Genomic DNA, 72,089 nt, shown 5'->3' on the forward strand with positions numbered 1-72,089 from the left:
ACAGGCTCCGCTAACCCAGAAATAGTACCTCGGGTTAACAACTTTGCTTGAGGATGAGAACAGAAATCGCGTAGCAGCGGCAGCAGGAGGCCCCATTAGCTGGTGCTTCAGGTCAAGAATGGACCTCCGGAACGAATTAAGTTCTTAACCCGAGGTACCACTGTACAACCTTTACATGATTATATATGCAGTTGTGTGGGTTGCTTTGACGCTATGGTACCACAAGGTTACTGACAGAAGAACAGAAAATGAGACTTTTTATGCACGCCTGAAAGAAAAGGGTAATTCAAACCAAGTTCTAAACACAATTTTTATCTAAAAACCAAAAAGCAAGATTATAGGATTCAAATCAGTAAATCATGTTTTCATATACAAATTTCACTATTTAAACTTTAATTTGATAGTTAACTGCAAGACAGTTTGTAGTATGACATTGTTAAAGGCACATTTCATTTTAATGCATAGTGTACCATTCTAAAATAACCTAATTTCTTTACAAAGTGCTTCAGCAGCCACATACAAGTATAGCAAAATATATTTACAATCTAGAGTTTAAAATCTTAATTTGCCTAAATATTTTAAAAAACTAGATAAAATTAGTGCTTTCTTTCAGCTTAACTGTGTGAACATACCCTGCCTCTAAAAATTTTTTAAGTGATTTACTTAGATTACAAAACATTTCTGTACAAGATGTACTTACAAAAAAAGAGAAAAGGGTTATTTCTGTAGGACTTTAAATTTGAATCACCCTTTTGGGCTCAGCTGTCTGTAGCTCTAATTTGGGAGTATAAATGAATAGCTGACTGTACCTCAGGTGTGTAGTGTTTTGTATTTAATTGTGATACAGTTATTTGAAGTGGAAGAGAAATAGCATTTTTTTCCAAGATGCTAATTTGCTATTATTTTTTTAAAGAATTACAGGTTAGACATTTCATGATTTGATTTTTTGTTTAGTCTTTTACCATTGTTCTTTGTGGACACACTTACATGTACATTATTCTAATGAACCCGTTACATATGCTTCAAAGTTCAGGCAATGAAGGCAACACCTGGGGGCAGCACTGTCTTCACATGGTTATGTGGTTGCCATTTATCTTTCATGAAACCAGATTCCAGAGCAATAAGTCTGTGTGGATTTAAACACCACACAACACATTTTTGATCTTGGGCATGCTGAGTATGAGCCTGATGACAAACCAATTTTAATAAGCTAAGGAAAGCAGAGCGTTGTTTTCCACAAACAGACTCAACCTTTTAGAAAACTACGTAAGTCTGAAAGGAGCACACACAGTATCTGGTCAAAGACATTTTAACTTTTCAAGGTACAGCATAGTGTTAAGAGGCTTAAAATATACAAGTTTTATCAAAAATATTTATACATTCTCTCAAAACATATTGCTTTAACCCTTATTCTCAGTAATTGCCAATGAAGAGTCTGGAATTCAGTGGCCTTGAAATGTATACAAGCATGTTTCCCCCCATTAAATCTGAATTTAACAATACATTCACCTAGCCACTGGATAATGCTAAAGGAAGTGGTAAAGTTAATTTATATGCTTGAAACAAAAATATACTATAACTTCCAAATATACATGAACACGGCATGTATACACTGAAGATCCTCATTCTTTCAAGATGATATGGCAACACCAAATCAGCAAATGTAAGATGAACGAGATAGCTAGACACACAGATTAGCTAAAATAATGTATCAATGGAGTTAGTGTGGAAAAGACATGACTTCCAAGAGTACAAAACAGTGATTGCATCTGGGGGAATGCACACATTAGAAATGTTCCTGATTTAAGACTGGAGAGACATTCTTACTCATTACATTCTTCATATCTGCTGGTTATAGAAGTTGAAAGGCAAAAATTGTTTGGCAAATGCTTTGGTAAACTTCTTAGGACCGATCTTCTCTTTTTAAGAATGGAAGCACTTATACTGTTCTCCTATAGGTAAGGCTTTTAAACATTTCCCCCCCTAATAAATACCATAGAAAGTTTACAAAACAAGGCATCAGTTCTTAATCCTCATTTCCCCCCCTAAAAAAATCAAGACAACAGTGTGCTTAACAGTCATCAGGTCTATGTTTTTTGGAGATTACTGTATCTTTCTTTTAAAAGGACAGACATTTTGCCTTCCTTCTTCCCTCTAATCGCTGAGTAGATGGTTATCAGTCTAGCTCAGTATCTGGTTGCTAATCCTGCTTAAGGCAGGTCTTTTTTTGCAATGTTTTCTGCTGCAGAACAGTAAAGATACAGTACAAGTGTGCCCATGTGAGAGTGGAACACAGCCTATACCTGCCAGGTCAAGCTTAAAGAGCTGCACAGAATCGCTTTCCAGTGCTCAATATTTTTTTTCTTTTAAAAAAAAAGATATACAAAAACGAGGTCACACCTCACGTGTAATAAAAACGGTCCTTTTTCCAAAATCTTCATGTGATTCAAAAAAGTCGGAAGCTACAGGCAGCACAGAGAACAATCCAACAGCTGGTATTCTCAAAAGGAGGGAAGGAGTGGGGCGAACGCTGTTCTGATGAGCCAGTCTGCTAGGATTTCACAGTGTCTCAAAAGAATTAACACCAATCAGCAATGTAGTCAAAGTCTCTGAACATTTCCTGCTGGTCTTCTGAAAGTATCCTAGGCTCCCGGGGTGGAGTGAGAATAGGTGCTTCTGAGGTAAATTCGTCATCAAAATTGCTGACGTCTTCTCTTCCTCGTATGATGGGGACAAAAGGAGGCTTCATTTTCTTGGCAAGCAATGCGTTCCAATCGATCAACTGCAAAACGAAAACACCGAGTTAAGTCCCCGCTTCTGGCTGCTCCCAGATTGCACCCAGGCTTTTCACTTCGCACTCACCCGGAAAAAGTGATGCCTCTTGACATCTTCAGCATCTTTCTCACCAGCGCCGAGACGCCGCTCTGGGTTTCTCCTCAGAAGCTGAAACAATATCAAGAACGTTTTGTCAGCAGCCTGCTGGAGCAAAGCGTTCCTGTTAACAATTTCCTGAGCCATGTGAGGTCTTTGAAAAAGCATGATATAAATATGAAGGATAGTGATTTTTTTTAAAAAGCACATCAGGTTCCCCAGTTAGGACAGCAAGTAGCACTGGGAACTTTAGAAAAGAAAGCGAAATGGTTGCCTTTGCTTTTATTAGTTGGTTCTGACCAAGTTGTATTTCAAGCAAAACTGCTGACATCAGTGTCATGACAGAATGACATAATTGGTTTCCGCCCGTTATTAACAGCATAAAAGAGTCCCAAGGCATTTACAGAAGAACAAATTAAATAACAAAAATAATCTGAATAAAACAAAAACACAAAAAGCACAATGGCAAACCCCAGAAAACCCCCGACTTGCTGTCTTTAAAAAGACAAGGCATGAAACCACGCACTATTTTCAGTTTCCCTTACAAGAGATGGCTAGTAATCCAACCACTCACAGCAGCAGACTAATGACATCATATCCCATGCAATCTATCCCCGTTCCCACAGAGAGAAGACCCAATACACAGAAAGAGTCTCCAATTGTTGTTTTGTCAAAGGAGAGAAAAGAGCTCAAGTTCTAGGGCTTCCATGATCCAGAATGTAGGGTCTGTACTGAGTCCCAACTACCACTCTGTTGCTACAAAATCGAAAGAATCCTCGCTGCTGTTTTGCTTATCTTCAGGGACATCATAAGCCGGTGTGTTAACTTTTTATACAGCTGTGGTTGCTTTCTCAGGTGCTCCAGTAAAAAAACACCAAAATCCTCCTGACTCACAAGTAGTACCAATCCTACCAGTGAGTAAATCAAGGGTGGCTCACCGGTGACCCTCCAAGATGGATGTTGCTGGGCTACAAAACCCATCATCCCTGACCACTAGCCATGCTGGCAGACAGGTGGATGGGATCTGCAAACAGAGAAACTTGGAAGGACCACAGTCGTCCATGGAAGTAAAGGTCATACCCACAGTATTTCTACCCAACAGGCATGGGGCATACTTCTGGGGAGGCTAGGATATTACTAGTATCAGCAAGCCACACTTGCATTTGACGTAAAATGAACTTGAGAAACGTACGTAGCAAATAAAAACGTGGACCTTAAAACACTTTGCTTTCCCTTACACACGTGGCTAAACAAATTAAGAAGGAATGAAACAAGCACGCAAAAAGTACCATCTTACCCTTCTCATTATTGAGATGGCTTCTGTAGAAAGGAACCGAGGGTATCTTACTTCATCATTTACAATACTGTCAAAAACCTCTTCTTCATCATCTCCTGGGAAGGGAGACTGGAGGGTGGGGGAGAAATAGCGATAAGAATAATTCCCAGAAACTGAATTTTCATTGATATATTCTCTTCATAAATATACTCAAATTTAACCAAATGAGAAGTGAAAAGAGTGAGGGATTCAACAGAAACCTACACCCAACAGTTCCTTTCAAATTTATTTGCTTTTCACAGATGAATACAGGAAACAGTTTTACATTTTGTGAAGCTTACCTCACCAACCAGCATTTCATAGATGAGCACACCAAGACCCCACCAGTCTACAGCTCTTGTATAGGAAGTTTCTGTCAACACTTCTGGAGCAAGAAATTCTGGAGTGCCACAGAATGTACTTGTCCTGTCACCAAAACCCATTCCTGCAACAATTACACATGTTTAGTTTTTTGTTCTATGAGCCTTTCACCTTTCCAGTTTTAAACTCGTGGGATTCTTACACAACAAGAACCGTGTATGACATGAACAACATTGCATATTTTTGCCTGTTCTGCCAACTCCATCCAAATTCTGAAAGCTAAATAAGGATACCTTTTATTGCAAAATAGAGTTGATGGTTTTGAACTCCAAATGTTCAGCCAATTATTTACAACTGGTAACACTGTAGTGGTTTAAAAAACAATAACAACCATGGTCTTGCAGAATGACAGAGAAGATACAGATTCACTAAGACTGGAATCCTAGGCTCACTTACCTGAGATTAAGTCCTATAGAACATAAGGCCTACTTCTGAGTAGACTTATATAACTTTGTACTCTAAAGCATTTACAGAAAATGTTTATTTTTTTATCCAACACTATAAAATGCTAGGCATTTCGTTTTGCCTCTAAAATAAGCAAACTGTGAAATATGACTTTTCCTTTAAAGATTTCCTTAAGCACAGTGAAGCCAAGGTATGTATTCAACAACCCTTAAAAAAAAAAAGCCAACAGCTTAATGTCATCTACATACGCTAGACAGAATTTTTGCCAGTGGCAACAACTCATTTAAGAAGGGTGTGATGTGAATTCTGTGCCAAATTTTACAAAAGGGCAAGAGCAAGCAGGTATTCAAGAACTTCTTGATTGTGTACTGTCAAAATACTTCCTTATTAACAAAGGACATGCATAATTTCCCCCCCTTGCATTTTTCATTGGTGAAACTATGTTGTCTGTAGGTAGGACAAATTTGAATTTCCAAGTGGTAAGAAACAAACTTTGGCTCTATAATTAGTTGTAAAAATTTCTCTCTCTCTCTCTCTCTGAGCAGCAGCACACATTACATTTTGTACACTGGTACTAGCACTCAAAACATACGCGCTATCAAGTGTGAAGAACCTGCATTTGCCTTTAAATAAATAAGGATTCTTGATGCAGTTTTCCTACGGCAAAAGTCCCATTTAATTGCTCCATCTTGCCACCTGTGCAGTGTTAGAAACTCAGATATGAAAGCTAGGAGCTAAATGGCACCTTATGGGCACAACAACAGAATGCCTAGGCCTGCTTTTTTATATAAAAATATACAAAGCTGAAAATGAATGAACTGCAGCTAAAATCTTATGTTCATTTTTCACACGGTTTAGTCCTTCCCTTGCCCACCTCCCTAATATTCTTAGAGGGTCTCTTCTCCGGTCTTCAGAGAGTGGCTGGAAGTGGGGAGGCAGAAAAAGGTCCTCCTTTCCTTCCACTGCAGCTTTAATCTGAAATCTTACTGCACCCAGAGCTCAGAAACTGCTCGCCCTAATGAAATTTTCTGTCGCAAAATGTGCCTAGAACAGTGGGAGTTTTGAACACTGCACCTGTATGTGATGTAAGACTGTGTCAAGGTCACAAAGACTATACAGAAATCTACTGGGTATCCACCATCTATTTCTTGGAAATATGTCCCCAAGCCCTGATTGGCTTAATGAGACCCTACCTGTCTAGCCCTTTTAGTATAAAAAACTAGTCTTTGACCTGGGTCTAATGGGATTGGAGGGTCATATATGGCAACAATAATGTGTTCCCAGATGCAACTTGTTCATGGGGTCAATGACTCAAATGGTTATTTTGTTCTGTGTTCAAATTCCCTGAAGTGTCTTCACACGGCTAGCCTTTCTTAACTGTGTTTTAGTGGTAAAGGGTTCTTATTCTCTGCTTATAAATTCCCTAATAAAGTATAGCACTTATTCCTTGTGTGGCTTCCTGATGTAAGCATGGCTTTGCATCTGGTACCTGGCTGCTTGGTTATATGCTACTGAGTAATTTGTGGGCTTGCAGCTCTAAAGGACTGTTTGGCTCTTTGCAAATCTCAAGGACTTCCAGAAACAAACTCAGTTTCCCCTGGCTCAGGATTGGATGACTACAGGGGTGGGGCAACCCCTGGGTTATCTCACTTAAAAGGCGCAGCTTAAGCAAAATTCTTTATATACCGGCAGGAATGAGATGATAAAATAAACCTGAACTCTTTACATGGTTTGCAGCCATGGGAAAACCAGCATAAGGAAAATCATTTACATGTTGGCAGCGTGGACAAACAGACTCTTCATGCTGTCAACTTGGGATATAACTGGAACAATTCTTTTACAGTTCCTTTCTATAGTGGAATACCACTTATTGAGAACCAAATGTTGCTTATGCAGATGAAACCACCTGAGAAGCCATTATTTTCCTCCTAAAAGGTACCCCTGCCTGTACGGGCCAGTCTTGCCAGACTCTAGGGTTGTGCGCCCATCTCACTCTATAGGCCGGGGGCCAGCGCTGTCCGGAGACACTTCCGGGTCACGTGGCCAGCGTGACAAGCTGCATCTGGCGAGCCAGCGCAGCACACGGAACGCCGTTTACCTTCCCGCTAGTAAGCGGTCCCTATTTATCTACTTGCACCCGGGGGTGCTTTCAAACTGCTAGGTTGGCAGGCGCTGGGACCGAGCAACGGGAGCGCACCCCGCCGCGGGGTTTCGAACCGCCGACCTTTTGATCGGCAAGTCCTAGGCGCTGAGACTTTAACCCACAGCGCCACCCGCGTCCCTATTTTCCTCCTACCAATCCATAAAAGCAAGACACTATGGCAACTCCTCCTCGCTGCTCTGGCAATTGTCCCTTCCCACCTTCCTGACTCGAATGAATAAAATGAAAGGTCCAGGCAGATCTTAAGCTGGTTTGGGTGGTGAATTCGAAAATGTGGAGATGTAGGGTTGTAGTCAATATTTTCACTTGCGAATTTGTTATGGCTGGAGTTTGGATCCTAGAATAATAGGCAGGGTGGGTTTTAGAACGTAGCATGTGATTGGCTGCTGGAGCCGTGCAATCCGGCTCCAGAAGGGAAGCTTGAACTAGCCTATCTGGTGTGACCACAGGATATATAGCCTGGGTTTGGGAGGGGCCTGCAGGCTGGACACACATGATGACTGACTGTTTTATCTGTGAACACTGAAATAAACTACACAAAGCAAATGGCTTTTCTCTGAGTATATTTCAGAATGGAACTTCCATTAACTCATTCCTTCATGTGCACTCATGGAAGAAGTCCTTTCATAAGCACAGCTCTGCTCCTCAATAGAAGTAGCAGTTCATGGAGGGACAGCATTAGATAAAGCCCAAAGGAAGCTGAGCAAATAACTCTTCTTTGGTGATGGGACATACTATCTTATCTTTGTTACTCAGAGCAAGCAGGGACCCAGACTGACAACAAAGTGGAAGGGGGTGGGCACACAGCCTAAATTATATTTCCTTCCTGTTTTTTATTGCACAGAAATACTTCCAATTCAAGTGTTTCGAACTAAGCCCAACCAAATTCCAAAAAATAAACAGATATAAATAAGAAAGCACAGAAAACAGAATCAGACAAAGCAGAGCTATATACTGTTTTCCCCACTTTCTCTGATGGGGTTCCTAGGACAAACCAGCAGTTTCTACCTTTAGCAAACAAGTGCAAGCATTTTGAAATGCTAACAGCTCTTCTTAAGATCATGTGTCTTGTCATTAAAAATGCAAAGATTGCATTGCAACCAGCAGGTCAGCCTTTGTGAAGCAAATTCTCAATGTATTTTGCAGCCTGACCCCAAGTTGGGCCCCATGGAGTTCAGTAGAGCTTACTCCCATGTAAGTGTGCTGTAGTCTTAGTTTACAGAACAGTTGGAAATAATGTAATTGGTATACAGCAGATTTCCCTCCTTGCCCACCCTATGCTTTGTGACAAAAATGTTTTATTTTTCTCAATAAGACTTTCTGGATCGTTCTGAGGGTCCTATGATGATTTGCTGGGGCCTTTGGGTGAAGGGCAGGTGATATTCAAAAAATAAACCCACCAAAAATAAAGAAAAAGGAATATACAATAAAAACATAAAGCAAACCACTGAGTATAGCTGTTCTAAATGCTTTGGACAGAACGTTTTACTGATCTAGCTGGAAAGTTGTTTATGAGAGTAACTTCAGCCAATGAAAACTGATGCCACAAAAAAGTGTTAGTTTTTAAAACTGTGTTTTGAAAGACATGTCATCTTTCATTTCTTTTGCAATAAATTCTTTTGAAATTACAATAGGCTTTTTACCATGCAATCCTATACATGCCTACTGACATATAAGTTCCACTGTGTTTAATGGGACTTACTCTGAGGTTAGTGTGCATAGGACTGCCCCCTTACTGGCGAAAACCCACATTTTAGAGTTTTTACCATAAGGTTCCAAATGTTGCTCAGCACAGAACTCTTTCTTCGGGGACTGCCCAGAGGCCATGGCAAAGAGCTACTCTAAATCTGTGATTTGTTTAATTGATTAAAAGAGGAAAAAATTCACATGTTCATTAACAATGCCTCCCCCAAGACCATATGGAAGAGAGCAGAGATGTCTCTAATCCACAATCTGTGCAGCACTCAGAATGAGACAGGGTGGGGGAAGGGAGGGGAGAGGTGGAAAGGGGAAGTAGAGGGGCTACCACTTTTAATCTGAGGCAGTAATTGATAAAAGTGGGTTGCAAATTCCCGACTGCTATTATAAGCCACTGAGAAATACTGTTGAAAAAGCTTACCCTCTTTGCAGAGGCCAAAGTCCGCTATTTTCACAAAACCTTCTGTATCCAGCAACAAGTTGTCTAGCTTTAAATCTCTGCAGAGAAGAAATTAAAAACAACTCATTCTGACCACAAATGGAGACAAACTATATGGGGAAAGTATTAGCTGCAAATACTCAAAATTGTTATCCTTTCTGAATTTAAGGTGTTTGGAAGTGGCATGCAGGTTTGTGTAAACACCCAATGCAACTGTCCTCCTCTTTGCCACGTGAAAAAGGAGGTAACATTGTTAATGTATCCGAGCAAACATGGTATAAGGCAAACGTGTAAGAATGTGAAACAAAAAATCTAAATCTTATGCAAACTTACCGATAAACTATCTTGTGCTCATGTAAATATTGCAGTCCAAGAACCACACATGCAGCATAAAACCTGTTTGTAAAGAAATATAAAAAGAGGTGAGAACTGACATGTTGCATTTTTTATACTTCTACAAAGAATAACTTTTGAAAAACAGGCGACCAGAAAACCTTCAGAGCAACCTTCAGTACCACCAGAGGAGTCTTTTCACGCTACTTTATTTAGAATAGGGATTTCTCAGTTTTTAATTAAAAAGAGCACCACACCTCAGTAGCAGAGGACATGTTTGCATGCAGCAGGTCACAGGCGCAATCTGTGGTTCTCCAGTTCACAAGGAACAGGTAGACAGAAGGCAGTGGGAAAGGCCTGGGACCCAGTGGACCATACTGGGTTAAACAGGACAGTCTGACCCACTATAAAGCTTTCTGCCCATACTCCTCAAAAAGTATAATACCGGCATCTATGTCATGAACCTCTACCTGGCAGGTATCAGCGAGTGAAAGCAGCATCTGCTGATACAACTAGAACAGCTCCCTTGATGAAGCAGGTGTGCGTGTTAGGATACTGCCTGTCAATTGAAAGTCCTGTTGTAGCCAATTATGCCCCCTGCAGTCAGACAGGAATTGCCTAAATCCATCAGGATGCCGTACAAGCCCAACCTAAGCTCTGCCGGCTTCCATTAGCTCTACAGAGATTTCACTAGCATAAGTCAACTGGGTGCAGGAGCTACATGCCATGTACCTAAGGGACGTATGATACAACATTTATAAGCTGGTGTGACACATTTTCTCAGCAGCAAAATTTTCTTTCCCTTGCAGTTAGGGTGCATGAGATTAAGCACAGTTAAGACTAACTAGGGTTTTCTTTAAACCAAGTTCTGAAACATGAGGTGGCTCCCAACCACTTAGCAGGCGAACAGTGTTACTATGTCTTCTTGGCCCTGCAGAGTATTCTCTCGCACGGCAAGCACCAAACCCAACTTATTTACGCCACAGCCTGAAAATATCCCTTTTGTTACTCACACTGCTCTTGGTTCGGAAAAGACATCTGTGTGTATATGCATCATGAGGTCTCCTCCAGCCGCGTACTCCATTACGAAGCACACGTGATCGTTGGTTTGGAAACAAGCAAAGAGGTTCACCAGAAAGGGATGCCTTACGCTGTTCACAGTTTCAAAAATGCGCTTTTCACACATGAGGCTGAAAGCAGAAATGTTTTATGAGGTTGGATCAACTATTTATCTTCATTACCTGGGTGACGGCTCCAAGAAGGGATACATGCACAAAATCCTAAGAGTTGGAAGGGGTCCCATGGGTCATCTAGTCTAACCCCCTGCCATGAAGGAATACGCACCCAAATGGGGATCAAACCCAAGTCCTTGTCATTATCAGCACCATGCTCTAACCTGCAAGGTGAAAGCCTAACTGCAATGAGGCCACTGTAACCGCAGGCTTCTAGCAGAAATACTGAACTTACTGCAATTAATACAGTGGACCCTCGGGTTACGTACTGCTCTGGATACGTAATCTTCGGGTTGCAAAAGCGACAAACCCGGAAGTGTATTCTTCTGGGCTTCGCTGCTCGCGCATGCACAGAAGTGCTCTATCGTGCCGCGTGTGTGCGCAGAAGCGGCGCCTCTGGTTACGGATTTTTCGGGATGCGCACCGACCCCCCAAAACAAATTAAATTTGTAACCAGAGGGTCCACTGTAATGACAGTGACCCACAGGTAGCAAGAGCACACAAGGCCATCAGGACTTTTTTGGTAATATGTGGTAAATGACAACAGTGCTGAGTTCTTGCAAGGGGTATGATACTAATGTGATAAAATATTTTTTTTCTATTTTTTTTTTTAAAAGCACAACAGCTTAACAATGAATGATGAACAACTACACAATATGTGCATACCCTCGTGTAGAGCGAAAGAGAGATGAAGGTTGACAGGCATAAAACCCAAGGACAGGCTGGGCACTATTTCTTACTGACCCAAGCACTCACTATCATCATACATTTACTTGTAATTATGTTCTACTGGAGATGCTTCCAAGTATGTGTGTTTAAGGATCAGGTTTCAAAATCTGGCAATTACAGCAGCCCATGATCTAAAGAGCTGCACAACTAGTCTTATACATCAACGGGGTTTTCAGTTTGAGTTCTGAAGAGTGGCACCATCTTCTAAGACGCGAAACATGGAGAACTGCTTTTGGGTTATATGGCAGGATCATAACATGCCCTGTTATAAAAACTCTTAACGAGTATTTTCTTTTTTTTAATGAAATGAAATTAGTTTCTGCAGACCTGAAATAAATTATGTAAAAAATGTTAAAAATACAAGCCCTTGGCCCCACTCAGAGTAGTAGTCTTGGTCCGTGGGTTTAGGGCACATTCAGATTTAACGACACCTGTCCTTCAACACTGACCTGTCTACTTCATCACGAGCAACAATGTCTCCTTTCTTTAAGGCTTTAATGGCAAACATTTCGTTTGTATTCTTATATTCAGCCAACAGGACCTGAAACACAATATAATATTCAATTTGCATGCTTTCCATTACATTCTATGTTCCAAACTCGCAACTGTTGTGTATACGTTTAAAAAGCTTGCTTCAAAGCTGTGATAAATCAACAAGCGTATTACTGAGCACATAGTGAAATGCAACAGGCAGCTGCAAAGGGAAGTGGGCTAAGAGGAAGGAAGGGTGAAAACCAGATGTAGAAAGAGACAATATTGTAATTTTAGCTGTCAAACATACCTTTCCAAAGTGTCCTCTACCCAGTACAGCACAACACCGGAAGTCTTGCAAACTGAATTGAAATCTCTGTTGTATTCTGAAATACAGCAATTTTAAAAAAGTAAGTGACAATTTCTACTCAATATTGGGTAGTTATACATCAAGTTAACATAAAAGAAGACTTACCTTCTATCTTCGGGCTCTCGTATATTATATTCTATATCAGAATTTGAATTTTGAGTCTCGCAAATAATTTCCGGCTGAAGTTTGGGGACAAAATTATTTCTGTCATTCTCAAAATCAAATGTTTCTGCATCCTGTGAAATGTGTAGAAGAAAAAAAATCTGAAGATTTAAAAAAACAAAAGTTGCTAGAAATTGGAGAAGAGTAATGTTACAGCAGTAGGTCTTAAATTTAGAATTGTGGAATTCAGAATCTCAAGGTTGATTCAAATGCCTTCTAAAAGAGCCCTCGAGAAACTATATCTATTTGCTAAACCTCTTGCACTGTTTGTGATAGGACCTGCAAAGACAGCACAGAGGAACCTGGTCTAAGAACTGGTTTAAGAATGCTGTCATACAAGCTACTGTACACATATTCATGTTTCCCACATAAATGAAGTTGAAGAAAAATAAACAAACCCTCTTCCATGTATTACTGGGACACCTGCAATCAATTCTTCCTAGCCAAAGGCAACCTGGCATTTGGGTATTTCTAAACCTGGTTTAAGAACACATTTTGATTTTGATTGTTTAATTTATATAGCGCTTAGCATGTTACAAGTATGTCTAAGCGGTATACAGAAAACTGAAGCAACAACAAACAACTTAAACAAAATATTACAAAAACACACAGTTACATATAAAATGTTACAATAACACAAAGTTGCTAAGATCTACAAATCAATATCCATTCATTTTCCTTTTGATACTCAACCTCCGGGTTTTCACCCAGGGTCCAAGCAAACTCTCCGCTCACCCACAAAAATCTCACAACATTGATCTTCAAGTGCTTGAAAAGGACTGTAAGATTCTTTATTAGGAGACAAGACTTTCTGTATTTGAACAATCCCAAGCAATGTGCCAGGGACTTAGGGGAACCCTGTTTAGAATGCCATCTTTAGAGGGAGGGAAGAAACACAAGGAGCCCGGCCTTCTCAGTGAAACATGTCAGTGTCCATCCCTGCTTCTTTTAAGAAGTCTTAACAAATGTTTATTGGTTTGGCAGGGTTTTCAGAACCTGTGAGACTTGTTGATCATTAAATGCTTGTTGACAGTTCTCTGGTTAAGTTCTAACTTCAAATACTTCTTTGGTCAAGTATCTACTACCTCAAATGCTAGTACGGTGCAAACGAGTTTTTGCAGCTCAGCAGTTATTTAAAAGGAGCGGTCATGACCCGATTATAAGAACGCTTTAAGCTATTATGCAACTCGGTTGAGAAAATTGCACACAGAAAGATGAGCTGCAGAACGCTTTGCATAGCAACCAGTTATTAAAAAGTAAAGACGTCGATAAAACAACAACAAATCAAGAATATAACCTGTGCTATTTGTAGGTCACATTTCTCACAAACCTAGACACAACAATTTGTGCTATTGTTTTAAATCTATATTAGAAGTCTTGCCTGAGTGGGTGTAGGTGGAGCCTTTGGCTCAGGCGAAGGTTCGCTAATTTCTCCAAGAGAAGACGCACGTGGAGGAGTATGTGGGGGTTCGGGTTCAAGTTCAAACACCAGTTTGGCTACAGGGGAGTCACTTAAAAGAAAGCAATTCACTTGGTGAGCATGGCGACAATTTAGGAAAATTTTAAAAATACTTCATGCTAATTGATACTTTTCTCTTTTTAAAACCGGAAGAAGGAAATTCAAGAGGAGTAAATAAGCTTGTGTTTCCTTCTACATCACAGGAGTTTTGCCATATAAGCTTGCTTAAGCATCTCAGCCACTTACCTAGTTGGTGATCTTAATTCAGGAATGTGCGCATCACCTCCTGCAACTGCGGCAGGCACAGCTTGAGGGCTGAAGGTGCCGGTATGATTTACTGTAGGAATAGCTCTTCTCACAAGCCTTCCCCAAGTGGCAATATTAATATTCATTTGAGGAGCTCTGAGAAATGTTTTGCCTGTGGTTAAAGAAAACAGAGAGCACAAGTAATCTTTTTACTTATCACCAAAAGCTATAATTAAAAGAGAATTCATATTCATTAGTTTATTATTTGTGATGAATAAACTGAACATGTCACATATTCCACATTTTCCTGCTTTTTTTTTACAAACAGATTTCACTATTGAAAGCCCTATCTACAATTTCTAAACAAATATTTTTACACGAAATTCTTACGTTTAGTGTCAGCATCCTTTTCAGTTAACTTTTGATAATATAAACCTGTATTAAGACTAAGATACAGCACCGATTCGATGAAATCTGTTACCTTGCTGCTTGGAGAAAATTTTCTTTTGCCTTTGAAGTTTTGGTCTTCTTTCAATAACTGGATTAAAAAATGTAACCTGCAATTCAGACAAGATGTGTTAAATCACAAAACAATGAATCTTGGAAATCATTCACAGCCTTTAATAATTTTCTTTTAAAAATGCTGGCACTTACCTCTGCAAATAGAGTACCCTGGGGTTCAAGATAGAGACACATTCCATGTCGCTGGTTGTCTAAGAAATCTTCTAACCTCAGAAACTTCACCGCACAGAGAGATCTCCAATCGCGCCAATAAACAGAAATTTCTAATTCACGTGACTGAAGGGATTTGAGGAGGAGGAGACAATGTTAATTGTGTAGCTGCTACAGTTCTAAAGATTGTATCCAATACACTCACTCCATAAGTGCAAATGTTTATGTTTGTGCAACGGAACTTCCCCCGTAACCCTCTCCATTTCCTTCCCAAATCTGCTCTGGAGGATTGGGCAAAACCCCAGAAAAGATTGCGGGTGGGCGGGGGCATGGGGGAAAAAGAAAGGGGAATTCCGCTGCACAAGTGTAAATCCTTGCACTACCCAGATTAGGTGCTACATTCCATGCAAGTGAATAGTGTACACATTTCCACCCCAGCACCACCTCACTATGAGAGCTGCTGACTCTGGCATGGGAGGGGAAGCACACTACTGACCCTGTATACATGTTTCACTTACTTCATATGAACTGGCCAGGAAGACATGCCTATAAAAGAATGGGCATTAACAAGTGACCAGAAGCATTCCATAGGAACACAGAAAGCTACCTTATATCATGTCAGACCAGGGGTCGTCAAAGTTTTTTGTGGCTTGGGCTGGTTCCGGTGGGCTGGAGGGTGTTTTTGCATGCAAACGCTATTTCAGGCGCTCCTTCCAGCGTGGAGGAGGTGTGCGCAGTTTCCCATTGGCTGCAGGAGCTTCCTGTAGCTAATGGAAAGCCAGCCAGCGACACGGAAGGTGGCCCCTGCTCTGCGCCAGTTTAGCGCAGTGCAAGGGAGCCGACTGAGCAGGCGGCAGGGGTGCCCGAGCAGGTGGCAGGGGTCCATGGGCTGGTTAAATGACCCCCATGGGCTGCTTGTGGCCCATGGGCCTTAAGTTGCTGACCCCTGTGTCAGACCATTAATCAGTCCAAATCAGTTTTCTCTACACTTGACTGGCCGTGGACCTACAGGGTTTCAGGCAGGGATCGATCCGAGCCCCTCCTCAAGATACTGGAAACCGAACCTGTGTTCTACCACCGCTGCACCATGCCCCCCCACCAAATGCAAGAGTGCTCAGGGTGAACCTAGGGTTTTACAAGGCCCTTTGTAAAGTGTGTTCCAATTTAAAATGGCTACTATCAAAACACCCGCATACAGAGCCAACAACATTTATTCTAATGCAGTCCACGTTATGAAAGACGAGCCGTGAAAATATGTATTTTTACAAGGTGAAATTCTTGCCTTGCATAACCGCTTGAAACAATACCCATACACGCAGAACAAACACTACAGGTAGCTTAATTCAGTGTGGCACTAGATAGGCTGAAAGGGAATGATTTACTACTGGCAATCACAGGCGCGGATAAAAGGAAACTCCTGCAACTTCTGTAATATATAGCCTGGATGACAGTGCTGAAGGGAATAACACTCTGGCCTCTGCTGTCGGTCAGGGGACCAAGGGTCACTGAGAGGTTGCACCTCCTGCCTCCCAGGAAGAGCAGCATGCAGAGGGGGAGTTGAGCCTGTCCCCACCCATCAGTCAGAGAGTGAACAGCTGAAGGGAGCTAGATTCCTCCTCCCTGCCAGAATGAGCACTTGGCTCCACAAGTCAATTGCTCTGGGACCACAAAGCTCAAGGGAAGCTTTGGGCTACTGGAGGCTGCACCTCTTGCCCCCCAAGAGCATGCTAAAGACCAACATGGCCCCATCCATCAGCCATGCTTTTCCCTTTTGCGAAAGGGAACATGTAGGCTTTTATTTTAAATAACTGTACACCACTTAGAAATTTTTAGGCATTTCCGTCAGTGTTTATTGACAACAACCACCACCAACGAAGGAGAATCAGACACAGGTAATTCTTCTGTTTCAATTCACAAATATAAACAGGCTCTCCCAATCTCCACAAAATCCTCTGTTATCATTGGATCCTATTAAATGGAACAATTTTCCGTTATCACAGTGCTTCAAGCCATCTCCATTTACTAACTTGCATTGCTTCTGCCTAAGGAAACAAATAGTCTGCATGTGTGAATTTACCCCCAACACTCAAGACCACCTTCATGGCACGTATTCATTCAAGAAAGTTAAAAAATATTAACAAGCCTTCAGTTCAAGTGCTTAAACTGCACTGATTTCAAAGGAATTTAAAATACACTTCTGTTGCCCAGAATTGAACCCCGCACATTTTAGCTTAAATCTCCTTCCCAAAGAATTAATTAGTTGGGATATTAACTTCAAAATCAGTTCAACTGATTTAATTTTTTTATATAATTAATGGGCTGTATTTTTCAAAATAATATTCTGGAAGAATATGGTATATATCTAACTTTGGAAGAAATCTTATTCATTGGCCAAATGTCAGTTTCCTTTCACCCTCTCACATCAAAGCAACTGGCAGACTGTGAAAATAGCAAATGAAGAATTTTGTTGTTGTTGTTATTTTAAGAATAATTGTTTGACTTGTTATAAAACTTTATTGGCTAGATCTTAGAGCTTTGTTGTTTTCCAGTCTACAGTGGACGCTCAGGTCGCAAACGTGATCCGTGCGGGATGCATGTTCGCAACCCGCAGCAGCGAATCTGCGCACTCGCAGGTTGCGGTTCGGCGCTTCTGCGCATCCGCAACCCCCGCAACCCAGAAGTAACGCATTCTGGTACTTCCTGGTTTCGGCGGGTCCGTAACCTGAAAAAAACACAACCTGAACCGTCTGTAACCTGAGGTATGACTGTATCTACTTTCAGGTCTATTGAAATAATTTATCTAACCGGAGGAAATATTGTTTATCACTCGTTAAAGTCTACAATCGCTCTTAACTTCATCCTCAATAAACTGATAGATAAGAGCCATAAATCACCAATAGTGGGGGATTTACTACAAAATACAGAGAATTAGAATCCTATAGAATGGGATGCACTTCTGCTTATGCAAGTGCCGTCTCAAATTTTTGCTGACTCCTCCAGTCCCCTTTCTGCAGATTTCAGTGCCTCATAACATCCTGTTTCAAGTAATACCCCAGAACTTGGAAGTGGCTTTTCAAGGACCAGCAGAAGGAGTAGGGTAGCAAAAATCCCCCACAAACAAAACTTCAGATCCAAGCCAGGACCTCTCCATGTATATATACAGACAAATAAACATAAAATTACCAAGTTGGTAATCACTGTTAACACAATAAAGAGGTCCTTACTCGGTCTAGCTCCAGTGTAAATTTCTGATCCCATGACTGATTGGAAATAGGCTTCCAGCTAGTTTGATCAACCACCGTATTGTCCAACTTCAAAACAGCACAGATTTCGTCTGTAAGAAAATTACACAAACTCAGTTTAGAACTTTAAGAGGATTTTCAAGAAGTAAAACAAGCAAAACATGCAAGGACTGGTTATATGTCTGGAATGGAAAAACAAATACAGTACAAACATTACGAGCTGCAAAAATCTGTGGCTACTGTTAAGTTTACGATTATTTTAAACGTCTTATGTTTAATGTCTTTGCTTCTTTTACCCTTGCTAAATAATGGTGAATGTTGACACACTCTCCCAGTTGAAACTCCCACCAGTTGAAGTTTCCCAATCCATTGTGAGTGGGGTTCAACCCTTCGCTGATAAAGGACTTGACACTGGTGACAGTATTCCCTGCTGCTGCTGCAGCCTCCCTCCATCCTTCCTCACCAATGTGCCTGGCAGTGGTGATGGAAGCTGGCACCAGGGCTCCTGCTATGCTCTGGAATGCTTCAGCAGTGTCTTATGTGGCAGCACCCCTGAGAAATAGGTTCTCAGGATTCCCAAGCCAGTGTACTTTTCAACCTACTTAATATTTTTTAGCATTCACGGTCCTATTCCAAAACAGGAAACTTGTTCAAGACCTCAGCCTGAATGATCTGATGTGCTTGAGTATACCCCTGTTAAGTAGTACTACTAATAACCCAATTTTACATGTATCTACTCTTACTAAAAGGCTTCATGAAAGTGTTTTCTGAAGATAAAAGCAAAGGTAAAATGTACTGAACTGGACAAATCATCAGTTTTCAGGAGGTTCCGACTACTCCCACTTTTACTTTTGCTTGTTCGGCTCATGAAAGATGATCTGGCTTCACTTGGACTCCATCCAGGTAGAGTAATGGATGTGGCTTTTGATCGACCAGGGACATTCTCCAAAATATCTTGGCAGCCCATGAGCCTAACTTCCAAAGTACCTAGAATGAGATCAGATTGCCTTGGCTCATATTCCTCGCAAAACACCAGCTTCAGCAAATACAAATAGCTCATGAATGGTAGCAGGACAGGTAACTCACAAACTTCCAGTCTTGTGGAGATGATCTAAAAGCACAAACCTTATTTCTTAGCTAGCCACAATGTAAGAGCTGCTTCACACAATGTCTATGAAAAATAAGCATACATATATATGGGTGGCAGGGTACCCTGATCAACTGTTTCCCTGGCACACCTTCACAAGTTTCACAGCACTATCCATGCCTTTCGAAACATACATTTGTTTTCATATATCACCTTTCTCAATGTGAGGCCTTCTAGATGTTGCTGGATATAACTCCCATAAATCCTTGGTCAACGGGTTGATGGGAATTGCAGTCCAAAATTTCTAGAGGGCAACAGTTTGGGAAATGCTACCTTACACACTGGGGGATAGTCAACCGAGTGTTACTCAGAGTAGACCAACTGAAATAAATTAACAAGATTAAGCTAAACCCATTAATTTCAATAGGCCTACACCGAATAAAAATTAGCTGAATACCACCCATCATACTTTTAACACATATACAGTAAAAAGGAACATTAATTTTGTAAGAAAAATGCAAATCAACTTTTACCATTTCAACTTTGACTTACATGTGAACTTTCAATGTGAATTTATTTGGCAAGGGACAGATTGTGTGCGCAGGACTACGTATGTAACAAGCTAGTTCTGCTACAAGTTCAGTTTAAAAACTAAAGTCATTTTGGGAAACACAAGCTAACAGCTGTGCTCGTGCTTCTAATTTGGTTGTTTATTAAATAATTTAGTAAACAACATATTAGGAACAGAGTTTTTATTCAACACCTGCTTCAAGTTAGCAAATAAAATCTGCAGGGATGTATTTAAGATCTTCATTAAGCATACGAAATATCTTGGAATTTATTTTCTTTATGAAGTGCTGCAATTACAGACACACGCACAGGCTGTCTAGAGGAACTGTTGGACTATATAGTCTCAACTTCCATAACCCCTGTGCAGACGTTTATTCTTGTGGAATACTAACTCTTAAATTTCTTATATTTAATTACTTTAATCTAGAAAACCCATTAGCACAAGTAAATGGGAGATGCATTTTTATACATTGCTGCTATTTGCAATTCTCTCTTCACGTTATTAGCAAAGTCTTAATGCTTTGTAGAAATCTCCCTTTAGGAAAAACTTAATTTCCATCACAACTCAGTTGCATGTGATTATGACCATACTTCATCTCTACTGCCATGTCTGATGGTTGACCGGTGAGAGCCCACAACCCCCCACGTTACCTAAAAGTGTAACGCGAGGAATAATGGAGCAGATGTTCTCAAAGCATTTGGGGGTATTAAAAGCATCATATCAAGGGCTTCTAAATTCTGTGTTAGACTCTGCTAGTGGATAGTAGGACTTTGTGGGTCCCAGGAATTGGCTTGGGGGGTAGGGCGCTGAAATCCTTTGCCTGATCAGTTGTTGGGACAAGGGGTTGGAGCCAATGCTTGGCAATCCACAAGTCTCATGCAACATACTTCTGCTTGGACAACACAACTTCCCCCCTCTCTCCTGTGCCCCACCCCCCATACCCTCAAAATATGTCCCAGAGGAGATGATTTTGGGGTTCCTGGGGAGAAAGGAGAAGTCCCGTTGTGCAAGCAGACCACTGCGCACACAGAGTTGGACACAAAAGTCTCCAATATTAATTAGTTTGCCAATTCAGATTACAAAAATCCTTTGGGTTTTGCTGTGCTAGAATAGCAAGACCCACCTCTTAAAAGCACCAACCACAAGAATCTTCTTAACCAACATAAATGCAAGCCACTACTCAGAAGTTTGAGGTTAGTCAGCAACTGAAATACTCACAATTATGCAATTAGCGCAAACAGAAACAAAAACAAACAACATTTCCAGAAAAAAAGAACACCACAGCACAACAAACCTGTTAAAGCGGCTGGCTTGGATAGTGTACTATATTGATTCTGTGTAGAGATCATACTTTGACGTGGACTTAGTGTTGGTGACGAAACAAGTGAAAGTTCTTCTATAATAATACTGCTTTTGGGGTGGTTTTTAGGGAGTTCATTAAGTCTCTGTTCTAGTGAATACTTTAAGAGGTCCAACTTCTGGCTTGATTCATTAAATCTTGCTTGAGCCTTGTTCGTGAAAAAATAAGAAAAGAAAACCGCTAAGAAAATTGTTGAAATAGAACTGTTTAAATTCAGATTTTATTTACTCTGTTAAAAATACCTCTGAGAGTGCTTTTCTGTCAGTAACTTTTCCAGATCCGAGCAACTTCATAACATTTTTTGCCCCTTCTGCTACTGCATATTCTATCCTAAAATGATGCCGCAGTTCCTCCATTCGGAGCTCAAGGGGGCTTATAACAGGTTTTGCTGCAGGTAAAAATACACACAGAGATATTTAGTATGCATTCAACTAGCTTTTTAATATGGTTATCTTAATACAAACAACTGCTAAACATTTTGACCACAGAAATAATTAAAAGTCCTAGCCTAGTTGGTGAAAGAAGTAGAAGAAGAAGAAGAGTTTGGATTTGATATCCTGCCTTTCACTCCCTTTAAGGAGTCTCAAAGCGGCTAACATTCTCCTTTCCCTTCCTCCCCCACAACAAACACTCTGTGAGGTGAGTGGGGCTGAGAGACTTCAAAGAAGTGTGACTGGTCCAGGTCACCCAGCAGCTGCATGTGGAGGAGCGGAGACGCGAACCCGGTTCCCCAGATTACGAGACTACCGCTCTTAACCACTACACCACACTGGCTCTTAAGTTTAGGTACAATTTTCAAAAACACATCATTTGCCAATGTGAAGCCCTCAGGAATACCTGTGGTCCTGAGACCAAGTGGTCCTTTTGCATGCAACAACTGATAGCACTGCAGCATATTTTTAGGGTAGCTGCATGGTGTCATGGGATTCCAACTAAACATGAAGGCTGTTGAGACAATATCCACCTTGCTGGGTTATCTCCAAATCTGCACGTGGCTGGTTTGGTTAAACAACGCAGCTTCGTAGACCGTGCTTTGAAATTGGCTTGTTTTGAAAATGGCCAGAATTTGTGATAAATTCAAAATCCCTAGCTTGCACGCAAGGACAAGTCAAGATTAGGGGAATCTGAAACAAAACACTAGCAAGGTCTTCTCCTGCCCACACTGGAAGAGAGGAGAGCATGCAAGCTTGAGACTTCAGTCAGCCTCTTTTCAGCCTGTGAATGTAAGGCAAAACCATGGCTGAGTGTTATGTGCTAATGCAGCCATGTAAGTTGTTATAGTTTATTTCCTTCTCAAACCTTTAGCTCACGCTCACAATTTTCTCAGCAAAAAGGGCAGGAGTTGCAACATTTCTGTTGGTGCTACTGAACTGGAGTGCACAACTCATTTCACTCTGAGGGTCTTTCACATTTTTATTAAGTGAAGTGGGCCACATTGCTATTTTATTCAAATTGTTACAATCAACTCGGTTTGCTCTGCAGCCTATTCCATGAGCCCCCTTTCTATTTTCTATGCATGGTATCACCTTTCTCAACCACCATAGGTTTGCTTACTATCTCAACAGTTGCTCGTTTTCATGGTATCTCTCCACTACTTCTCTCTGTATTCCTTAGCACTCTTCTGCCTGTGGCCCAGCATGGATTTCTCTTGACTCCCATTTCCCCATCCATCCATCCACCCACCCACCCACCCTCCTTTTCTTCTTTGAATTATATCCTCTGCCCTTTCATTTACATTTCTTCATGGAGAAAACACAAGACCCACTCTCCCAGCAATTCACACACTGAGGGAGTCTTCAATTCTGTCTGGCTGCAGATGATGGGAAATCTGGTGCCCATATTCCATTACAAGCTTCTAGCACAAGATTTATGAAGGACACGGGCCATGCAGAAAGCCTTTACTAGTGCACCATGCATGCCTGGTCACATTTTAAATTAATTTACCATGTGCAATGACCCATTGTACAGCAGGCCAAAGGCACCACTCAGCCAGGCTATTAATGGCTAGCTTTCTAACATTACATGTGAATGAGCCAGTACATCCGGGAAGGGCACTTAAAATGTGACTAGGCATTTGTGGAAAGCTTACAATTTCGGCTTTCCATGTGGCAAGAGTCCTGTATAGATCAGGTCTTCTTCTGGGGAGAGATGAAACAATACAGATGTAGAGCAGCATGCACTATCCCACACCCACTTTTGATAAGAGTTGGGCAAGCCAGAGAAGTTCCCACAAAGTGGGGCTGGATTGCCAACCATGGGGATTTAGAATTTTCCCCAGGGTTGAGGGGGACGGCAAGATCCTATCCAAGATTCTATCAACAGTTTAGAGAAGGTTCTTCTCTTGAATGCTTCACCATTATCAAAAGCCAATTCGTTAGTCTGGACTGCCTGAAGTATCTGCATCCTTATAACTTCAATTTTTGTCTTGCTGTCCTGAAGCATCTGTTGAGCTGTTGCAAGAAGCTTTCTATCCTAAAAAGAAAAGAAAGATGCTCTTAAAATATGAATTATGGAGGGACATCCAAGTAACAGCAGCTTGTGTTGTCTTTTTTTGACAAATTCAAGGTGATTCAGAAATCATATAGTTTTCCGACTATTGTGTGATACATTTTGCTGTTTCCTTCCTCCATTTTATTTCCCCCTCAATTTATGTTTTATCCACTTGTCAGAACTTTGCATCAAATACTCTATTACTGCCTCTTTAAATTTCTTTCTTCCTGCTATATATTTTAACCTATCACAGACCCTTGCAGAAGATGGCAGAGTATTAAAAATAAAGTTTTAATAGGAAAGTAGATCCCAGCAACCCAAGAGACTTGAGTGGAAGCTTTCAACATGCAGAACTGCTGTACTGCGGAACAATTCAAAGTTCACAAAACTAAAATGTTGCACTACTGTACTCTGCAACACATTGCTTATCATCAAAGGGCTCCTGTACTGATTGTAATGTCACGTGGACCGTATAAACTTATGACTGGAATTTCTGCAAGCCCTTGAAATTGTTATCAGCAGTCACTGATCCCCAAAGTTAAGGACTTGCACCATAATGTCATTTGCATTTTTTTGCCAGTAGAGAATGTGGAAGATGTTTCTTCAAATAAAATATATGACAAAACTATCCACACACATACTGGTAGAGCTTGTAAGGGAAAACAAGGCTTTTAAATATTAGAAGTAATGGAAAGGAGCTTGGAAGAAACAGCTTCCCTCCATGTTAGAAGTGCTGTAGTAAGATTAACAGCTTAATTTAACATGTATAACTGAAACAGTGCTTGGAAAGCTACAAATTGAGTTTCAAAAAGGTCAGGGAGCCATCAGGAAGCAATTCAAACTGCCAACTCTCAGTCTCTGCAACCCATTCAGATCACTTATAGTAATCTGCATTTCTTTTGTTCTTTCGCCACATGCCAACATCCTGGTTCCAAGTTAGGGTTGCTGATGAGCACTATTCCTGGGCTTGGGACAGATGTAGCACTTCCAAAGTGTAAGAACGGGATGGGCGAAGGTTGTTTTTTTAAAATAAAAAGCTACAGCATAATCCGAGAAGATGTTCAGTTGGTACATCTTTTCAAAAGAAGTAGGTACTCAACCAGCGAACAAAAGATTCCTGCCTTGCTTGGCAACAAAATGTGTTTAGAAACTTTGTTTTAATGCAGCATATGATGGATTTTCCTACAAGGCATTTTGCCACACTACCCATATCAGGTAGCAATATAATATCAGGTTTTCAGAATGTGGCAAACTCCCCAACATTTTTTTGTTTTTCAAATAATGTGATGCACGTACGATAGCCTATTGGGATCAAACATGAATTACTTCTAAATGACCACACCACTCTTTATGGAAGTATGCACTTCTTTAACACTGTCTGGTTTACCCAAGATTAATAATAATAATAATTTATTTCTACCCTGCCCATCTGGCTGAATTTTCCTAGCCACTCTGGGCGGCTTCCTCAACTGAAAAAAAAAAGTCATTTGCACGCAAACTGGAAAGATGGTAAATTTAACTGGCTTTTCATAAGTCTTACCTTTGATGAACCATTTGAATACATGTGGATCATATTCTCTGCACCTTGTTTTACTTTCAATTCTATATCCAACTGTTTTTTTAAGGCCATCAGCCGGTTGTTGGTTGGAAAACGAGGGTCACTGTTCGGTGTATCTGGAGTTCTGGGGCAATCTGTGTATTACATATAATCAAGCCAAACAACAATTATTTTAAATGGATCTATGCTAGATTAAAATAGCAAAATGTCAAAGTATTAAGATTAATATAAAATTATTTCAATTAGCCAAATTATTTTAGTAAGCATACAGCACTTCTACTAAGAAATCTTTTACAGTGGTACCCCGCAAGACGAATGCCTCGGAAGACGAAAAACTCGCTAGACGAAGGAGTTTTTCGTTTTCTTAGCCACTTCGCAAGACGCATTTCCCTATGGGCTTGCTTCGCAAAACGAAGCTTGCCCCGCAAGCTCCGGGGATAGCGGGGAAGCGCAGCGCGTCTTCCCCGCTGTCCCCGGACCTCTTTTGAAGCAAGGGGCGGCGGGGAGAAGATCGCTTCTCCCCGTTGCCAGCCCCGCAATCTCCGGGGACAGAGGGGAAGGCGCACGCGCCTTCCCCTCTGTCTCCGGACCCCTTTTGAACCAAGGGGTGGCAACGGGGAGAAGCGATCTTCTCCCCTCCGCCCCTTGCTTCAAAAGGGACAGACCCCCGGACCCCTTTTGAACCAAGGGGCGGCAATGGGGAGAAGCGATTCTCCCCACTGCCCCTTCCCTTGCTTTAAAACAGGTCCGGGGCGCTTCCCCTCTGTCCCCGGACGGTCTCCATAGCAACGCATTGATTGATTTTCAATGCATTCCTATGGGAAACCGTGCTTCGCAAGACGAAAAACTCGCAAGAAGAAAAAACTTGCGGAACGAATTAATTTCGTCTTGCGAGGCACCACTGTATATCTTTGCCCAAGATTACACCTGATATCTACCATGCTTTCTATCGTAGTAACTTTTCAGTATTTTGCACAAACTGGTGTCCATGTCAAAGTGAGGTGATGGTTTCTCACTGAGGCACAGACTATCATGTTTCCTATCTTGTCTTGGGTGACTGGTCTATAGCTTTTCCACTCCAACTGAGAACTGATAATCTAAGAAAACAGTTCTTGGACAAAATTAAACCATTCACTAATAGTAGTTCTAAGAGATCTTATCAAATACAGTATTTTACAAATATATTTCAAATATAATGGAAAAGCATTTCCAATAAAAGCTGAGAATAAGGTCAACTGCAATAAATAATGGCTCAGTTCCAGAATTCTGCTCATGAAACTCTCCCATCGAAAATCCCCCGTGCTTTGGGGGGCTGTGGGAATCTGTAGAACCACTACTGTAGAACCACTGGCATAGTGACTACCCTTCCCCTCCTGCCCTGCCAGACTTCTAGCCATGGAAGCATCTGCTGAATCCAAAACACTTTCATTAACAAAAATATCCCTTCTATTTGTGTATCCAATCCTCTCCCCCCCTCTCTTTACAGGATGTTGATTCAGTTAATCTCCTTTATGTTCCACATACATACATTGGGTAAGCACAAGTTACTATTTGTTGTAGGTTACAGTGCCTAACGCTTAAGTAATTCATTTCTTATGCCAAGAACACTAGAGCTAGCATAAGAAAAAAAGTAGTGCCTGTATTGTTTAAGTGACTGTTGGTGAAAAGGAACGAATGGTTGACATAAGCGAGCCTGAAGTCTAATTTAAAAACATTTTTTTTTGTTAGTAGTAACTACCACAGAGATTACTATAAAGTAATCAAAAATGGGGTCGCGGGTGGCGCTGTGGGTAAAAGCCTCAGTGCCTAGGGCTTGCCGATCGAAAGGTCGGCAGTTCGAATCCCCGCGGCGGGGTGCGCTCCCGTCTTTCGGTCCCAGCGCCTGCCAACCTAGCAGTTCGAAAGCACCCCCGGGTTCAAGTAGATAAATAGGGACCGCTTACTAGCGGGAAGGTAAACGGCGTTTCCGTGTGCTGCGCTGGCTCGCCAGAGCAGCTTCGTCATGCTGGCCACGTGACCCGGAAGTGTCTCCGGACAGCGCTGGCCCCCGGCCTCTAGAGTGAGATGGGCGCACAACCCTAGAGTCCGTCAAGACTGGCCCGTATGGGCAGGGGTACCTTTACCTTTACCTAATCAAAAAGCAGAACTAGTTGTGGCTTTTATAGTTATAAAACTATCCATGGATTGCATCAACAAACTGTCTAGTTGCTTTACAATAATTTTGGTGCCAGTGACAATTTGCTTAATCTTATGTTTACTGATTATGTATCTACTGAACATTAACTAGCTTCCCATTCCAACAAAAACTGTGTCCATCATTATGTCCACTACAGGGAACACCTTGAAAAAACTTCCACACATCTAGAGATACTATCAACATAGAAGGAATGCTGTGGCCAGGGAAAAAGTGTTTTGAAATTATTCTCTTGGCTCACTTTCCCTCAGCTTTACCACTTTAAATTCAGAGTGAAACAGAGAACTATTTCCCAAACATTGATGTCTCTAAGTCCCACTGAAATGAATGGACTTAGTCATTAACATACATCCATTTATTTCAATGAGATACACAGAGTATGGCTTAGATACAATTCACTAGCCCATGTTGTTTTGATCTCACATTTGCTATACTGTATCTCCTTTTACCATTCCTTCCAAAAAATTTTGTTCTTCAACATTCTCTCCAGTTATTCCTTTCCGTTTCTCACTGTACGCATACACGTCTATACAGACATGCATCAAGCAAATATATAGAGAGATAAATAAAACACAAAATATGAGGTAGGTGACAAAAAATGAAGCACCTTTTTCTCTCAGACGCATGCTACTGCTATATTTTCTCTACTGATTCTCAGAAGCATGAAAGAAATACAAATATTTCTTGGAAAACATGTCTGCATGTGCTTGATATTGGACATAGAACTAAACAACAACAACATAGGTTCCAACAAATAATGGCCAGATATCTGGTTACAACCACACTATTTATTATACTTTGTGTTATTCAACTGTTCTTTTCAGAAATATACACTTACAATATATGAAAAACACTTTTTCTGTCCAACTGAATAGTCCAAATTTCCATAAAACAAAGAGCTGACTAAAAAGTCTTGGGCAATGCTAACATGGAAAGAACATTTATTTCATGTTGTTGAATTTCAATCTCCACAGAAAACTTGTTGAACCTAATGGCCGATTCAACACTGCCACTTTTGAGCAAACTACCTCATGACTGAGACTTAAATGCCAATCCTTCCTCTAATCTTCCTCTTCAAATAGCTGCAGAAATAGGTTCCTAGAAAATTAGGACAGGATTGTAACCAAGGTAAAACTCTTCAAACATGACTATATGCTTTGACAAGCATTTCCGATACGGATTATATTCAGAAGCTTACTAACAAAATGAATTAGTTACAGCAAATATTACATTCTCTATAGCATTCTAACAGGAGTGCTCATTTAAAGGCAGAAGCCTAATGCTATTATTCAAAGTGCTACAAAGTTAGCAAATGATAAAAACATTAGTTTTTCAAATTGTTATTGTTGCAGTTGAGAAACTAAAATATAACAGGTTTTTAGATTTCCTCATCTTCTAGCACTCTAGACAATAGTTTCCTAACGTCCTTATCAATGCACTTCAGTAATTACCAATATAAAGATATATATTTTAGTAATCTGTATGGCTTGAAGGCCACACTTGGTTGCAATCCTAATCAGGTCTACTGAATGGCAAACTTGATAGTAGACTTCATGTGTGTACCAACCAAGAAAAAACCCTCAAATGGCCCAAGACCTGCCACTGGGTTGATTGTGAGTTCACAAACTAAACATAAGAACCGTCACTAGCTGATGCACTGTTTGTACGCGAAGAAAACAGCAGCATTCTTAAAAGGTGATGGCAGAACCGTCCCTAGATCATTATGTTGTGAACAAAGAGCTGGCTCTGACACAAAGGAAACAGAGCCTACAGAGGTGGATGGGGTGAAGTGGGATGACCTGGTTGCCTGGGAAACAGAAAGCCATCCTCTCATCTCTGCTGACACAAGGAGGAATGGAGAGGTTCCATGCCCAGGACACCCAGCTCACACACAACACAGCTGCTGGGATTGAGGAAGCACCAAGTAGCTTCACTGTCATTGCGCTGGGGATACCTTCTCACGCTCCCAAGAGAGCAGAGCTGCTTGCAGGTCCTAGAACAAAACTGGGGAGCACGTACAAGCCGGAAGCCTGGAAGGGCCAGATCTAGGTATCACTAGCTGCTCTGCCCAAGTACAATGGAGAACCAGGGATGATAAAGAGTAAGACAATGAAAGCAGGGAGTAAGAACTAACCCCCACATGGCCATGAGGAGGAGGAGGAGAAATTTATACCCCACCTTTTTCCCTACTGCATCTGCACAAAATAGGAACACTACAAAGCTGAGCTTTCAGTCTACGCAAAAGAACATTGTCCTTTACTGAGACTTTATGTCCCTGTGTGACACTGTACTTAGACCCATAGTTAATCTCTGCTTGATTTTGCTCAAAACACCTGTAAAATAAGTGACTAGTAGGAGCATGGGCAGTATCTTCCCGTGAAAATTAAGCTGCAGGATGCTATCTGTATTACTTTAGCAGTAATATATTTTCTCAGATTTTTTTTAAAGTTTATTTTTAATATAATATGCTTGTTTGAACTTTAGCATCTTTCAGCCCACTAAGAAGATTTATTTTTCTTTCTATGCAGCCAAAGGGCTACACATGCAAGACTAAGACTTCATTTCTATGAAAAATTGCTAGGGAGTGAAAGATTTATTTATTACATTTATATACCACCTCTTATCTTCCACGGATCTCAAGGTGGTGTACACGGTTCTCCTTCTCCCCATTTCATTCTCACAACAACCCTGTGAAGTAGGATAGGCTAAGAGATGGTAACTGGCCCAAGGTCACCCAGTGAGCTTCTTGGCTGAGAGGGGATTCGAACCCTGCTCTCCCAGGACCTAGTCCAGCACTCTAACCATTATGCCACAATGGCTCTCTGAAGTTCAATCCAAGCATTCCTTTTCACCTACTAAGCCGTAGAAGAAAACTGGAATTAGCACAAGAGGAATTTTCCTTACTTGTTTCACCTAATGTTTCACTGGAATTCCACAGTCTGAGCAGTGTCACAAGAAGCATATTTTCTATGATTTGCGGCTACAAATTACTTCATTTCCATATTACTATGCAACATCTTAGAGGAATAAGATGCAGAAGCAATATAATTATATGCAATGGACTAAGTGAGATTCCTAATGCTGCTTTCCTATGTTAAACGAAAGTGGGGATGGCTGCTCTTTACGCGCATGTATCTGCAGGTAGAACTTTGTGAATTCTGATACAACTCTCACTATTTAAAAAGCAGACCAAAGTATGTGAAGGATGGCATCACAAAATTAACTGTTAACTCTTCTAGGTTAAATGTTGAGGATGATTTTAAGTACCTCCATTAAAAAAAAAACACCACTCACTTACCTGTAACATCTTCAGGTTCTGTTACAACAATATGAGCATTTAATTCCTGTAATTTATGATGCAATTCTTCTAGTTTCTTGTTTGATTTTTTCAAAATATTGTCTACATAAGCCAGGTTTTTTTTATCTGTAGTGACCTTCCTGAGGTTTTCTGCTCCTTCTTTGATTTTAAGTTCCTTCCTTATTTCCCGTTTTATTTGGTCCTTTACTTCATCCAACTTTTGCTGTACCATCGTGTCCGAATAGTCCACTTTTTGTCCAATGCACACGCTCTCAGAGACAAGAATATTTCGCACATCTCCCTACAGGAAGAATAAAAAGCACAAGAGTTAATTAATGACGTTGCCCACAATACTCTGTAAAACTAATACTCATTTTAAGAGGCCTTTTACTAACCACTTGTTTGAAAATGTGCTACAGGGGCAATGATAATGTTATATGTTGACTGACAACACTTAAAAGTAACAGGTTTAAGTTTCACAACACCTTTCATGTGCCTAATTGTAACAGAAGTCATTTAAGTTCCACTGGATTTGCAAAACATTCAGACTCTGTTCAGATATGCTTGAAAACGAATAGTCTAACACAGCAATCCTAGGCGTGTCTCAGAAGTCTCACTGAGTTCAAAGAGACATCCTCCCAGTTAATTACGCACAAAGATTGCCACTTTATACTTGTAGATTTCACTGTTTCGAAGGTGAATTTAGACAATTATTAATCCAAGTAACAATGATGTATTTATGCATATTTAGCAGATATGTCCCATGAAGAAACAAAGATTAAAAAACATTATTTTCACAGAATTGAATCTGGAATACAGAGGCAGGTATGTATGAGGTTTGTCTCTGGTTATCCCATCAAAACCACAAGGTATTTTAGTCACCATGCTATAATATAATCATACGCCTTCACCACCCTGAGACGTTTAACTATTAATTGGGGGTTTTTTGCAGGCACCCCATATATGCATATCAGAAATGGCATAATCACATTATCACTAGGATGACAGAAAATGAGTAAGAGTCCCCTATTTTTCCAAAGACTCCTTCCTTCTTTCAACTTGCTTCAACCGCTCTCTGAACACAGAGCACAAATAAGGTTTGAGAAGTGCTGAGGTGTTAGTCCAGTATTACTAAATGTGTAAACAAGTCCTTAGATTAATGCTGCCATCTTTTCAGATGCTACATGCACAGAACCTAGGCATTTAATAAGTGCTTTCCTGTAGAAATGCTTCATACATACACAATCAGCTATTAAACAAAAAGCTAGAGTCCAAATCCCAGTTAAGTAAATATAAAGTCATACTGTTAGCAAATACGAGAGTCTAATTAGATAAAGATGATCACATACAATCTTGTACTATTCTAGGTTTTACACTGCAGAACCTACAAAGCAACTGCTTCCATCAGTTACTAGGAAAGTGTTGATGCACATTTCATTTGGAGAGGTGTAGCCAATCCAATCTTTGAATGCTTGTCACATTCTGAATGCTGGCTATTATAAATTAGTAATACACATTTCATCACGACAGGAGGGTTAAAAGAGATCTCATATTTCCAAAGATTTGGGCGCAGGGGAGTGGGGGCAATGAAATGTTTACGAGCCCAGTCAATAGTGGAATTTAAAAAATGTTCTTAATTTGTTAATTACTTACACAGCAACTGCCTTCTATATCATTTTGAAAAAAATCTAAATTAAAAAAATGTTTGTTAGAGTAAAAATGTTTTTCTTAATATAAAATCCAAGATGAACGAACTTGGGGCGGGGGGACCCTGAATATATTCAGGCAAGTTAATGTAATATTTCAAAGATTAAACACATGCTAACTGTATGTCTTGCACAACAATCATAATGTTAACTAGCACAGTGTTACCAAATGATTGAGTGGTTCAGCAGCAAATCATACAAGTATATGTAGTATTCAGAATGCTTATTCTAAATGCCCTTGTTTGGTGAAAAATTACTCAAATTAAACTATGTTTGCGAGAAATTTCTCCTCTTCACCAAATAACCACCCAATTTCACCCACAGATGTTCCCTCCTTCCCTCAGTATAGTTCATAGATATTGCAGGAAGCCACAAACAGCCAATTCTGGTGATATATTTTGGCAACATAATATATTGGCTCATTTATTTTTTTAAAAAAAGTTATCTGTCTCCACAGGTTCAGGTATCCAACAATGTTCTCAAAGAATATCAACTATTATTTTTCTTTCTGCACAAAAAAATGCTAAAAGTCTGATATAATTAGTCAACCTAAGACTTACACAATCCATTACAAGCCTAGAGTTCTCATGGTCAACTACCCTGGAGAAAGCTGCAAGAATGCAACATTATATTTATTCCCCATGTCTCTTCTAAAGCAACACAGTTGGTTAACATACAGAACATGAATGTTTGGTGCAGTACTATATATAGCAAGAGCCATAAAATTCTCAAGGTTCAAAAGGCAACTGTAAGTAAATATAGAAAAGATTACCTTAGCAGTAATCTCACATCCATTATTCTGACCACAGAACCCAAACAGTGACTTGAGCTTCCAAATGTAAAAGCAAACTGGTTTATAACTGCTTCTGAATGTTATGTGTTCACTCTAGTGACTTATCTTGACCGCAGTGGCACTCTAAACTCTGCTTTCTGCAGGGAGGTGGACATCACATTTGTTCATACACTGCTACAATGACATGAGAGCAAGATAGACTAGCCTCTTAGCTGGGCATTCTCTTTCTCTTTTCCCTCCTGCCCCCAAACTTGAGCAGCAAAATCATCTGCAAAGTACAGTGGCCTCAAGATACAGAGTAATGGCCATAATTGTGATTTGGCAGTTAGATGGCATCTGCCATCATATTTTACCTATCACTTTACAGTGGTACCTCGAGTTACAGATGCTTCAGGTTACAGACTCCACTAACCCAGAAATAGTACCTCGGGTTAAGAACTTTGCTTCAGGATGAGAACAGAAATCGTGTGGTGGTGGCAGCAGGTGGCCCCATTAGCTCAAGTGGTACCTCAGGTTAAGAACAGTTTCAGGTTAAGAACGGACATCCAGAATGAATTAAGTTCTTAACCCAAGGTGCCACTGTATTTATCTTTGTTCAGGTAAGATTTTATACTATTGTCTGAAATGGCTATTAAATTCAGAAGAAACCACCGCAGAAAGTAAAGCTAAACATTTAGCAATCTGCTAGAGATCTAGTATTCTGTAGCCCTTCCAAATATTTTATACCTCTCTTATAAGAAGTGTTGGAAGATATCTGCAAACTCAAGATCCTCTATCAGTTGCCCCCGCCCCCGCCCCCTGAACCACATACATGAGCCATTTACCAGCAGAATGTGTTAGCTTATATAGAGTGCAAAATGAACAGGAGCAGGGAGATCAAAGTCTGCTGTACTTCCTAGGATGAAGACAGACTACCATGGAATTGAAAGCATCAGGATTCCAAAACTGCAGCACTAAATTGAACCAACCTTCATTTAAAATGAGAATCTCAAATTTCCACCTGCTAGCAAGACTACATAAACCCTGCAGTCCTAAATTGATCCTACAGAATGCAGCAGAGTGACTGCTTTGATAACTATTCTATCTGCACTGTTTATCTAATTTATTCATTGCAGGGAACAGCCTAGCAGAGAAACGATATGCTTTATGACATCCACTGTGCAAAATGGGAACCGTGAAAATTTCAAATTCAGACAAATACTGTAAGTTATAAAAGCTATCCACATATGCTTAGATTTGCAGAATTCTGACTGCGTAAGCAGTTACCTTACTACAGAACCTAGAGCTTTAGGGATAAGAGCACTACATGACTAAGTCCATACATTCAGATGGGCTTTAGATTTACTTTTCTTGAAGAGGTGTTATCCCTTTGCCCACCACATTGAAAACTACTTTCAAAACTGACAAAAGTTGATGGAAGAGAGCCTCTTATTGGAAAACAAGTCATAATTTCCAGTACACTCGGGCAATCACATTGAATTTCCACAAGCATCTCTCTTGTGGAAGGTAGCCACATTATTTTCGGTGGAGTCTTTCTTTAGATGCTTTCTTGCAATGTTCATTTTTAAATGCTTAAAATGTTATTATTATGAAATTGCAAGCATATAAACATCATAACATAAAATCATATTTATATCCAAACTTACTTCAGGACTTTCACCACTTCTTCTCCCCTTGAAACTCCCTCTCCGCACTACAGTATTCTGTAGATCCTTACTGAAAGGATTCTACGTTGGTTTCTATTTACCCAATACTGTCAGAATCCTCAATCTGGGATTCACTTCTGAATTGCTCTTGTTCAGGAAGCTTTGCAAAATGGGAAACTGAACAATTTCAACCCAACCATTTGGTCGCCTTTAGATTTCATCATGCCTACAAAGTAGACCCAATGGGTCCAGTCCAAATATGACTAGATCATAGTTATATTAATAAATTACACTTTAAACTAATCACAATTTGTCTACTGTAATCACAAACTTCACTTAGTTTAAATTCAGAAGAAGGTATATTCAACCTCCTCCTTTGGTGAATGCCAGAGGAAAACAGAGAGGACTACATAAGCCCAATGCTTGAGCAAGCTCATTTACATTGCACTTTGCCATGGTTAAGCACTACATTTACACTGGGCCACCATCCCTTGATTCTTGCTACAACATGCAAGAGATAGACATGAAAAAGTGAGGAATCATTCCAGCATATAGACTACATGCAACTGAAATATTTATCAGTGCTTAAATTTCTAATTCACAGTGATGCCCCTCTCTAATGTCCAAAAATGACCAGACAAAGACAAGGCAAATAATTTTGAAGTAAGGGTAAATGCCTATGCAGATCTCTTCTTATCTTGTATGTCATATACAGAAATCATCTTGTAACAGGAAAATCCCAGTGCACAAGTGAATCAGCAAATGTATATATGGGGCAAGTATTATTTACAATAGTGGTATGGCTAGTTAAGCAAGTTTGCATGACTCAGACTGATATTTATACCACTATATACAGGTACCAGATAAAAGTCGAAATAAAGAGAGCTCCAGCAGTTCAGCGCTTGAGCTTAGTATCAGGATTGTAAAAGATGGCAAACATTATGGGGGAGTGTTAGCAGACCAGACCAGGTATATGTGCCCACACTCTGTGCAAGTCAAAAAAGGGATAGGTTGCCTCCAAATCAATACGATTTTTAAAAATTGTTTGCAGCCAATACACATTAGAATACAACACACAAAGACAAGACACCTCAAGAGTAAGTTAAACATTTTCAGGAATACAAATTGCCAGCATTTAATATTGTTCCTCATATCATTTTAAAATCCGCATAGCAGCCTAGCTCTCAACCCTCTTTAGGGTCAAAAAAGTAGGTGTGTAACTTTCTTGCTGTAGATAGCAAACTTGTCTTAGCCAGCAACAATCTAATGTTGAAATCATCTGACTGATCTTCCAGAAAATTATGAAATAAAAATGAACAACACCGATCAATCCTTGGGCAAGCACCATATTCCTGCTTGCAAGAAGTTCCGTATTTGGATGGTAATCTTCTCATACCTACTTGGGAAAAGGAAATGAGCCACGCCACCTGTGTAAGAAGCGCTGGAATTTCTTGATTACCAATTGTGGGGGTGGGTAGGTATGGAGAAAAGAACTCCTGAACTGCATCCTTTATGTACAACGGGTGGGGAATCTCTAGCTCCGTGACATCATCTGGGAGGGCAGGGTTCAATTCTGCCTTGGCTGAGCACACCTGTTCCCAGCAGGAAACAGGTGATCACAGCTAAAACAAGATTTAAACCCCTGCTTGTCAGCTGGGAACAGGGGCACAGAGCCCAAGTTTTTATTTGCTTTTGTTTCTGCAGGCACTGCCTGAGAGAGACCTGTCCTGTGCACAGCTAAAAACTTAAAATCTAGGCTTCTTTCTCTCCTTCCCATTACTTGATGGGTATTTCTTTGTTTGTTACTATGTTCTGTACTTTTATTATAAACTGTCCTGTGATCCTCAAATGAAGGCCAATATACATATTTAATCAACAAAATACAGTGGTACCTTGGAAGTTGAACGGAATCTGTTCCAGAAGTCCGTTCGACTTCCAAAATGTTTGGAAACCAAGGCGTGGCTTCTGATTGGCTGCAGGAAGCTCCTGTAGCCAATCAGAAGCCTTGGAAGCCCCATTGGATGTTCGGGTTCCAAAGAACATTTGCAAACCGGAACACTCACTTCTGGGTTTGCGGCATTCTGGAGGCAAAACTTTCGACTCGTAAGGCGTTCACGAACCAAAGTACGACTGTATTACATAGTGAAGTCAAACCTTGTTGTGCACCCTTAGGTGTAAATAATGAATCTAAGAGCCCATGAGTCCAGTTTGAATATTAGCATCAGTATTAGAGTACTGCATAAGAAACAGCAGTTATCCACAGAAGTAACTGCCAGATTTTTCAAGAATCATTCATATTCAATGAGGTCAAAGGCAGATGAGAGCTCAACAAATGCAACATACACCAATTCTGGTTGACGAGTAGCATACTTTCAAATAATAATACTTTGCTTCTTAGTAAGGCATTTCATTTCTGCTTTGTTAACAAGCGGTCAATTTGGTAGTATCTCAGAAGTTGTCCTAATTACTTCATGAATCAAAACTGGTGCTGTTTGGGCCTCTTGTAGATTGTCATTACTTTAAAAAAATGTGAGACCCATTTCAACGCTGGACAACCCACAACTGGTTTCATTTGCCTAAGTCGATGCATCACAAGATCTCAAAAGCATTTTTTGTTTTTAATTAACCTCAACCTGCCCAAAACTTTGGCAGAATTTCCATTTTTCCCATTCTTAAATGGTTCACACACTCACTTCACTAGACCAAACAACTCTTATTTTGCTTATCTGATTTATTTTACTTTAAAGTTATAGCTGGTTTTACTAGGGACTACTTACATCTCCTATCCTCTACAACCTGCGGCCTACAGGCCATACTTGGCCTGTCAGATTTGGCTTGGAAAGGTAGTTTTATTCCTAAACCACACCCACCAGCCTCACAACTGACATGACAGGGGGTGTCAGGTGCGGGGCAGATAACTAGTGTGCCTATGCACACTTAGGAACCATAAAGTGTCCTCCTGATTGCATGTTGGCAATGGAAAGCAGTCTTTTACTCAACCACCATAGAACTGCATTAACAATTCTTCTGTAGATTAAACACAAATTGTGTTTTAAAGGATAACAGATCTTCATGGGAGTAAGATACAAAATAATCAATACATATAAAAACCATGGATTTAATTTTTGTATAAAGCAAGGTTAGGGAACTTCTGGCCAATGTCTGTGGGCTCTCTACCAACCCTAAGGATGTTCCTCAAAGACCCTCACTAGTCCTAATTGATTGCTTTTGCCTGGCTGGAATGTGTCCTTCTTCCGAGGTAATGCCACTTGCTTGCCTGAATGGAGAAAGGATGAGATCTACTGTTCTACTCACTTTTTTCTCTGCCTGCCTGATAGGTTGACAAGAAAGTTGACCATAAGGAAATGTGGACCCCCCTTTGCCTGAAAAATGTTTCCAACCCCTGGTATATAAGATTGCAGCCTAAGAGTTCTATTACAGATAGCTGTATAGAGTGCTTTTCAATTCAGAGATCCAATTAATGAGAGCTATTAAAAGGTGGTAACCTAATTAGGCTTTCAGAAGATTGACAGTACCTGCCAGACAGTACTGACCATTCATAGGAAATTATTTATTTACTTCCCTAATGAGGCCTTCCGGAATCCACACAGTAAATGCTTCCTGAGAAACTTTCCCTATTAGTGCTCATTCACAATCTTTGGGCTTAAAATAGCTCAGCAACTTATTCTTGACTTAAAATACTCAGCATCAGAAATGAATTCAGTAGATTAAATTCTAGCATTAAGATCAGAAGATGAGTAAAGCTAATACAATTTTTCCAACTGCTGTAAATTTCCAAAATAATAAAATTGGAAAGAATCACCATCTGAGGGCTAAAACTCACTCCACCAAACAAACAAACAAACTTTGCTATCAAAGAAAACACGTCTCCATTAAAGGAGATTACAGAGCTCTACATGGGCAGCAGTTCAAGAATGCTGCAGCAGTAGTCAGGCATATTTGACTTACACTTCTCTTACTTTTCCAGGGATGCGTCTAACTTTAGAACATATCCACAGTCAATGCAAGTTTTTAAAATATCAGTTTATTCTATAAATTGCTTCACATGAAATAAAATTAGTTGTGCAAGGGACTAAATCAAATATGTGTGCGTTGTGCTCTCTGCAACCCTTCTATAATGTGCCTTATGTTCATTTTTGCTTTTCAGTTTGACTCACATTCATCTTGCTGCGTTTATGTTAACTGCCAGAAGCAATTCATTTAAAAAATAAATAAAACTTCAACGTTTAACTTGCTTTCAGGTGGGGTGACCTATCGTCTCTCTCATGATTTCTGTTGCCTTTTTTAAGAAATAAAAGAGTACTCTCCATTGTTTCCACTGTGATATGTGTTAGATCAGTAGTCTTCAATATTTTCAGACCTATGAGTCACTTATAATCAAACATGAAATATTGAATCCAGTTTCAGGGCTAGTTCAAACATAATGATCTCATGCAGTCTCTTCTCCCCAGTCTTTCATTTTGCAATTCAGTATTTTCAAGATTTATTAAACCAGAATTTCCATCTTCATCTGAACTGGGAAACTATAGTTTAATCTCATACTTTAAGCCATCAAACCACAGTTTAGCAGTTTGGATGCAACAAGAAAGCTTAGTTTAATAAACCCCAAGAGTATTCTGATATGATGGAGAAAGTAGAAGAGAAGGGGAGGTGGGGAAGCTGTCTATGGCTCAACAACGATTGTTGGACCAAGTGTGTGCAGAGCAACTGCAACTGCATGTTGGGCTGGGTTGCCATCAGTATGCCGATGACACCCAACTCTATCTGTTCATGGATGGCCATCCTGACTTGGCCCCAGACACACTGACCAGATGTCTGGAAGCTGTGGCTGGATGGTTACGTGGGAGCCGGTTGAAGTTAAATCCTTCGAAGACAGAGGTCCTCTGGCTGGGACGGGACGATATGGGATTGAGGGGGCAACTCCCATCTCTTGCGGGGGTGCAATTAGTGCCAGCACCGTCCGTTAAGAGTTTGGGTGTAATCTTCGATACCTCCCTCTCTATGGAGGCGCAGATTACAGCTATAACAAAAGCGGCATTTTTTCAGACACAAGATCTACCCACTTTGGAAGAACGACAGACGAAGGTGATGGACTATATGGGATTGGCAGAAATGACTGGCAGAATCCGAGACCAGGGAGATAAGTCGGTGGAAGAAGATTGGAAGAAACTCAAAGACTATCTACAGAAATATTGTAAAATTAATGAATGTTAGAATGATGTTGGATAGAAATTAAGTGGTTTCCAGCTGTAATGCTTTAAGAGAATATGAAAAAAGGGTTATAAATAGGTAAAAATCTAATGGTAAGGATTTGCTGAACCAACAATTTGAAGTGGAATACAAAAAAGGGAGGTATGAGGAGGTCCGGGAAACAAGCTAAAGGAAAATAAGCAATGGAAAATCTGTGTGTTTTTAACTATTTTTATTTTGCATTTTTGTTATTTTTTTCATTTTTATTGTAATACTTTAAAAAATCTTAATAAATATCTTATAAAAAAAAGCAGCATTTTTCCATCTCCGCCAAGCTAAGCAGTTGGCTCCTTATCTCTCTCGCCCTGACCTAGCCACTGTGATCCACACGACGGTCACCTCCAGACTGGATTATTGTAACTCGCTCTACGTGGGGCTGCCCTTGAGACTGACCCAGAAACTCCAGCGGGTGCAGAATGCTGCGGCGAGACTCCTTATGGGGTCTTCGCTGCGAGATCACATTCATCCGGTACTATACCAGCTGCACTGGCTCCCGGTGGAGTACAGGATCAGGTTTAAGGTCCTGGTTTTAACCTTTAAAGCCCTATACGGCCTAGGACCCTCGTACCTACGGGACCGCCTCTCCTGGTATGCCCTACAGAGGAACCTACGGTCTGCAAATAAAAACATCCTGAAGGTCCCAGGCCACAGAGAGGTTAGGCTGGCCTCAACTAGAGCCAGGGCTTTCTCGGCTGCGGCTCCAATCTGGTGGAACGCTCTGTCACAAGAGACTAGGGCCCTGCGGGACCTGACATCTTTCCGCAGGGCCTGCAAGACAGAGTTGTTCCACCAGGCCTTTGGTTGGGGTACAGCCTGACTCCCTCCTCTGGCAACCTGCACAGAATTTTGCTTAACGGTTGCCATCAATTTGATTTTAATTAATTTTTATAATGAAATGTTTTTAGAATGTTGGGATTATTTGATTATTTGATTGTTGTTAGCCGCCCTGAGCCTGGGGAGGGAGGAATATAAATAAAAATTATTATTATTATTATTATTATTATTATTATTATTATTATTATTATTTTATTATTATTATTATTATTATTATTATTATTATTATTATTATTATTTTCTCTCAAAACTGTAATACACTCTAATGCAGGGCTGGGGCATCTTTTCAGTAGAAAGGCTACATTCCATTATGGAAAACCTCTCAGAGACTGAATTCCCAATGTGTGGAAGGTGGGGCCAGGGGAAACAGTGGATGGAACAATGGCTGGAGCTCTTTCTTTTGTACAGTAGGCCACATTCTAGCCACACAAATGCCCAAGGTTTCTACACCTACACCTATATTGCCATCTTCCATTCACACAAGCAAGAACATTATCACAGTTCAAGGATATATTCCATCTGGGCAAAAGCTCTTCAGAGGCCTCAGAACAGGACTGGTAAGAGATGTGGCCTAGTGAAGAGGCATGAACTGGGAGAATCCCAAGGAGCAGTGAGATAGGCCTGTACCGCTGCATTTCATTCAGGCTTGAGGCTCCCAAACCGTGCTCTAAAGTAGTATTTTTATTCTTGAACTGAATACTGTCCCAATTCAAAAATGCGTGAGACAACTTGGTATGTGTAGAACTTCTGAATCACATTCGTAAGGAAAAAAAGCCATGCCGCAACACCAAACAAAGTATCCACCCAAACTCAGGGAAACTTCAGAAATGACACTGAATGCGGAACAAGGAACTAATTTTGGAAGAACAAATTATGTTAGACAAAGCAGAAACAGGTAACCTACAGCTGGTGCCACTATCTAAATCTTGTCCAAAGTTCTAAGGGCTTTACTGTATTTTCAATCTCAAATTGCTTGACATCCAAGGAAGATCATGCACCTGAGTTTTGTCCACCCACTTTACACTCCTACATGTAGCAAATATAATGATTACGCAAATCCTGCTCATCTCAGCTGACCAGGGTATAGTTGCCACATAGTCATTACTACCAAATACTCAAGTGTTGGTATTAAGTGATCAAAGTATCAGACTGGCTCAACGCATGGGCCTCTACAAATTTTTCATTCTATTTAATATAATGCAACCAGCACACAAACATAACATTATTTGCCCTGATATCAAGACTGTCAGCTGTAGCCAGTCATAGGTGAAGGTCTAAGTTCAAACGTCCAACTCTTCCTCCTCTATATTGAGCTTTCCTTTCAACTGGGACAGATCCACTCAGATTGTCCTCTTATGCTGGTTATGCAGCCATGAATGTTTCCTTTAACCAGGATAAAGTCTCTGAGACTTCCTGCTCTTAGGTTTGTAAGCCAGGTGCTCAAGAAATAAGATTAAAGTTATTCATATTGCTGCAGCAATATGGCCTGGCTCAAGTGGTCCACAAATTTTGGCATTCTTTGGCCAACCCAAACATTTGTGGTTGCAAGAACCATGCTCCTCCTGTAATGGGTGGGGTCTTGCCCAGACGTCACACAACATAGCTCAAAGTCAAAAATAAACCCAATCTCCTCTCTGGAGCTCCAAGCTTGGAGCTGCGACTGGAGGTGAATGGGAGACAGCAAACTTCCACCCTGCTCCAGTTCTGAATGGACACAGGGAAGAGGTTGGAAGCTTGTTTTGACTCTGTGCTAGCCAAGTACCCAGAGCATACAGCCAGCACACAGCGAATACATCTTGTCTTCTCCACTCCACCTTAGGAGCTGGATATTTAGAAGCACAAGTGCAAATTGTGGTTGGCACCAACTTTGGTTAGCAAAATGCTGGCATAGTCATAATCACAGCTATCTCTGAAATGGCTAGAGAACGATGAATGCCTGCACAAGCAGGTAAATAAATGAGGGAGAAACATTTAAGTCCATAGGGTGCTCCCAATCTCCTATCTGTAGTTAAGGAATACAGGTTGCATTACATCTGCTGTGACGCATATTCCCACTATTGTAAATAGGCTTTCTGAATAATACCCACTTTCAAAAGATAACAAACATTTGTGACTTAATCAAATGCTGGGATTAAACAAAAGACATAAAATCACTAAATCAGGACCCGTACAATGTGGACTTCCATCCTATTTTGACAAATTTGTATTAGTATTAAACTGAAGGGTACAATCAGTGACCCATGCTCACAATTATAAAAACTGTCATAATAGTGAGGGTCTCCCAAAGGAATAATAGATCCATTTTCTTGTCCACCAGCTCTCAGCTGAGCATGAATAATGCTAGTTCTCCCTAAACCTTTTACCACTTGTAGAGAGGTATACAACTTTTCTTATCTTCATGATCGGTGCTAAATTTTTAAAGAGAAAAGTTCCTTTTAAAAACAGAGTCAATTCAGGGAAAAATTCAGAAATCTTGTCAACATAAAAAAGTCTTCAAGAGACTCCTGAAAGCCCAAAGTGAGGATGCTTGCTGAATCTCAGCTGGAAAAGTGTTCTTCAGACATCCAGTTTTGAGGTTAGCAATGTGTGGACCACAGTGCCCAAGTTATCCTGGTCCAGGTACAGATGTAACTGCTGTACCAGACAAAGCAGGTAAAAAGCACTTCTAGCCACCAAGGTCACTTTGGCCTAATGACAAAGACATTTCCAGGAATACCTTCCCAAGCTACATTTCCCCAAGCAACCTCATCCAGGACAGAAACGGGCCCATAGATTGCACAGCCTCTCCTAATTCAAATGCTATGTAGAGGTACAGCTGTGTGTCATCAGCAAACCGATGGCACTTTGCTCCAAAACTCCTAATGACCACTCCCAGTGGCTTCATATAGATCAGGCATAGGTAAACTCTGGCCCTCCAGGTGTTTGGGACTATAGTTCTCATCATCCCTGACCACTGGTCCTGTTAGCTTGGAATGATGGGAATTGTAGTCCCAAAACATCTGGAGGGCTGGAGTTTGCCTATGCCTGTTAAATAGCACTGGAAACAAAACAATACCCTACAGAACCACCTAGCACAGGTGCCAGGAAGTCAAAGAGCACTCCCCCGATACCATTTTGGGACTCCAATACCCATCCCATATAGTTGATATAGGAAGATACCATGGTCAGTGGTATCAAAATTTGCTGAGAAAGTAATTGTAACAGGGATGCACTCTTCTTGTCCCGATACAGGTCATCCATTAGGGCAATGAAAGCCGATTCAGCACTGAAACCAGGCCTAACCCCAGATTAAAGTGGAACACTTGAAATTGCTCTGCCACCACCCTCTCTACCATGTTCTCTTAGACTGGGGCATTGGTAAATGGCTGGTAGTTCTTACACACCATTGGGCCCAGGGTGGGTTTTTAAAGGTGCAGTCACATCACCAACTCTTTAAAAGCAGCTAGCACTTCCTCACCCACCCAGTAACAACCAGCCAAAAAGGGCAGGGGTCCAGAGGGCATGTAGTCAGACGCCTTGGGGCAAGTATCTTGTGAACATCATCAATTCACATCATAAGGAAATAACAAACGTCACATTGGATGCCTCAACTGGATTTGCTTTAACAGCAGCATCCATGTCACTACAAAGTCACGTCTCTCTCAATCAGTTATGGAAAACTATTTTAAAATCATGGGAGCCGCTATCATATTTTTAGGAGCCTGTGTGACCATATGTATGAAGTTTTTTCAATCCTGCTCTTGGCTTTTTGCTGCTTCCCTTCTCTTTCTACCTTCTGTACACCAGCAAATTCTGGAAACAGAATGTGTAAAATACACAGTATGCTTCTTTTTGCAACACCATGTGTTATCAAGAAAATTGGCAGAAAATATTTTGACTTTTTCCATAGGAAAAACAAAAAAGAAGACAAAAATATGAAAGCAATACAAAAAGCCTGTCATGAGGCTGGTATCAACATGCACTTTAACTCTTGGAATTAATAGCCAATGGCATTGCTTTGGAGAGGGGGGATTTAATATTATCAAGACTATTAAACCACAAGTACTATGTACCCTCATCTGTGGTAGTCAGGAATTCATGGCCTCCATGACAACTATGGGCCTATCTACATGCACACACTGCTGAACTGGACACACTGCTGGTGGGAGGCTTTGAGATAACTGTCCATAACAAAGGAGTTCACTACCTCTTGTAGATTCACAGGGTTTCATACCCTCTGTAAAACTATCAGGATGGTCTGCTCATGGAGACTGATGGACCCAAATTAATTTCTGACTGCTCTTGGGTAGTTTCTAGCTAACATGACTGGCTATCATGTCAGAGGTATGGAATGGGGAAATGACCTGAGCAACTGACATGATCACTCACAAAATTTTACTTTTCCACTGCAACTCATCAGTACAGTGTCATCCAGAAGATGCTCCAAGTGGTGAAGAGCGTGTCAAATCCGAGTCCTCAAAGAAGAACCCTTGGTGGCCCCTCAGTGGCCTACTGTGACAAATTTGCAGAAGACTTTGCAGATGACACCTGCTCTTTACATCTGCACATCTTCAGGAACAGAAACTATGGATGTATCCACAGTACCTGCTTTCCAGTTGATGAATATATTTGAGTTGCTTCTGCCTGAGCATGTGGACAGGTTGCTTGGAGGTTTGAGACTGGCTACATGCCCTCTTGACCAAAAGGAACCATCTAAATGGTTGGCAGTGGTAGTGAATACTTATTTAAGAGAGAGAGGGAGAGATGCCATCAGTTCTGCCACTGCTGAAAAAAAACATTTCTTTGATCCTACATCTTTGGATAATTACCAGCCTACCTACCATTCTTGGGCAAGGTGTACAAGTGTTACAAATCTATAGACATTTTTTGGAAAAGACTGGTTCCCACAATCCTTTTCAATCTGCCTTGGCAGTTTTGCTGGATGATCTATGTCAGAAGCTAAATGGGGGCAGTGCATTTCTCTTGGATCTGCTGGACCTCTCAATGGCTTTTGAGACTACCAACGATTATATCCTTTGGGTCAGGATAGGGCTTGGAAGCAGTTTCGCAAAGATTCAAGGTCTTATTGGTAGGGCAGGTCCTAGAAAACAGTGTTGAGATTTCTGCACGCCTTTTTGGCCTTTGGCTTCTAGGATGCCCCAGCATTATATTTTGTCCTTATGCTGTTCAACATTTACATGAAAATGAAACGGCTGGAGAGACTTTAGGGATTTGGACTAGATGTTGCCAATATACAGATGAACCCTAGTACTATCTCTCCTTTTCATCAAATGCCAGGGTGGCTGCAGAAGGTGTTGAACATTGCTTGAGAAGTTATGGATCAGATGTGAGTACATAAATTGAAGCTAAGCCTGGCAAAGACAGGGTGCTGCTAATTAACAGGGAAGCTATTCCAAGCCTCAGGGTACCACCTAGTCTGAACAGAACCTCTACTCCAGGTTCGTATCCTGGGGGTTCTCCTTGACCTAAATTTGCTCTAGGATACTTAGGTTACTATTGTGACCAGGAATGCTGTTGCAAAGCTTGGGTAAATGCATCAGCAATGCATTTTCCTGGAAAAAAGCAGGTCTGGCCACTGTTGTACATGCTTTGGTTACTTCTAGGTTGAATTTACTGTAACATGCTCTACGCTGGGTTTCATTTAAAAAGTGTTGGGAACCTTCAGCTAGTGCAAAATGCAGCAGCCAGAATGCTGGCTGAAACCTGCTTCATGGAAGATATAACCCTGGTGTTAACAGTTGCAACTGGCTTACAACTGCAAAGCTTTACAATTTCAGGTGCTGGTGATTACCTATAAAGTCCTAAATGGTCAGAACAGTTGAGGATTGCATCCTTCCTCATGCATCCTTTCACCTTTCATAATGGTAAATAGAGGACTAGCTTCATATTCCTTTGCCTTCAGAGGTATGGTTGGTAAGGACACAGGACAGGGCCTTCTCAATAGAAGTATCAAGTGTATGTGATTGCAGAATGCCCTTTTAACTGTGCTGTCTGCTGCTACAGCTGGTTTACTGCTGCTCAACTCTCAGTTATTGTGATATTACTGCTGTTTTATCAGAGGTGTTTTTTCAATTATATTGTAAGCTACTGTGAAGCCTCTTGGAGCCAAGAGGCAAATTATAAATCTTCTAAAATAAATATAGGTGATGCTGCTACTGTATCAACAGTACTCCACGCTAGTTTAAAAAAGTCCACAATGTTTCTTTCACAGCCTGTGGCAGTGATTACACTATACTTTTCAGGCTAGGCCTTGCCCTCCAGTCACTTTCACACTCTACAGTATATTTAGGAACGGAAGAACACTTGACATCCACCCATTGTACATTCAGTTTGACAGTTAGTGGCAAATATTTGGATTCATCTACAACTATATCAATTATGTTACAGCACTATTTCATATGAACACTTAGGCAGCAACAGAATTTCTGGTCGGGTGTTCATTTCCCAATTGACCATGGATGTGAAATATTGGAGACATGCTGCTAGTTTATGGAACTTGTAGGTAATATAACTCCAACATACAAGGAGTGTACAACATACTGCAATTTACTGTTAAATGGATAATGTATGCTAAGGTCCTATAAATGTGGGAGAGCTGTCATCTTGTATTCAAGAGAGATCAGCTGAAACTAATTTTGTGGAGAATAAAGGTCAAGAGGTTCACTGTGATGAACAAGCCAGTCCTATACAAAATCAGGAAATGCACCCCATAGAGATACAGGATTAGTCAGGAAGCTATGAAAGGTACATAAGGAAGCAAACAAACCTGCCCATATCTTCTCCTGCTACCCAGTTACTAGATAGTGGTTCCCCACTCTCTACCAGTATGCACAAAGTGGGAGAGAGAGTGTGTCAGAAAGGGAAAGAAACACAACTGTGGGCACCAACAAGGGGAGAAAGGGGATGTTCCCAGCGCACAGTTAACTGGCAATTCCTGTTGGAAGATTCCTTCACACACACACCCCTCAAGCTAAAAAGCAGAGGAAGGAAAGAGCTTTAAAAAAAAAGAGGAGGATGAGGATTGTGTGCTTTACACACGACAAGTTTTACTTTCATTTAAAGAAACCGGGAAGAGGTAGGCGTGTGTGCGGGGGATGGAGAAAAGAGGAAAGGAAAACTCCTGGGGTCCACCCACCTCAAGGTGGCCTGAGCCCAGAGAGAGAGAGAGAGAAGCGGCTCCAGCAGCAAAGGAGATTATGACACTGGGAGGCAGAGTGTGCCTCGCCGAGGAAGGGGGCCTGGAGGGGGGCGGCTCCACCTCCCCGGCCAGGAGGCCCCAGGCTGGAAGGGATTGTGGGGGGGGGGGGAGAGTGGAAAGGGCGGCAAGGAAGGAAGAAGAGCTTTTCCGGGCCGTGAGGAGAGAAGCGAGGAAGGAACGAAGGAAGGAAGGAGGGAGCCTCGGCGGCGGCCGCCGCCACTTTCTCTCTTTTACCTGCTGCAGGTCTGTGAGAAAAATCTCCCTCTCGGCCGCGTTGGACGCCATTGCTGCGCGCTGGCTCTGGACTCCGCACCTGGGCGCCGCCGCCGGTGGGAAGAAGGCGGGTCTGGGCCGAGGGGGGCGCTCGCTCGCTCGCGACTCAGGCGGCGGCGGCAGGGGCGGAGGCGAGGCTTGAGGGGGGGCGTCAACCCCCTCTCCTCACATTCCCATGAGGGGACGGGGAGGGACGGGGACAGGGGGTGGGTGTCTTTTCGCGTCGGGACGGGCGTCTCGCGCTCGCTCCCGCCCGTGCGCGCGCCGTCCTCCCGTTCCCGACCCTCCCACACACCCCTCCAGTGGGTGGTGGTGGTGGTGGTTCCTCCTCCCTCCTCCTCCTTCCTCCCTCCTCCTCCTCCTGCGCCTCCGCCGCCGCCGCTCCTCCTCGACGTCGTCGTCGTCGCACCCTTTGGCTGTCACCCTGTCGTAAAAAGCGGCGCTGCTTGGCGGCCGTTCGGAGCACGTGACTAAGCCCGGGGAGTAGGGGCGGGGCGCGTTCTGAGAGAGGAGCGGAAGAGGAGTTCTCGCCTGGAAGAGGGAGGGGGACGCGGCGCTCGCGCTCTCTCGCTCCGTTTCCCACGCGAGGGAGTCAGTCGCACGCTTCTCCCTCCCTGCCCTCGGGGAGCCCGTGTCATATAGCGGGGTTTCCACCCCGGCACGGCAAAGTTCGCTCCGACCTCACTGCTCACTGCACATGCTCTCCGACCGAGTTCAAAAAAAGCGCACGTCCCCAAACGGATTTGCAACAGTGCTGGATTTACGTATAAGCTAAACAAGCTGTATCATAGGGCCCCACTCACTTGGGGGCCCCCAAAAAATTTAAAGGAAAAAAAACCACTGGCTGTACATTTCCAAAATATAAGATAAAAAACAAATAAAACCTACATACAGCAACAGTGTTTTGTGTTGTGCAGGCTCCTATGATGTAAGTAATGGGCCCCGCCTGCTAGCCTGCTTCCTAAAATATCACTGGTTTGCGCATTTCTATATACAGTGGATGCTCTGGTTGCGAACGTGATCCATGCGGGAAGCACGTTCGCAACCCGCAGCGCCACATCTGTGCACGCATGGGTTGCAATTCGGCGCTTGTGCACATGCACAAGCGCCGAAACCCGGAAGTAACCTGTTCCGGTACTTCTGGGTTTCGGCGCTTCTGTAACCCAAAAATGCTCAACCTGAAGCGTCTGTAACCTGAGGTATGGCTGTATAGGGTGCCTACATTCTGCATGGACTGGTTGCATGGCAACACGTGCAAATGGCTTTAGATACCTATTAGGTCCCTAAATTACCATACAGCATATATTCAACACAAAAAACAGCAACAGTTTGTTGTTGACAAAGGACAGCTGGACATATAAAGGGCCCCATTACCTTCAGTAGCTTAGGGCCTCATCAAACCTAAATCCAGCTCTCCTCTTATCCCATGACTCGGGGGGGGGGGGGAGAAGCTTTTGGAAATTATACGGCGTCTACATCACCATTATCCACATGCTAAGTCTTTATCCAAGTGCTAAACTCTAGAATACACAGGACCTACCTTTGCACAAGCCATACTTATTTTTCTTGTTCATCTATAGTGATAATATAATGAGGTTATCTTGGTTGACTTTAATATGCAACTATATATATATATATATATATATATATATATATTCAGGAAACAGGTAATAACACAATTCATTAAAAAAATTAATTAATTAGTAACCTAAATTTAAGTTTAAAAACTTTACAATGCTCAGAAATTTTTAAAAATGTACTGTCTCTGCTCTTCCAGTAAAGGATAAATTTAGCATAAAATTTATCAAAACATTTCCTCTTCAAGGTAATAGGTCAGTTTCATCATTCTGGCAATATCCCAGTTCTTAAGAAACCATTATCCCGTGTTTGGCTGCTGATATGCTTTCAGTGTTGAGCAATTATAAATTTAGTCAGAATCCACACATAACAACCAGTTCATGATTTTCCTTTTGGCACAAAATTCCAGCTTGTAAAATGACAAAACTTTTTCCCAGAAGAACAAAGCAATGACCAAATCCACCACAATTTCCAACTTGCTATTTTGCTGTTGCTGCTCACCTTCGTGAATTGGAAGGCACTATTACAGCCATAGCAATGTTGTTCACATAAAAGTTATCTTCGCTTTCCCCGTTTGCCAATGCCCTGGATGATGATACAGTTTTGTAATTGCTTCACCTCAGTGGCTCATTGAAAAAGGTGAAAAGGGTTACCTTTTCACATCTGTTGACATCAGACATATATACCTTAATATTTGGATAACTGTTAAATAATAACTGGTTTTTTAAAAAGCAAAACCTTCACACCCTGTCAACTGGTTTCTCAGGCTGAATAAATTATATATATTACAGTGCGGGGAATATACGCTTGTCCAGACGTTGTTGTACTCTCAATTCCCATCAGACTTGGCCAGCATGGCCAATGGTCAGAGCTGATATTAGTCCTGCAATGTCTGGGAGCCACAAGTTCTCCACCCCTGCTTAATCAAAATTAATTAATTATTATTTCAACAGCACTGATTAGTTTACAGCACAGAATAAACCCAAACTGAGCTTAGGTTATAAGCCAGGAGAAACCAAATGTGACCTCCAGATGTTGTTGAACTACAGTTCCCATGTAGTTACATATTAAAGTCAACCAAGATGACCTCATTATATTATCACTATATTACTGTTACGCACTTACCCCATATTTAAATTTAAGGCTGAGATCTGCATTTAGCAACCTAGTGTTTGTTGAACTTCTTCAGTAATACGAATATTAAGATAGCAAAGAACCCATCTGAATAATTAGGAGGAAGCCTCTGACTCAAGTAAACGATAAATAAGTTATATTTAAAGGCATTAGAATCAACATTTAAAATAAACAAATCATCAGGTCCAGATGGCATCCACCTGAACAAATGGCAAATCCACCCACTATTAAAAAACTCAGATGTGAAACTACTGATCTTCAAACAAAAAATATGGAACACCCCTATGATTGGCCTTTCTGCCCAACGACAAGAGAGTGACCGATGTAGTACCATTTAAATAAAAATAAGGATCCAGGGGCTTGAAATGCTGGCTATGGGAGTTGAAATCCAACAATCAACATCTGAATGCCCTACTGAACTCAGTTTCTAGTAAAGCTGCATTGGATGTGGCTGGACAATAAAATATTTTTTAATGCAAATAATAGTTTTAGTCTGTTTCCAGAGATGATGGATACCAAAATTCTGGGTTGTGTGCAATGGTTGCGTGAGCAAAAGGCAACCAATCTTTATCTGCTGGCACATGATCCCTCTTCCATTATTATTATTACTACTACTACTACTACTACTACTACTGTAACTTCACCAGTTTCAGACTGATGTCAATGAAGGACCTGAGGATGAGGCCCCTTGAGGATTTCAAAGCCACCAAGTGCTTCACTCCTGAAATATGCTGCTGTAGATTTTTCTACCTGCTACTACAGCCAACAAGAGATAGGCCAGCAGTATTTTTTTCACCTGGCTGGGCAGAGCTGGGGCCTCCACCATGGGGGAGCATGCCCCCCAACCCCGTGCACCTCTCCTAACCTTTTCCAGCCTTTAATATCCTTCAGATAGGATTCTCCAAGGCCTTGGAGATTTCAGGAACATAGGAAGTTTCCATACACCATTGGTCTATCTTGCTCTCCAGCGTTTGAGACAAAGATCTCTCCCAGCCCTACGTCCAGACGCCAGGGATTGAACCTAGAACTTTCTGCATGCAAACCAGATGCCCTGCTATCACAGCTCTTGTCATTTCATTTATTAGACTTATTAGTTGGTTGTCACCTGAAGCTCTTTTCCTATCACGCAGTTTCTGATAGTTTCAGTGGGCTTCTCTTGGCCATTTGGCCTGATGCCACTGAATCCTTTTCAAGCATGGGGCTAACATGTTAGAAATCCTAACTGCTGGCAAAAAGATTCACCACCCTCTATTTGCTAGAATGGAAAATAACACAGAGAAAAGAAGTGTTATTTCAACAGAATAGTTCTTGAAAAGAAGGGAAAACAACATATTATCTAGTGAAGAAGAACATTGAACTTTACCTTTAGATAAATTAAATGTTTATTCCTTCTTGAGGTACCTTGATTCCAGAGGTTCCATTCCGCAGCCTTCACTCCCATGGTTGTCTTTAGAAGCTGACGGTGCTGTAGAAATTGAGTTGAAAACCAGTCAGCTGGAGCATGCTCACTAAGTATGGAAAACAGGGTGGAGGATGTTGACTCAACACCATATCCCCCCCCCAATCTTTTTTTTTTATTTTTTAAAAAATCTTCTTAATTTAACTTCATTGAAGGATAGTCTGAGGCAAAGGTTGATATGGAAACATTTTAAAAGAAGGCCATTTTCTGCAAAGATCTGAGTTTTTACTAACTTTCCACAAGCAACGTGGTCGTGGCATTCAAACTCCTAACGCATTTTGGAAGTGCTTATATTTAGGTGGGAAACATGGAAAAGGCATAGCTAAATGCTTTTTAAAAGATGGAAAAATTAGGTGCTGTCATGTATAAACACACACACACTCAGTTCCTGAAGAAGCAGGTTTTAATAAGGGATTTGAAATCAACGTCTTCAGCTCTCCTGGGAGCTCTTTCAAAATCAAGAGAGCTATTCTGTGTCGAAAGTGTTTTCAGACGAAGGCAGTGGGCAAATTTCTGGCAGGGCTGAGCCAGTGGAAATTTGGCACTCTGATCAGTTCGACCAGGAAGCTCTGATAGGTTTGGAACGCAAGAGGGAAACTTGTTTTGGTGAGGCAGAGGCAGAAGGGGATGGCACAGCAAGTGCAGAAACCTAAGTACTCTGCTTGCAAAAGAAAGTGTGTTTTGAGTTATGGGTAATAAACACAGCATTGGCTTCAGATTTTGTGCTAAGCACTTTTAGCTTATTGGTTTTATTTTGGGACATAATTTCTTCTGTTGCACTATGTTGTTTAGACAAGTGGTAACCTGTAATAATAATAAATAGCAGTGGGCAATAAGAAGGGGGGGTGCCATTCCCCCCCCAATTGTCTCAGTGGCAGGCAAATTCTACTCAGCCTCCTTCAATATACCACATCATCACAGGACTAGGTTCAGACCAAGCATCTCCAAGGGGTGTGCTGTGTTCAAGTTCACCCACACAATTGTTTTGGCCAGAGAAGGACTGATGCTGCTCTGTTCTGCTCTGTGCTCAAAGATGATCACAGTGGGTGCAAGGGATATTTTTTTTCCTGAGCTAAGGTAAAGATAAAGGGACCCCTGACCATTAGGTCCAGTCGTGACCGACTCTGGGGTTGCGGCGCTCATCTCGCTTTATTGGCCGAGGGAGCCAGCGTACAGCTTCCGGGTCATGTGGCCAGCATGACTAAGCCGCTTCTGGCAAACCAGAGCAGTGCACGGAAACGCTGTTTACCTTCCCGCCGGAGTGGTACCTATTTATCTACTTGCACTTTGATGTGCTTTCGAACTGCTAGTTTGGTAGGAGCAGGGACCGAGCAACGGGAGCTCACCCCGTCGCGGGGATTCGAACCACCAACCTTCTGATTGGCAGAACCTCCAGAATGAATTAAGTTCTTAGCCCGAGGTACCACTGTAATGTACCCAAACCAGAACAGAGTTAGCTAAAACAGTAAACATATATTTGTGGGAAATAATAGTTGCTTTAAACAAAATTCTTAAAATTGTCTGCAGGATGTGAACTGGCTGCTAATCTGTTATGGCGCCAAACTCAAGGATTGGTATGAACATAGTAGGCTGCCTTATCTGTTATATACCCAGTGGGTCACTAAGTTCTGCAGAAGTCTCTAAAATATCTGAAGCCTGCTGCACAGTAATTCAGAGCAGGACTTTCAGTGAGGCTGCCACTTTTCTGTGGTGCCCGCTATTTGTACTCTCTGAAAACAACGGAAGACATTTTCGTTTCAACAAGCTTTTCCAGCTGGGTGGAAAGATTTATGCTTTAGAAGCTTACTGTATGTTGTTTTTAAACATGTATTTAGTTGTTGTTTTTCTGGTATTGTTTTATCTTAGCTATGTTTGGTTGTTTTTATGGATATGTTTGGAAGCTGCCTTAAGTCTTCTGTGGCAGGTGATTCATTAAATTAAAATGAGTTTCTAATAACCTAATCTAACCTGGATGACTGTCCTCCTCTCCATTAAGCTATTTCCTTGTTCTTCTATTTCCCCTCCCATTTCTCATTCCCTCTCTCTGATTCTTCATCTCCTCTCCATTTTTCATCTCTCCAACTTTCATTCCCAACAGACACGGTCGCCTGTCGGTCAATCATGTGCAAGACTCTTATCACACTCCTCTAGTCCCCAACATTCTTCCACTGAGTCTTCTTTTAATACTTTGATACTTTTCTGGATCAGAGAGCAAAGGCCCGTCTACCTCAGTGAGCCAATCAGATGCACACAATGCAGGAAGTTAGTAGCCCACTCCTGTTATGTGCCTTCTAGCAGTTGGAATTCAGTGGTAGAAGAACCGGAAAAACCACTTCTGGAAAAACCGGAAGAAACCACTTCCGGAATCTGCTAGTGATTGAGGCAGACATGGATTTTGGACTTCTGCACTGTACATGATTTTTGCACTCAATAAAACCTGTAAAAGACAGGTCGGAGTCCTGGCTGTTATTTTCGTGAGCAATCACACACATTCCTCACACCCATAAACCTAGCGTGATGTGCCCAGACTGGATAACACTTTGTGGGTTGTGTCCACTGTTGGCTCTTCCTTACTTTAAAGTGCACCCACTCACAAATGTTGGGGTACCTGATTTTCACCTATCCACCCCATCCCGCCCCCAGCTCCCGGGGATTGGGAGATGCTCTCCAGTAGAATGAGATATGACATGGAGGGCTGCAGCAGGCAGGGGAGGAGCTGCAAAAAACTGACTGCCTCTGAAGCTGGAGCTTCTGAGCGACCGGAGAACCAGCAAACTCTCATTCTTCTAGCTGGGGAGGCTCTTTTGGGGATTATGGGACTAGAGTTACGTAAACAATATGAAATGTTATTTATGTATGCAGCCACAGCTGCTCATACAACATTTGCCCAAAGATGGAAAGAAGACCATGTCCCAGCCAAAGAAGAGTGGCATCAAAAACTATTGGAGTATGCAGAAATGGTGAAACTTACTGGAAGAATAAGAAGCCAAGACAGTAAAGTTTTTAAATACAGAGTGGAAAACGTTTATTGAATATTCACAAAATTATTGTAAACAGATTAAATCATTAGCAGGATTAACGTAAAAACATGCAGTGGTATAAAATATATGCTGATTATATGGGATGAATAATAATTTGGTTTAATTTCGAAATGCAGTAAAGCATTATAACTATAAGGAACGGCAGAAAGAAGGGGAGGGAAGTTGAAACATGATATATATAATAATTTGTTCCTTTTTTGTTTTTTTTTTGTTTTTTTGTAAAATGAAAATCATTTTTTTAAAAAAATAGATTGGGGGTGGGTGGGGCTCAGCATTTCTGATACCCAGACCTCTGCAATTATCAGCTGTGAATCCGTGTTGCAAATTTCAGGTACCATGCTACCATTCATGTGAGCATCGTGTTCCTATTCAAAGGAAGGAGCAGTTCACCCTGAGATCAGCTCAGGAGCTGTCACCAGAGAAGGGAGTTTAAAGGTAAAGGGACCCCTGACCATTAGGTCCAGTCATGTCCGACTCTGGGGTTGTGGTGCTCATTTTGCTTTATTGGCCAAGGGAGCCGGCGTACAGTTTCCAGGTCATGTGGCCAGCATGACTAAGCTGCTTCTGGCGAACCAGAGCAGTGCACGGAAATGCCGTTTACCTTCCCGCTGGAGTGGTACTTATTTATCTACTTGCACTTTGACGTGCTTTCGAACTGCTAGGTTGGCAGGAACAGGGACTGAGCAACGGGAGCTCACCCTGTCGCGGGGATTTGAACCACCGACCTTCTGATCAGCAAGCCCTAGGCTTTGTGGTCTAAACCCATAAGACCAAAAAGGCTAGAACCAAATAGTCTTCCAGATCTTCCAGGATGGTTGCTGTGAATCTTCTGACCCAAATCGGCTCAGATGAGCTACAAATGGCATGTTATATCTACAGAAATATTGTAAAGAAATGGACTCACTAGCAGGGTTTGAGCAAACACTTACAACTAAGAAAACAAGTAAAGGTTAAGAGATAACAATCTGGAAATTAATTAAATGTAAGATGTAATTGGAGAGAAATTTTGTATAAAAATGATAAGAATATAAGAGCATTCAGCTAAAAGATGAAAAATAAGATAAAATTAAGCAGAAGTAGCAAATAGTTAAAGAACCAGAAGGGGTAGTTGAGGAAAGTCATGGGGTGGGGTGTGTGTTTTGTTTTATTGTATTTTCTTTCATGTGATTAATATGTTGAATATAAAATGTAAAATTTAATAAAAACTTACTATTATTTTTTAAAAAGAGCCACAAATGGCAACAGTAGACGTTTTGAGTCCTCCGCATGTTGGTGGAAATACAGAAGGGGAAGGTATTGTGTGAAAAGCAGGGTAGAAATGTGAATACAATTTTAAATAAGAAGTAGAAATCTCTGAAGCAAGATATTTAGCAGAAATAAGACAATATGTGGGGGTTTGTAGGAATGAAGTGGTTGTGACTTAAAAGGAAGTTGGATAATCTGATATCAGCGTGTATGTAACAACTTTGAAAACGCTGGATTTGGTCTTGTTAAATTTATGAAGCATGTACAGTACACAAGCCCATCTGAAGCTGAATCAAATGGGGAAATCACTTAATTTTTTTTAAAAAAACTAGAGTACTGTACTTTTAAATCTGTCTTTTTTTGCAGTTCCTGTTGCTGTGTTGACAGTGACAAACGGACAAACAAACCACATCGGCATTATATAATGTAGTTTGTTTATGTTAACTTCTTAGTTCCTTGTACTGTAAGGACAGACATTTCACAATGTTCTGTGGTTTAAATGGGAAAAATTAGTACTGGGAGGGTGTTCAGGTTTGAAACGCTGAAGATTTTACTTATTACATGAAATTGCTCCATCTAGTGGTCAGCTGGTAAATGTGTGAATTTTACTCCAGTTATGTAATAATCCTAAAGACACAGAACTACTAGTATGACTGTCACACTCATTCATAATTGCTATGGTATGTTTGTATCTCGCTAAGAAAAAGCCTATGATATGCATACTGTTGGCAGGTGTTTTAATCTGGGTTTGTTTTTTTTAGCATGTTGTTGATTTTATTTTTTTATTTTTTTAAGTTTTTAAAAGTTGCTTTTAATTGCTTGTACTGATGATTTAATTGTTTTTATTCTTCTCATTAGCAGCTTTGAGGTTTGTTTTTGTTATAAGTCAGTGTGTGTGTGTGTGTGTATGTGTGTGTATGTATGAGTTTGGGATACCGGACCAAAATAAGTAGAAAACTTATTTCTAGTCTACTTAATTAGTAGAAGGCCTGCTATAGATGTCATTCATTCATAGTTCTTGTGAATGCAGAATTGTTTATCTGTACAAAACCCATCAACCTCATATTTACTTTTTAAAAAAATGTAATGTCCATCATGCCTAAATTTAAAAACCCCATCAAAACCAAGGTTGTGTACCCAACATAAAATATATTACATTTAAAGTACCTCCCCTAGAATCATGGGAATGGTAGTTTACCCTCACAGAGCTACAATTCCCAGTACCCTTTACAAAGCACAGTTCCCAGGATCCTTTGCAGGGAGGATGTGCTTTAAGTGTATGGTGTATAGTCAGTCAGACATAAGCACTTATTTCAGAAGGTGGTATAACCATGTGCTTAAATATGACCTGTTAAAGTGAACATGACTTCATAATACAGCCGTACCTCAGAAGTCGAACGCCTTGCCAGTTGAACGTTTTGGCTCCCAAATGCCACAAACCTGGAAGTGATTGTTCTGGTTTGCGAACATTCTTTGGAACCTAAACGTCCGACACGGGTTCTGCAGCTTCCGATTGGCTGCAGGAGCCTCCTGCAGCCAATCGGAAGCCACACCTTGGTTTCCAAACATTTTAAAAGTCGAATGGACTTCTGGAACGGATTCCTTTCAACTTCCGAGGTACGACTGTATTTTTCTTCAGTGGTATCATATCCGCAACTGTTATGTACTAAGCTTGGATCCTAGAACAATAGGCAAGTAGGATCGTAGAATGCAACAACTGATTGGCTTGCAGGAAAAGACCAATCAGGCTCCAGGGGGAAGTTAATCAGCCTATTAGGCTGGTAGGATTGTAGAATGCAACAACTGATTGGCCTGCAGGAAAAGACCAATCAGGCTCCAGGAGGGAAGCAGAATCAGCCAATCAGATGGGACTCATTGTGTAAATAATGTATATAAAAGCTTGAGGTTTGGGGGGGGGGCAATTCAATCACTGTTTTACAAGCTGCAATAAAGAGCATGAAATCACTACAGGACTCCAAGTATATTTCAGCAACGTTTAAGATCTTTACAGTAAAGCAATCTATGTTGTTGTTGTTAAAAACCACAGTGTGCTTGTTCAGGGATGTTTCTAGTTCTACAGTTAGGGAAGACTTGCAATGCAGAGGCAGGGCAGTTATTTAGTTCCAGGTTCAACCCCTGTCATCTACAGGTAGGACTGGGAATGTCCCTGTGTGGAACCCTGAAAAACTGTAGACAATACTGAGCTACATGGACCAATGGTCTGATTTGGTAAAAGGCAGCTTCCTTTGTTCCAACATAAGCCACACAAATTGTTTCCTTGGCGTGTGTGATGCCTCTGAAGAGAATTTGTGGCCCAGAAGGAAGAACCTCATGAGCTGCAGCAATGTATGACCCTGGCCACACCCACTATTGGCCTACAGTTCTTAGAAGATTGCCCTCCAGGGACTGCAGCCGTTGGGCTGGGAAAGGTTGCCTGCTCCTGCAGTAAGGGAGCAAATAGGAAGGCACAACAGAGAAGGCTCCATTCCATGTCACCACCAACTGAGCCTCACCTAAGTGCAGAGCCCCTTCCACTGATCTTAAAGCACTGACCTTGCAAGAATCGTAGAGTCATAGACTTGTAGAGTTGGAAGGGACCACGGGGGTCATCTAGTCCAACCCCTTGCAATGCAGAGATCTTTTGCCCAACATGGGGTTCGAACCCACAGTCCTGAGATTAAGAGTCTCCTGCTTTTACCAACTGAACTATCCCAGCAGTATAATATAAAGAGAGATGCACCTTCAGGCTTGCAAACTATTTAGAGCTTTGGGCTGGGCTTGGAAATGAACAGCCAGTGAAGGTTTGTTTTTTGGGGGTGGGAACCTGACAATGTAGTTTGAGTGAGCAGGGGCAGTCAAAACTGCCCTCTTCATTGTGCACTAATCAAAGTTTTCAAACAGGTTTTAAAGGCAGCCCCATGCAGAACCCCCTTATTGAAAGCAAGTCCCTCTATGTTTGATGGTGCTTTCCTGCTAAGTTTGCAACCTGAGGTCATGATTATCTACATGCACAGCTCAGTGGATCTTACTTCTGAGTAGACATGCATAGGATCATGCTGTTCACTGCCTCTTGTCCAGTTCTGTGGGCACCTGAGGCTCAACAGAGGAAGCAGGCAATGTCCAGTCACAAGCCAAAATCAGGACCTTGGAGAGCTCCAAGGAGCCCTACTAAGGCAGCAGGAAAGTTGTCTCTGCGGGGTGCTAGGCTTGTCTGAAGCCTTTTGTTGGCCAACAAGGCTTGAGTTGTGGTAGGCTCCGCCTCTCTGGAAGAGTTGGCCGGCTGATTAAAGAGACCTTCCCTTATTTCGCAAGGTTTATCTTTGATAAGACTTTGGGGCCAGAGGTCCTGCAAAGGATGTTGATAGGACTGTGTCCTGGTGGTTATTCTCCGTCAGGAAGTAGTCTAAAGCTTGTTCTCGTCTGAGTCCTCAGCTGCAAGGTCCTGGGTCATGGCATCTGTTGCTTTTGATAAATGAGAAAACTGTGGAACAGCACTACTAAGTTTAGACCAGGGTTTCTCAAATGTGGATCTCCAGGTGTTGTACTACAACTCCCACCATCCCTAGCTAGCAGGACCAGTGGTCAGGGATGATGGGAACTGTAGCCGAAAAACAGCTGGAGACCCAAGTTTAGGAAACCCTGGTTTAAATAGTGGTGTTGGGGATATTGCACTTATGGGGAGAGCTTTCTGCATTGTTTTGTTTAAATTAATTTAGCAGATACATTTATTTCACAACAGGAAAGGTTTGAGAATGTGCCTACACTCTTCACAGAATACTGTTGTCGATGCCCATTAGCAATAACAATCAGCGGAAAACAAAACTGTCTTAGAGGGCGGGGGGGGGGGGAGGAGATGCTTCTCCACCCTGCAAGGGATTTAAACGAAGAGCAGGTTTCATGCATAAAACCTAAGAGCACCACTAAATTATCATCAAATCAGTTCAACTTCAATTCCGAGCATAGCACTCAGGCCACCTAATTAGAAAGCCAGTTGCTGTCCGCTAGCAACGAACTGTGTGATAAGTAACACTGCCTGTTAATTCAATCATTCATGTCAAGCTGACAATCAATTCCTTCAAACTAATCTAATGACACTTTTTGATAAGATAGCCAACTGCTTAGCTATGGAGAGGAAGGTAGATGTAGCTTTGATTTCAGATAAGGCACATAATTCTTGGTTAGATGTATTGACTGGAGTAGGAAAACTAGAGAACTTTTCCAAGTGTTCCCCTTTGAGGCACACAACTCATATAGAGTAAACTTCAGAGATGGGAATGGAGTTGGTGGATGGAGAATTTTGGTAATGCTGAACTATCCCTCTCCCAAATTTCTGGCTGTTTGCTATCTCCCCCATGGGGCCTATTTCATAAAAGATCAACTTTCAGTGAGATTTGAACCTCTGGCTTATTGGCTGCCCGGCTAGATGCTCCAATGATAAAACACTCATATGTTAAAAGCTGGGCACCATGGCAGAAAAGGCTAGTTCCAACACATTGCTAATCTGTTGTAGGCAAGGTTACGGCTTTCCATGCTTCGGACACATCTCATGACTACCACATTGAATCCCTCCGCTTTAAAAAATCTATACTGTCTTTTAATACTAATAAATTTTCCAATTAAAAACAACAACAATTGACAGGAACATTTAAAACTATCTAAAAGCATTGCGAAACAACAGAGCAGCCAAGGACTCGATAAATTAAAGCTGTCAACTTCCGCAGAGGCTAGAATGTCTCTTCGTAGCCCTGATTGCGCACATTTATCTCAGGCCAGTTGTGTGCTGGAAAAATAACCAAGGATGGCAAAGGAGCTGGGGTGTCATTATCATCTGGGGTCCTGTAAATATAACTGATTGTTCTTTCTACCTTCTGGCAAATGAAGTCACTACCAGACAGTTCCCAAACATGCTATTAAACTGGCTTCAGTACCTTACACCCCCAGCAATTTGTATGTCTGAATACTTCAATTTTAATAATAATAATAATAATAATAATAATAATAATAATAATAATAATTCATTATTTATACCCCATCCATCTGGCTGGGTTTCCCCAGCCACTCTGGGTGGCTCCCAACAGAATACTAAAAACACAATAAAAGATCTAAACAGGGCAGCCTTCAGAAGTCTTCTAAAAGTCAGATAGTTGTTTATTTCCTTGACAACTGGTAGAAGGGCATTCCATAGGGCGGGCGCCACTACTGAAAAGGCCCTCTGCTTGGTTCCCTGTAACCTCACTTCTTGCAGTGAGGGAACTGCCAGGACGCCCTCAGTGCTGGATCTCAGTGTCCGGGCTGAACGATGTGGGTGGAGATGCGCCTCTAGGTATACTGGGCTGAGACCGTTTAGGGCTTTAAAGGTCAGCATCAACAGTTTGAATTGTGCTCGGAAGCATACTGGGAGCCAATGGGGGTCTTTCAGGACCAGTGTTATATGGTCTCGGCAGCCACTCCCAGTCACCAGTCTGGCTGCCACATTCTGGATTAGTTGTAGTTTCCGAGTCAGCTTCAAAGGTAGCCCCACGTAGAGCGCATTGCAGTAATCCAAATCTGTTTAGCATCCACAGACTCACTGAAGCCTGTTGTTGTTGTTGTTGTTGTTGTTGTTGTTGTTGTTGTTGTTGTTGTTGTTGTTGTTGTAAATAAGCCCAGTAACAATTTGTGTGGTGAGGCAGAGCCACTTTCCTGCCTCCAGTGCTGGGATTGCTGCTTGCCTAGAGGAGGTCATGTGGCTGCACTCATGGGAGCACCAGATTGGCCGCATTACTCCCATGAGAGCAACTGTGTGCTCCTGCCCCACCCTGGCCCTGACTCTGTAAGCAGCAGTGATGCCAGCATCAGAAGGGCAGTGCCACAGCTCCATCCCATCCAATGTTTCTCTGATGAAAAGAGAGACATACTATTCCATCCCTTCCAATATTTCTCTAATGAAAATAGGGACGTCCAAAGGGAAAGTGGGACAGTCTGGGATCAAACCAGAAACTTGGACGGCTTCTGTAACTCCGTCCATGGAAAACTGGGACACTTGGAGGGTCTGCAGCTCTGCGTCAGCACATACATTGCTACTGAGTAAGTCACAAATCTAGCAGTTTCATGTGACTTCAGCATGGAACTCCACTTTTCAATTCCATTTTAATCTTAGATATTCCAGGTTGGATTTACATTTGAATAGGTAGTTGCTGATAGAAAGCCAGAGTATATCTCAGCAGCTCTCTGTCCCCTGATAAGGTCAATATCTTTAGGAAAAACATCCCAAAATTATATGAGATTGCTTCATTACTTCACAGCACCCGAAAGTGCTGTCCTATGGAGTCTGTTCGCACATCCAGCAGAAAGCCGTTAGGTCCCAGGTTCACACATGAATCTCCAGGACTTTGACTGCAGCATCTAGGGGTGCTGTTTTGTATGTGTGAATGAGCTAACCCACTTTAAATAGCAGCAAGAGAATTTCCACCATAGGCACAATGGTAATCAACGGTGTGTTGCATTTGTGTGTACTGGCCCTGAAATGCAGATGGGAAACCGTGGCCCTAAACACCCCCCCTCCCATTATCCCATGCTGGCTGGGGCTGGTGATGGGAACTGGAGTTCAACAACTCCTGGACATGTCCCCTATTCCTCCAGTAAAGGAATGTACCACCTTGGTGACTGAATGAAGTTGAGGCTTTCTTACGGCAGTCCCCAATGCACGATATTTCTTTCAGGCAAAACTCGCCGCATCCGAGTGAGGACTGCGCGATCAGCACTTAGTATTTGCCTCAAGTTGGCAATTGTTTTCTTTGATGCAGTTCCTTGCAGCATTTTGACAAACAAGGAATGAACAGCTTATCTTATAAAGATTTATAGCCCTTAGCTTCTGTAGTCTTGTGAAAGAAGACATCTGCTGTGCAAATGGCAAGGTTAAAGTGATTGTGTATGAAGTAAATACAAACTTCAGCTAGTATTTCATTCTGAAAACCAGTTTAGGCAATACTCAGATAACTTTAAATGGAAGCTCCTTCATAAACCTGACCCTTCCGTGAAGTTTTGTCACATTCAAGGTCATATATATATATATATATATATATATATATATATATATATATATGCTTTCCGTGAGTTTTTCCTCACAACCAATTCAAATTTGTAGACACTTCCCCCCTCCTTCTTACAAGAAGATACTAGCTTTTAAAAAATTCCAACACTCCTTTTAATATAGCAGTTGTGATATTTGATTCATCATTACGGGATGGCCTCTGTTGTCGATTTGTTTAGAGTGTGTCATATAACCCATTACACCCCAAGTCAAAAGCTGTTCATTCTACATTGATTAATGTACTGTACATATCTGAAATTGCTTAGTCTGCTAACTTTGTTTACTTTTTCATCTCTCTAAACAATCAAATGAAGCATCTCTGAAGACACCTGATTGATGCCGTCAGCGCTGTACTGATATTAGAGTTTTCCAGCAGATGTTCAGAGCACAGCAGCCACATCAAGTGTATTTTTAAATCTGTTAACTTTAAAAGGCTTGGTTGGAGTATTTCCTCTCTCTTAAGCAGAGAGGTGCAGCCCGGTTCCGTGTCTTTCCCCATCCTGTGTAGCTTCATATTCACAGATAGAAGAATAAAATGGTAGAGTCTTGATGTAAAATGGGTTATACCATTTCTGACTGCAGAGGATTTCATTTTTGTGTGTGTACATCCTGGGCATTTTTAGTTGGAGCCATTATACAGTATTTTCTTTCACTTTGGTGATCACTTGTAGCCAAGCAAGATTGTCTTCCATGAATTTGGTCAGTGAGTCTGTAAGTGACTGTGCAGGCCAATTCTGGATCCACACATCCTATGTCCAGTGGGGACATAGGTTTCCTGGGAGGAGTTGATCACAGTGAGGGTTTGCCAAATGTGCCTTCCTCTTAGCTCATTTCTCCTTATTGCCCTTAGTTCGTGCTCCTTCAAAGTCCACGACACCTTTTGTAAAGGCTGTTCTCCAACTGGAGCGCTTGCTCCAGTTGGAGCCATTCTATGATAAATCCAGAGATTTTATACTTAGAAGCCCTGATAATTGATTCCTTTAGGAATATAGGAAGCAGCCTTATTCAGAATCAGTATTGTCCACCCTGACCTGTGGTTCTCCAGGATTTCAAAGAGTGAACCTCCCCAACCTGATCTGCTGATAGCAGATATTAAACATGACTCCTGTGAGCATGGCAGATGCTCTACTGCTGAGTTATGGTCCTTCTCCGCTTCATATTTTTTTTAAAAAAATAATTTTTATTAACCGACCAATCAAATCAAATCAAATCAAATCACATCACATAAATTCTGAATTACAAAGCCAAATTTTAAATTTTTGTTGGGGGTACCCATATTTCAAGTTCCGAAGGGGTTTCCAATCATCTTCTTGCTGCTGCATTAATGTCCACAAATCTGTCCAAATAATGTTCACAATTCTATTCAGTCCTATCTTGCTGTTTCCACATCTCCTCTTGTTATTTTCATATATTTTTCTTTTTTCTTTGTGATCTCTTCTAATAATCTCCTTAAGCAGGTAAACACAAATTGTAATCCTGTGTGAATTTTTCCGTTCGTCCAATAACCTTATCGAGATGGTTTCCATGTATCATCACTTCCATAAATAAAAGCATTCTTTCCATCATTAATCTTCACAAATCTGTCCCTTCTTTTGTCCTCTGAGGAGGTTCGCCCGCTGTATGAAAACAAATGCATTCCTCCTTCCAGACATAAGTCTTTCGACAGAACTTGCCAAAATGGCGACGCTGTTTTTTACTGCGTCATCCCAAAGCTCTTGTACTTTCCACGATCTCCTTAAAACATGCTTTTGGTTAAAAATTATCTCCACACAGTCTTAAATCATCCAGCTTAGGTCATTTAAGCGGCATTTCTGACTTGTGTGTGTGGGATTATTGGTTAATCACATAAAAGAAAGAAAGGAAAGCCCCCCCCCCCATCCAGTCCCGTTGCCGACATACCGAGCCTTGGTGTGTCTTCTCATGATATATTCCTGTTTATCCGACCCGTCTTCTTTATCAGAGATCTCTTCAATTAGCAGTCTTTACTCCCCATTCTTCCTTGACATATGTGCATTTGCTTCTTTCTAATTGTTTCTTTTGAAGTTGCTGCAGCTAGTGGTGCGAATCAGAGACAGCGTCCAGGAGAACCGAAGTCCCCACAAGGGCTTTCTCCGCTTCATATTTGTAGCACAGATGCTCACAGGGATACATGGCTGTCCATCACATTTGCCTTCAATCAGTTCATGCAAGTCTCATTTTTTTTTCTACCCACGATTATATCAGGGCCCAACTTGAGGTGATGTCAAGCAGATAACAGCTACAGCAGACTGTGAGGAAAGATTGAAGAAAATGGGTAGGTTCAGCATAGAGAAGAGAAAACAGAGGGAAAATCATGATGGCACTAAGGATGCCACATAGAAGACTGCAAAGTCTGCTGCCTCAGAGGGCAGGACTAGATTTAATGGGCGTAAATTACAGGAGGGTAGACCACCATTTAACTTTAGTAGACACTCCTTTGTGGTAAGAGCAGAGTTCAATGCTAGTACAGTGGTACCTCGGGTTACATATGCTTCAGGTTACATACGCTTCAGGTTACAGACTCCAGAAATAGTGCTTCAGATTAAGAACTTTGCTTCAGGATGAGAACAGAAATTGTGCTCCGGCGGCAAGGCAGCAGCAGGAGGCCCGATTAGCTAAAGTGGTGCTTCAGGTTAAGAACAGTTTCAGGTTAAGTACGGACCTCCGGAACGAATTAAGTACTTAACCTGAGGTACCACTGTACCAATGTTTGTGCTTTGGGCTGTCCCTCACTGGAAGTCCTCAAACAGAGGTTGGACACCTATCCATTGGAGATGCTGTAGCTCTGGGTTTCCTGAATGAGCAGAGGGTTGGGCTCTATGCTCCTCCAACTCTATGGTCCTGTGCCCCCATGATTCTGACTCTGTTTGCCCCCCCCCAGCTCTCTAATATATTACTGTTCTCATATAACATTTCTCTCATACTTGCAGATGTTGTTGGAAAGATCGTTAAATGGAATTTTATAGAACACACTTGTATTTCATTGGTTCATTATTTCCCCCATATATCTCTTGCTATTACTTTACTGTTTTGCTCTGATTTCTTCCATTACATATCCAAAACTTTAATCTATGGCTCATCTAATTTGCATGTTCTTGGTATATTGGTTGATTCAGAACCATCACAAATCATTATGAAGTGGATAATATCCACTTTCATGCTTGATGGATGATTAAAACTACCAAGCAAATGTCTCTTTAATATTGTGGTTTGAGAGATATAATGAAGGTGCAAAATGGTCTCCTTCACTCTTTGAGGCATTTTAGAATACTGATAGCTTCCCCCCCATAAAATTAAGTGCCATTTGAAATAAGCTTTTATGAAATAATATACCATATTCCCTTTGCCCAAAGGTGCCAGCCCAGGTTAGAGTTTGTGTTGTGTATATTCTACCAAGCACAAGGCAAGATGGTAATCGAGTTCTGTGGTGGAAAGGTGACGGTCTACTTCAGTCACCCATCTGGCATAGCTGGCTGAGTAGAGCATGGGACTCTTAATCCCAGGGTTGTGGGTTTGAGCCCCGTGTTGGGCAAAATATTCCTGCATTGCAGGTTGTTATTGTAGCCTGAAGGGAGCCCTTGAGGAACAGTCCATGTTGCAGAGCTTGTGAAACACAGTACACACAACCCTGGTCTTGCAAGGCCTAAAGTGCTAGAGCAGGGATGGGGAACTATTGGTCCCCAGTGCTGGATTTATGTATAGGCTAAGTAGGCTGAGGCCTAGGGCCTCTAAATGTAGGGGGCCTCGCCAGCCACCCCTCCCGCTCCCCAGCGGTCAGTCTCCCCTCTCCCAAAATTGCAAACCCAAGACTTCATGCCAGGGCAGGGCAACTTGGGCCTCTAAATCTAGGGGGCCTTACCAGCCTGCCCTCTCCCCAGTGGTGCAGTCTCCCCTCTCCCAAAATTGCAAACCCAAGACTTCATGCAAGGGCAGGGCAACTTGGGCCTCTAAGTCTAGGGGGCCTCACCAGCCTGCCCTCTCCCCAGTGCCGCAGTCTCCCCTCTCCCAAAACTGTAAACCCAAGACTTCATGCCAGGGCAGGGCAACTCAGGCCCAGTAACTATGAGACTCAGGGCTAGCCAGTGGGGCCCAATTTAAAGCAGTGGGACGCAACTTCAATTATTATTTTTTGTTGGGCCCCAGTTCACAGCCAAAGTCTGAAAAATCTTATAGATATAAATAAAATCCATCTAGATTGCCCCATCTAGGAGAGGCGTGCAATTATAAAACATTAAATATAAAAACTTTCCCATACAGGGCTGTCTTCAGATGGCTTGGGAGACAGGCAACTCCATAGCCCCCAACATTTCTCCAAGGGAAATAGAGACATCCTACCAAAAAGCGAGGCATTCTGGGATCAAATCAGAAACTGGGGTGGCATCTGTAAATCTGGGGCTGTCCCTGGAAAAAAGGGTCACTTGGAGGATCTGCTACAGGTGAGAGTGGAGGGTGGCCAAAAGGATTGCCACTGCAGTGCTGTTAAAACACAAAGTGCTATATTTGGTTTGGGAGTAGGGATCCCTGTTTCACACTCAGGGTTTAGGCCTGCTTGATCCTAGTAGCCATGGCAAGCTGCCTTCGGTTTTTGCTCCCTTCCAAAACCTGCCAGTGTTTGTCTCGAGCGCATGGTCCGGGAACCCCTCTGTGCATTGAAATGAAATGTCAGCATGGTGTCATTCCGATATGTCAAGTGCTAAACTAGCGCTGGGATACTGTTTCCTAAGATACGGCATGAGAACAACATCATTTCATTACAGGTGTATAGGGACTCCTTAACCATGACATTATGTCTCCGCTACACTATAAGCTGACAGCAGCAATGCAGCTTGTTGCAAACCTGCAGAGACACCACAGAAGCATTCAGAGCTGCTGTTAGAATGCAAATTTACAGCGGCTGTAACTACAATAGAAGGAGGAATGAGGGTTGCTATCCCATTCCCAGCTTCCCTAATCCACACCTTTCGCTCACTTCTGTGATTCCTCTTAGGTAGTACAGTGGTACCTTGAATGCTCGAAAGGCAAAGACTTGATCTCTGCTGACTCAGAAGTCAGGGCTGGATCTCATGGGCTAATGTTACAGGAGGGTAGATTTTGGTTGAACAAATGCCTTAATGGTAACAGGAGTTCAATGACAGAAGCAACTACCTGTGTGTTTGTAGGGGAAGGTTATTGCTTCGAACGGACCAATTGCATGGTGAATTGAGTCAATTTCACCACATCAGACATCATACATATGTTTTGGAGGAAGACGAACTGCAGCAGAAGGAAAACAGTGCTGCATGGGATTAATACAGGGCAGAACAGAAAACAGCACCTGCTTCCATTCCTAGCTGTAGCCAAGATTTGTCCTTGGTTTAACACTCATGGTTTTTTTGGGGAGAAAACCACCAACCTGGGTTTACGCACCATGTGAAACCAAACCATGCTTTAAATACAAGGAGCACAGCAGCAGCTTCTGGTCTTTTCCTTCAAGGATGTTTGCTTTCTGCAAACTGGGAGAGATGTATGCTGGATTTGCCTTATCCTAAAACTAGGGTTGCCATATTTCAAACAGTGAAAATCCAGACAGAAAAGTTGTTGAACTTTCTATGGAAAATCAGCATAAATGGACATTTTCCTGGATGTTGGTCCGATTTTCACCCGGACACTGCTGCTGGCTGCCGGTTTCCAGATACGCTCAGGAAAATCTGGGCGTATAGCAACCCTACTTAAAACCCCACTGCCATCATAGGATTGCATCCAAATTCATTACTTTTGTTTGATGCTTACAGTTATTGTGGACGATAGAGAAACAAAACAAAACATATGCTGTGATTGCCTGTCACCAATTGCTTCTCTTAGTGCTCCTTTGGAAACAACTTCAGATATGACACCATATTAATGCTTCTTATTGAAATTGCTTGGAGCCTGTTTTCAAATCCAATTGTCGTGTAATTCAGCTCACATCATTTGGCAGCAGTTGCCATTAAACTTTCCTGAGAAGGGTGCCCTTGTGGATTATTCCAAATTCCCAGTGCCCTCCCCCAGTTTATTTACAAAAGACACCCCCCCCACCTCGGCAAGGTGAACCCACACCAAAGTTGAACGTTTTTGGTGGTCAATATTGACTCTCCACAGTCTTTGTTGAGTACCGTGAAGGGTACTTAGGAATGCCTAGTGCTTTGCTCGCAAGATTCCACTTAATGAGCTAGCCAAGTTAATAGATCTTGCTGGGGTTTTTTATTTGTCAAGAGTTCAATATTTTCCTGATATGAGGTTTGCTGTTTCATCGTGCCTTAAATGGCAGTTTCTAATTAATGGCACTTGAATGTGTTCTTCCCCCCTTGCCCCCCGGCCCCAAATTCATACAACAGGCTTGGTTACAATTTATAAATGATTTTAAAAGTATAATTAACATTCATCGTTACAAGATATATGCAAACAGATATGCAAATATGGAAATAAATATGCACACGTATAAAATGCTGTTGGATTAAGTAGTCCTTAACATTTTTAATGAAATCAATATTTTATGCATATTTTTTCTCGCAACTTTAAGTACTTTTGACTCATCAGGTATCAGATTTAGGATCACATTGGAAAATTACAGCACTGTTTGCCAACCCACATGTCAGTTAGTGAAGTTGCTTGTGCAGAGGGAGGGAGAGATGTAATTGAAAATGTTGAGACAATGGTTGACTTTTGGCCTAATGTTAAACCATAGTTTAGAATTAGGGAAACAAACTTGTTCAAGCTTAGACATGAGCACTCCCACCTCCTCCTCTGATGTCACAACAACAAACTATAGTTTGCTATTGCATTTGAGCCAGGAACTGTGTTTAGTTTAAACTATGGCTTATTGAAGGAAGCCAGCATCAGAAACCATGGTCTGAACCTGGCTTGTTTCAATAAGCTATTTTTCAAAACTAAGCACAGTTTGGCCTACTTAGGATGCAAGAACAAACTTCTTATCTTTCTCTCATGGTCATGGTCATGTTGGAGGATAAGGGGAGAAGTACAAGCAGGCTCATTTCTGTGACACTAAACTATGGCTTACCATCATGCCTTAGCTGAGTCTGCATGTTCAGGTATTGTTGTTTAAGTCTGCTAGTTTTCCCCCTGTGGCAACTTCTCCTTTTATAGGGTTAAGCACTTATTTCTGTTGAATTTCACCTCACCATGTTAAACCATTCTCTACTTTACCCTTCAAATCATTCCGTTATTGGATTCTTCCTGTGTGGTTCCTGTTCTTCCAATTCAGTAGTCGTCCATAAAAATGTGCTCTCTGCTGGGGAAATTGGATAAACCATAGGAACAAATATAAGAAAAACAAAGTATGGGGTAAAAACAATTATTATCTAGAAAGCTGCTTGGATTTCAAGGGTCTTCAGTTATTCTGGGAGAAATGCCCCCTGAAAATCTCAGCCTGTGTTACTGCAGTGAGTGTGATGAATATTTTGCTGTCATAATTATATTTCTCCCTTGGCAGATGCAGGAGGACTCAATGGCATCTCCATGGTCAATTGATTCTTAACGTGACTGAAAGTCAATAGCATTTAGATTTTATAAGGGTACCTGAAGGGATGTCTGTGCCCACATATCCTATCCTGAATTTTCTTTAACTTTACAGAATTTGGTACTGTTGCTTCACATTCCCATGTAAAACTTCATTATTCTCAGCACAGATAGCCTTCTGATCATTCTGTGAAATGGCATATGCTTGATGGTTGGCATCTATCTGTCTTGGGAGACCATGGAGGAGTGAGCCTTTGTGGGTGAAGTCAAATAGCTCGTTCTGTGGCTGTAGAGACCGATACAGGAGAGACATGTTTTGTTGCAGGTGGGGCAGATGAAGGTGTCCGGTTGTCTGCTGCAGATGCACCATGGCGTTTCTTCTCTCTGTGCTCTTCCCAGTGGTCATTCATCCTCTGGCCACTGCTGTGGATACACAACCTGGCTGATTTATCTCAAGGCACTGTGGTTGTCTGCAAGGGATTCCCACATGGCAGGGTTAATGTTGCCAGCCTCCATGTCATGTTTTCAGACATCTTTGTAACACAGAGTTGGTCCACCAATGGTCCTGGTTCCTGAAGCCAGC

At 41.6% G+C, this 72,089-nt stretch overlaps 1 protein-coding gene across 3 annotated transcripts; it reads right to left on the minus strand.

Annotated features, from left to right (window-relative positions):
- Nucleotides 1-2,117: 2,117 nt before the first annotated feature.
- Nucleotides 2,118-48,825, minus strand: PKN2 (protein kinase N2). 3 transcript variants are annotated; one of them, XM_053391844.1, is made up of 22 exons: nucleotides 48,427-48,825; nucleotides 30,745-31,045; nucleotides 25,235-25,386; nucleotides 23,559-23,676; nucleotides 21,447-21,592; nucleotides 21,139-21,352; nucleotides 18,988-19,173; nucleotides 18,169-18,278; nucleotides 14,927-15,070; nucleotides 14,754-14,829; nucleotides 14,273-14,444; nucleotides 13,954-14,078; nucleotides 12,511-12,589; nucleotides 12,346-12,421; nucleotides 12,014-12,105; nucleotides 10,617-10,793; nucleotides 9,604-9,666; nucleotides 9,253-9,329; nucleotides 4,489-4,631; nucleotides 4,169-4,276; nucleotides 2,863-2,943; nucleotides 2,118-2,782 (listed from the first exon to the last, which is right to left on the minus strand). In XM_053391844.1, exons 1-22 carry the CDS (start codon nucleotides 48,475-48,477, stop codon nucleotides 2,579-2,581), a joined length of 2,895 nt encoding a protein of 964 aa, XP_053247819.1. In that variant the 5' UTR covers nucleotides 48,478-48,825; the 3' UTR covers nucleotides 2,118-2,578. The 3 variants fall into 3 exon arrangements, with proteins under 3 accessions (XP_053247819.1, XP_053247818.1, XP_053247817.1); XM_053391843.1 differs by having other exon boundaries at nucleotides 12,511-12,641; nucleotides 13,949-14,078; XM_053391842.1 differs by having other exon boundaries at nucleotides 12,511-12,668; nucleotides 13,949-14,078.
- Between the last annotated feature and the right edge of the window lie 23,264 nt (nucleotides 48,826-72,089).

The sequence above is a fragment of the Podarcis raffonei genome, chromosome 6, assembly GCF_027172205.1.
Source record: "Podarcis raffonei isolate rPodRaf1 chromosome 6, rPodRaf1.pri, whole genome shotgun sequence".
NCBI lineage: Eukaryota > Metazoa > Chordata > Lepidosauria > Squamata > Lacertidae > Podarcis > Podarcis raffonei.

What these genes read in the sequence shown, in the direction of transcription:
- PKN2 (XM_053391842.1), bottom strand. Translation starts at nt 48,477, where the DNA reads ATGGCGTCCAACGCGGCCGAGAGGGAGATTTTTCTCACAGACCTGCAG. An exon ending in TTCTCACAGACCTGCAGCAG is followed by an intron (nt 31,046 to 48,426) that starts GTAAAAGAGAGA and finishes TTCTTCCTGTAG; the next exon opens with GGAGATGTGCGAAATATTCT. An exon ending in CCATCTCAATAATGAGAAGG is followed by an intron (nt 2,944 to 4,168) that starts GTAAGATGGTAC and finishes ATATTGTTTCAG; the next exon opens with CTTCTGAGGAGAAACCCAGA.